At 41.7% G+C, this 72,089-nt stretch overlaps 2 protein-coding genes across 2 annotated transcripts in view; both read right to left on the bottom strand.

The window, feature by feature from the left end:
* LOC306937880 (LHFPL tetraspan subfamily member 4 protein-like) overlaps positions 1–7,743 on the bottom strand; it is a gene marked incomplete at its 5' end in the record, with an annotated part of 59,994 nt that extends 52,251 nt beyond the window's left edge. The window contains one exon of the mRNA XM_079521894.1: positions 7,326–7,743. Coding sequence (XP_079378020.1) covers positions 7,326–7,743 — 418 coding nt within the window. The remainder of the gene's footprint in view (positions 1–7,325) is intronic.
* Positions 7,744–27,071: 19,328 nt separating this feature from the next.
* LOC306914833 (neuronal acetylcholine receptor subunit alpha-4-like) lies at positions 27,072–34,131 on the bottom strand (the record flags this gene model as incomplete). The annotated part of the gene is made up of 5 exons (XM_079492038.1): positions 34,000–34,131; positions 32,573–32,617; positions 32,376–32,485; positions 29,562–31,077; positions 27,072–27,197 (listed from the first exon to the last, which is right to left on the bottom strand). The coding sequence occupies exons 2-5, from the start codon at positions 32,600–32,602 to the stop codon at positions 27,072–27,074; spliced, it is 1,782 nt and encodes a 593-aa protein (XP_079348164.1). The 5' UTR covers positions 32,603–32,617; positions 34,000–34,131.
* Between the last annotated feature and the right edge of the window lie 37,958 nt (positions 34,132–72,089).

Below are 72,089 nucleotides of genomic sequence, written 5' to 3'. Positions count from 1 at the left end.
GTTCAGGTAGATTATAGTTATAGTCCACAATGTACACAGTTTTTAAATGTACAAATATTTATTTCCAATAAATATTTATTTACATAATAGGTGGTTAAACAACTAGTCGACTAGTAAACTAGGCAACTAGTCAACTAGTAAAAATGACTAGAAGTGAATGCCCTAACCAGTATACACTACACCAGTGGTTCTCATACGTTCTAATTTGTACCATCAGAGTTACAGACCTACAGGTGAATTTGGAACCGCATCAATGAACCCTAATGGTCCCTGGTCCCCACTTTGAGAACCACTACTACGATACACCACTGCTTCTCAAACCTTTGAGAACCACTACTACGACACACCACTGCTTCTCAAACCTTTTCATGATCTACAAGCTTGGCATTTTTTCAAAGAAACGGCGATGTATGACTTTAAAGGGATTAAACTGGTTTTAATGCTCTATTAACTAACTTTGCTAGGACCCCTGGGGTTCCCTGCTTTAAGAACCACTGCACTACACTGACGTACAGTACAACTATACTACACTACACTAAACTACGGTGCAGTACTATACATGCAGTATAGTACAGTATAACGTACAGTAGGCTGTATGGTCATCGTCTGTTTAACGATTCTAAAAATGTCTTCTACATCCTGACAGTTCTCTGAAAAATCTATGTTTCTATGTCAGTCGTTCTTCGATTTTTCAAAAATAGCAGACCTACAAGCTCGTAGCGCGCCACTCGGTGGCGCGCTACAAGCTTGTAGATCTGCTATTTTTCAATAGCTAAAGCATAACGTAATGCTAACACCAAAAGGGGTTCCCACCCAAAATGGGTTAAAGTGATCTTTCCAGACTGCTGGGTTGGACTGAATCCCGTTCCCGGGAGCGGTCCAGGGCCACCTCCTGGTCCATGCTGCTGAGCCTTCTTATTGTCAGCCTGTCAGTCTGACAGGCCTTCTTTGGACGGCTAATGGGTCTCGTCCCCTCGAAGTTCTTCAAATGTCTTTTTTCCCTGTCCTTTGCTTCCTTCCGTACAACGTCTCCATACCATCTGTGTATGTATGCCTCTCCTAAGAGAAACTCAGACTCAGAGGTCTCCAACATAATAAACTTATGCAATAGCCAATTTAATCCTCATTCTTTTATAATATTATCTGAGGGGGTTATCATTTGTGCCAGCCAAACAACACCGGTTTGAGTCCACATGGTATAAATGTGTACAATACCTTGTGAAAAGTTTTCCACTTTTCTTCACTATGTCTCTGACGGACGGTCAGGTCGGTTTCTTCACTAATTGCTAACATTGGCGATGCGGTGAAAACGGCTGCGTTGTGGATTACTTTATTTGTCTTACTTGATTAATGGCTTTCTGTGTGAGAGATTCAATTCCTGTCAAGTCATGAGGAATTGCACGGAGAAACAGCACCACATAATGTCTACTGCCAGTCTCCGTTTTGTGTTTTTCTGCTGATTGCAGAGCACTGAACGCCCTCCAACCCACTCTGCACAACACAAAAAAACAACAATATGGAAGGAGAAAAAAGTGCTGATCACTCTCTCTCTGTCTCTCTCTCCATCTCTCTCTCTCTCTCATTCAGTATGCTGACTTGTTTCATTAGAGATCTTACACCCACGCTTGTTCTGCCTGGCCTATTTATCACACACACCGATCGGCTCCTAAAGAACAGAGATAGGATACAGACGCTAGAATCTTTGAGAACAAAATCACGCATATTGTGTAATCTTCCAGTATGCACAGAGGCCACTTCTGGGCCACACGGGTCAGCAGAGTCCCTCCTATGGGATACATCTGGGCCACACGGGTCAGCAGAGTCCCTCCTATGGGATACATCTGTTCGCCGTGGAATGACACGTAGCCTGCAGAGTTAGTTCAGTCAGTCACACTCGAGGGAGTTCATGCCGTGCTCAAAGGCGCATACTATACTCAAGGGGTTAACATGCTGCATTACTATGTGGGTGTATTCAGTGTGTGCAAGACCCACACGTCATTCGCTGATGTGGCAGTCAGCTGACCAATTGGGCGGGCTACTTAAGCTCACTAGTCTGCATGCTCTTCCTGCCTTCCTTCTGCTATGGTTCCTGGTTGTTATGTGATGTTTGCTCCCACCACCACCCCAGCACCACCGGTGGGCTCTGTTATTTATGCTCCCCATGGGGGTTTTATTATCTATCTCCCTGCTCTTAATGTTTTATGTTGGTGCTTAATCGTGCCGAGCAGGGAGAAAATCCAGCAGAGCCGAACGCCAAGTCAAATATCATATGCACACTTGTATTCTCATTCTATAATAAATATTGGTTAAATCTATTCGTGAGTTGTCTGACTGAACTTAAACTGTTGTTGTACACCGTATGTGTGAGGTGAATGGAGCTTCAGTATAAACTGTTTTAAAACGCGATGGTTGCTCAAGTGTTTTAATTTCAAGGACCTCCAGTTTCAGTGCATGTGTGTACGCTCTCAGAGTAAGGGTTCATTTGGTACCTAACTATGAATAATTATAGCTCGGGAACCCCTGGAACCCTCTCAAGGACCCCTGGGGGGTCCCCGTACCCCAGTTTGAGAACCACTTATAAAATGGTTTGGGGTTTCTGCATTGGCATGAGGAAATTAACCACCACGGCTGATCTACAAGCTCACAATGTGTTGCATTGTGACAGATTGTGAGCTTGCAGATCTGTGATTTTTGCCAAATGTGTGCCTATTTTTGCCAAATGTCCACGTACTATATCTCTGCTGTTCGGGGAGGAAACCTCATAACTCCAAAATGTTCATTTTTCAGGAAATGAAAAATATACATTTTTCAGGAAATAAAGAACCTCATTTTAAAACAAAGCAATACAGCCTCATCAAAGTTGGTGTTGTAACTTTATATATTGTCAATTACTTCCATGAGAGGGGGAGAGGTGGTGGAGTTAGTTGCTTTAGCAGACATTTTGAGGGTCCAATGGAGTTAAGAGGTTTTGACCAAAGCACTTTTTACTACTTTCCATTGGTTCAATATTTTCGAAACAACACACAGACGTAAAGGGAGTTCAATTGCACTGATTTATGCCAAAAACCTCAAAAATTTAGTTATGAGGTTTCCTCCCGACAGCAACGTACGGTATACGCAGAATACGGCTTATCTTACAGTTGGGTGCCACCGATATTGTAAAAAATCCTTCTAAATCCTCCAGTTTTCTGAAATAAATATTTTCACGATTTTTCAAAAATAGCAGACCTACAAGCTCGTAGCGCGCCACTCGGTGGTGCGCTATGAGCTTGTAGATCTGCTATTTTTCAATAGCTAAATTATAACAATGTGTAAAACACCAAAAGGGGTTCCCGCCCAAAATGGGTTAACTGTCCTTTTGCGCAGATCACGCAAACCTCAGCAAAAAGAAAAGGACAATATCGATGGCCTCCAACTGTAGCTTTTCTCAAATGGATCTCTCAATATCCCTGTGATAAGACGGCTCCCCTAATGTAATATTTGCGAGTGGGAATAAAGTTCCCCAAGCTATAGCAAACGGAGAACTGAGGTTCAAGTCTGTGATTACATCAGCAAGAAATAAAACCACGGCTTCGCAAATGGGGAGCCTATAAATTATGGATACATAATGATTGAGAGAGTTTCAACATGTAAAAGGCCCTATTTATTCATTTGTATTAAACATTTAAGAACCAAACACTCTTAACCACTTAGACCCTCTATACTTAATAAAATAGATCTGAGGCTGAGTTGCAGTGGTTGCACTGTACTTGGTGTACTCCTTTTTCTCGATCTACACCAAATCTCTTCGCCAAAAATCGCTGGTCTACAAGCTCACAACGTGCCACAACAAGACGCGCTGTGAGCATATATAGATCTGCTATTATTGATGTTGTTCCCGCCAGAATAGGGATGCTGGGGCTCAAATGGTTAACCCTGAATTCTGGACGGGAACCCCTTTTGGTGTTTTAACTAAACGTTATGTTATACTTTAGCTATTGAAAAATAGCAGATCCACAAGCTCATAGCGCGCCACCGAGTGGCGCGCTATGAGCTTGTAGGTCTGCTATTTTTGAAAAATCATGAAAATGTGGCACAAATATTTGAATATAATATTCTTTCAGAAGACTTTATATTTATTTCGACATCAGGCCTAAATGGGTTAACACCTTGGTTAATGTGTGTGTGTTAGCAGAGTTTAGCGCCTCATTCACAGTCACAGCAGCATCTTTGAGTGTTTGCACTCTTGTCAGAAGGAAACCACATCCGCACACCCAGTTCTGTGCAAGAGTCAGGGACCTTCTTTAAGGCATTTAGACGGTTTTCTGAAATACCTCATGTTTCTACATCAGTGGTGCTCAATATTTCATGTCAAGGACCCCAAAAACTTTATGTAAGAGGCCGCTGAACCCCATCTGAAAATATGTTGTTCCAGGGACCCCCCCTCTCAGAAGCAAAGACTTGAGTTAAAAACGTTGGCTCTGAAGAAATATATATTCCAAATTTGCGCCACATCTTCACGACTTTTCAAAAATAGCAGACCTACAAGCGCGCCACCGAGTGGCGCGCTATGAGCTTGTAGATCTGCTATTTTTCAATAGCTAAATTATAACATAATGTTTAAAACACAAAGGGGTTCCCGCCCAAAATGGGTTAAGGCATTATTATCACAATAATGTAGTTATTAACATGTTAATAATAACCTTCAATAACACATGTGAAATATATGACACTACGGTATATCTATCTACCCTCTAGTTCTCTTGTGCTTAATTGATGCTGGCTTTTCTCCAGCATCACCTATTCCTATTCTCTAACTGTATATTGTTGCTGTCGGGCAAAACCTTGTTATCTCCATCTTTCATACCACAGTGTCACAAAAGGTAGCAAGAACAACCGATCGCAGTGCGTCACGTTGTGAGTTTGAAGATTGGGTATCTCCGTTAAAGTAAAGGTGTAAGTGGTGTGTGTTGGTTTTACATATTGAACCAATGAAAAGTATTATTGTGACTAAATCAGGGGTGGGCAACTTTGACGATGGAGAGGGCCACTATATTTCCACACTCACTCCAGAGGGCCACATTGTATATTAATTTACTGTCGTAGCAAGAATAGCTGATCTACAAGCTCAAAACGCGTCGCACTGCGACGCGTTTTGAGCTTGTAGATCAGCTATTTTTGCTAAATTTGAATTGAAATCCTGAATATTTTTTGCCATTTTTTATTTGGAATCAGGCATTGCATTTGGAATCCTGAAAAGTTACACTTTTATTTAATTTCAAATGCATTTAGTTATAGTTATGTTAACTTTATGAATTAAATATAAATAAATTGGACATAAAAAAGACTAACATTTTAATACTAGTAATTAGCAGAAATCATTCATATATCAATGTTCGAATATTAACCTGAGGGCCGCATTAAGTGATGGTGAGGGCCGCATGTGGCCCCCGGGCCGCCAGTTGCCCATGTATGGACTAAATGATAACCACATCATTTGGATCCATTGAAACACAGGTTATTATTATTTTCTTCCATTTCCTGAACGGCTTGTTTTGACATACAAGGTTTCCGCGTGACGGTGACGAATGTGACAATATGAAAAGAAGCTGATCCGTGTCATCGCTGCAAACGTTAATCTATTCAAAACATCTATCATACAAAGCTCACCTGCCTGGATACAGTAATCCAATCAACCCGTGGATTCCACACTCAAAATAGCAAGATTGCATTGACAACCCCCACTACACTGTGGCCTATATGATGGGCTGGAATGAGTGAATGAATACAATTTGCATGTCATCAGCATAAACATAAGCGACCCCCGCCACTCTCTTTAGCCCATTTTGACCTGAGATCAGATTCTAAAAATGTCTTCTACATCCTGACGAGTTTTCTGAAAAAGCTATGTTTCTATGTCAGTCGTTCATCGATTTTTCAAAAATAGCAGACCTACAAGCTCGTAGCGCGCCACTCGGTGGCGCGCTACGAGCTTGTAGATCTGCTATTTTTCAATAGCTAATTTATAACATAATGTTTAAAACACCAAAAGGGGTTCTCGCACAAAATGGGTTAGAAAAACGAAGCGCCTGTCCCTAGAATGCTGTGTCGTGACCGCTCAACACAACCTATTAGTAGATATTGCTTCACTGTCTATACACTACATTGTGAGTTTGGTTGAATAATTAAATGGAAAACATACAACAGAAAATAGACAATAGACTTTTGTGTATAGACAATAGACTGTTGAATATCAATTTAGGTGGATTAATTGGATTAATCGACGGACGATATTGCTTCATGCCAGGGCCTTAAAGCAGCAATCTGAGTCCTATGTTCTGTCACAGCATTTGCTGCTGTCGTAATTAACCATGTGGCAAGACATGTACACCACAAATCGATTTTGGGGAGGTTTACAGCCACTCTAAGTTGCTTGTAAAATAACGTTCTGTGGGAGGATGCTGTGGTATAGGACAAAGATTACCTATAGCCCATGTGGTTCTCAAAGAGGGGTCTGGTAGCCCCGGGGGTCCTCGAGGGAGTTGCAGGAGGTCCACAGTAGTAAGTACGAAGTAGTTTAGCCTACTCTAAAAAAAATCACACCTGTGTGAAGTGAGGGGCGCTCTTATCATATATCATCTCATTCTGGCCAATCACAGTTTGCGTCCTCACTTTCGTCTTCAATGTTTGTGTTTACACACTTTTGTCTTCAATGTTTGTGTTTACACAATGTTTGTGTTTACACAGACCCTCAAAGCTGGACATAGGAGGGGCTAGCGCCCCTCAAAAAAAGAAGAAGAAAAAAGATTTCACCAGCCCAAAATGAGAGTTGTAGGAATGAAGTTCAGCTCATGGATCAGATCAATATGTCCACAGTGGACATATTGATCTGTCCACTATATATCCCCATAGAGTACAACTCTTGACTTATGAGGATCCCTAGCACAAAATCTTTTCAAATGGGGGTGTGACTGCAGACTAATAGGCCTATAGGCTATGTATCAATTTGGACATGAAAATGTTTGAGAACCACCAGAATGTGTCATTATTTCTCACCAGAGGCATCATTGCATGAACCTTGTTTTTGAACATGTTTGCCTATGATATGACCTATGGATATGACACGTCACATAGATGGAGGAATGGATTGAGAAATCAGCTGAATCTGCCAACAAAACATTCAGAATCAGAGGTGGAGAAAGTTTGCACAAAATAAACTACACATTTGAGGTTAAACACGAACTAATAGGGGTCGCCTTCTCCCAGCCAGGCCCACCCAAATTAACCCCCCCAACCAAACACACACACACGTCCCCGGTCCCCCCCCCATGCACCGGGCCACCTACCGCACAGCAACTGCATCCAGGCGCAGGTCTTGTAGACGGTGCAGGTGTTGCAGAAGAAGAAGAGGGCCATGCAGGCGATGCAGCTCAGGGTGAGCACCATGGACATCAGGATGAACACCGACGCCACCTTGAAGGCCCCGGAGGGGATGGAGGCGAATTCGGCGAAGCTGCCGGAGCACGTCAGCTCCCGGTGTATGCCGCCCTGCGTGCCGAGGGGGCCCACGCAGTGGTGGAAGAGGCCGAAGTAGCCCACCTGCGGCGTGTCCACGCTGTCGCCGACCCAGTAGGGCTGGATGAACACCACCACGTTGACTATGGCGAAGCAGATGGTGAAGATGGCCCACAGCACGCCGATGGCGCGCGAGTTACGCATGTAGTTCTCATGGTAGATCTTGGAGGCTTCTTGTGAAGGCAACATGTTTTTTGTTTTTCCTTTTAAAAATTCTCTCTCTCGGTCTTTCTTTCTCGAGACTCGCGCTTAAAGGGATTTCTTGAACTCTTTCTTCGGCAGCTATAGACCCTCACTCAGCTCTATACCCCCCTCAAGTCTTTGTATGTTCACACACATTTCACACGCAAAATGTTGCTGTGTTGTTATGGCTATTGAAAGGGCCTGGTCTTCCCTTTCACACTGTATAACACACCATCTAACCTGCAACAAATCAATATTATATCTAGGCTACTATGATGGTGAAATGCTAAAGAAACAAAATAACAATATTGTAAATGCTACATTGACACAATAAAAAAAACATCCTATCTGTCACTGATTAATGTAGGCTATCAGCTGGGGACCATGATTCACGGGGGCTGTCTCTAATTAAGGTTCCAATTCCATGGGGCTATTAAAAATAATAAAATAAACCCATCAAAATGTATATCCCCATCCCCCCCACCCTTATTCCTCCTATATTTCACAGACGGTGGGTTAAAGCTGTTTTTCATCGTCATCCATGATCAGTCCAGTCAGTGCTGTACCTTCACACACACCACGTCCTTCATTTCCATCCGACGGGGAGCCGTACGGAACGACCATTCGAGTCCTAGTCTGCGGGGGGGCTCTCCTCATGCCCTCTGCTGCTGCTGGAGGCGTCGACGCCGCATTTGGACACGCGGGGGATAAAACGAATCTAAAATCAAAATCAAAAAATCACCGCGAACAGGATCCCGTTAAATCTGTACAGTCCTCTGTTCTGACAGATCCGACATTCTCCCCTGCCTCGACTCCATTATCAACATGTATACACGCCTACCCATGCTACCCTCTCTCTCTCCCCTCTCCCCCCCCCCCTCTCTCTCTCTCTCTGTCTTTCTCTCTGTCTTTCTCTCACGCACGCACGCACGCACACAAACACACAGTCACACACACACACACACACACACACACACACCCACACTCACACACACACACACACACCCTTATCTCTCCCTGTGTCGTCTGTGCAGAAGATGCTGATGTATTGGCTACTGATGACAGGCTAGCGATGGAGCGCGTTCCATGCGCGCACCAACAGCAACACGTATGGAGTGAGTATGTGTGTGTGTGTGTGTGTGTGTGTGTGTGTGTGTGTCAGTCCGTGCGTGCGTGCGCACACGTGTGTGTTTGTGTGTCTGTGACTAATCACAATTCCACATGCAGTGTTAATTTGGTGTATGGTACAGCTCTGCCTCTGGTCCATAGCCCTAATGCCCTTTGTTGCCGTTGCATTAAGGCTATGGGACCGTTCCTCTTCCTGGCTCGCATGAAATGCAGACCAGCCTTAACCTGACTCCGCCAGATGGCGCCAGCAGTGAGTTCCTGCTCCCATCTGGTCCCTCTCGGCAGAGACCATGTACTCGGAACCGGTTCTGATCGGAGCGATATGCGGCCGTACACGGCCACTAGAGGCGGTAAATGGTAAATGGTGCATTTATATAGCGCCTTTATCCAAGGCGCTTTACATAGATTGTGCATTACATTCACCCATTCTCACACACATTCATACACCGATTGCGGCGGAAGCCATGCAAGGTACCAACCAGCACAATTTGGGGTTCAGTGTCTTGCCCAAGGACACTTCGACATGTATACAGGAGGAGCCGGGATTCGAACCGCCGACCCATGGATCATTGGACGACCTGCTCTACCTCTTGAGCCACAGTCGCCCCAGGCGGGATCAACACGAGACTGATGACGTATTGAAGAGCTGCCACAGCACAAATGTAAACACAACCTAACAAGACTACAACTCTAATGTAAACACAACCTAACAAGACTACAACTCGAAATTATTATGGAGATATCAGACTTTTGTCCCGCTGCTTCCGGTTCACCGTTTCTGCTTGAGAGAGACCGCAGATGCAGGCAGGAGGAGGGAACTGGTGAACTCAATACTGCCGCAATCTGGTGTAACCAGGTTAGACCAGCCTCTCCTCTTTTACCAAAATAAAAAGAACGTTTCACTATACTCACTCGGCTTGTGTAATTGGAAAGACTACTTTCCTTAGTGGACGCACTCTGACCCCCACCACAGTGACCACATGTAGAAAATGCACTGTTTTGCCAGAAAGGCATTTGTTTTCGCCGGAGGAAAGATCTCCGAAATATCAGTAGAGGGCGCATTGAGTAACAAAGTAACATGTCTCCACCAGGAGGATAGGACTGTGTGAGATGTTTGGCAAAATGTTTAGGAGTAATATAAACATGTTTTTTTGTTTGTTAGTTTTTTGCAACAATTTTCTTCATTTTGTTGAGGAAATGCAGAGTGCCTGGTGACGCCAATTGGATGATTTGAGGCATTTTGTTCCAAAAATGTGTGTTGCAAAAAGTTGGTGGCGCTATAACAGGCCAATGTGAAAAGGGTGGGATATATAAATACGGGGAAGCAGCTTTTTGCTTCTACGGGCCGACGGCGTGGAACAAACTTCCACTGTACCTTCGACAGGCAGCCTCTGTAGACATTTTTAAAGCTCAGCTCAAGACCCACTTTTACACCCTTGCTTTTAATTGATTTATTTGTCTTTTAAAAAAAATGTTATTCATGTCCTCACTGTATTGTTTATGCCCTGCCTTTCTTTTCGTTTTTGTGTAAAGCACTTTGAGCTGCATTTCATGTCATGAAAGGTGCTATACAAAAAGTTTTATTATTATTATTATATTCCTCAGCCTAGTAAGAAAATGTGTGAAAGATTTCACGTAAATTGCATGCTGCGTTCATGATTTGAGGCTTTTGTTCAAAACGGGGCAATCTTGCAAACTGTGAAAGCCAATTATAGCCAATTAGGATGGAATATGAAATATCGGACGGATCCGACTTGAGCACATGACCATAGAGATACTGTGTAACGATTTGTGAGATTTTTGGACAGAATCTGGAGGAGTAATATCAAAAATGTGTTTTACAAAAGTCGGCCTCCTGGTGGCGCTATAAAAGGCAGATGCGGAAAATGCAGGTCAAAGATTTGTCCTTGGCCTCTAGGGAGTGTGCATGCAACGTTTCACGCAGATCGGTGCAGTTTTAGGTAAAAAATGTGAAAAGCTGCCTCATGGTGGCGCTATAACAGGCCGTTCTGGAAAATGTGGGGCAGAGGTTCATCATTGGCATCCAGGGAGTGTGTGTGCAAAGTTTGGCATCGACCGGGTTAACGGTGCCGGAGATTAGCTGGTAACGGACGGACGGACGGACGGACGGACGGACACACGGACGGAGTGCAAAACATACTCTCTCCCCATGCCTTCGGCCTGGTGGAGACAATAACATGTAGGCTACTTAAATTAGTTACTGCCCTACACATCCCACGGTGCCTAACATGATGGTGTGAAAAGGCTGATGCTTAACCAGGATCAGCTTTTCATCAGGAAACTGGAAGCTGAGGAGATGGGTGGACCCTCTTCTCTTCTGTCCTCCCAGGAGGACCAGCTGAGGAGATGGGTGGACCCTCTTCTGTCCCCCCAGGAGGACCAGCTGAGGAGATGGGTGGACCCTCTTCTGTCCCCCCAGGAGGACCAGCTAAGGAGATGGGTGGACCCTCTTCTCTTCTGTCCCCCCAGGAGGGCCAGCTGAGGAGATGGGTGGACCCTCTTCTCTATTCTGATGTGGATGCAGGAATGTGTGGGACTGGACGATCTGTCCGGGAACACCTACATGAAAGGATTAGAATACTGTAATATATACTATATACTAATACTTCTAAGTACTAGCAACCAAATACATTAAAAAAAAATTGAGAAATTTAGTTTTGCAGAGGTCCAGCAGGGGGCCCTATACTTCAGATCCGACTGAACTATTTTCACTCAAATACTGCCAGAATAACAAGTAGCCTACATGGTTGGTAATCGGCGCACATGCCTTTGGCTTTGCAGACTTGACCTTATAATGGAATAGGCAGTGCAAATAACAATTATCTGTAATATCAGTATAAGAGCAGCATAAAAACATAAGATGATGTTCAAAGTGTATTATGGTTGATCAAACTAAAAACCCTGATTCTTATTTTCCATCTATGCTTCATGCTATTTCAACTATTTATTTAACATTCTTATCATTCCATTTTTTTAGGGTGGGGTATTTATATGTGTGGTTGTATATGGTTTTCTGTCGTGCTGTATGTCAGACCTTCAGCTCCGTTGCAGCAAGCCAGTCCAGTCCAGTCCAGTAACGGCGGCGGTGGCTCAGGGGTAGAGTTCCCGGATGGTAACCGCAAGGTCGCCAGTTCGAACCCGGGCTCCCCCAGAGTTAGCGTCGAAGTGTCCTTGAGCAAGACACTGAACCCCAAATTGCTCCTGATGTGCTGGTTGGTACCTTGCATGGTTTCTGCCGCCATTGGTGTATGAATGTGTGTGTGAATGTAATGCACATTCTATGTAAAGCGCCTTGGATAAAGGCGCTATATAAATGCACCATTTACCATTTAGTGTGTCATCGTCTAGGACGGTCAATTAAGCCACGATCACCATTCGATGGCCGGTATTTGGGTCAGCACGTGTTCCACAGTCTGTAGTGGATCCCCACATGCGCAGTGGACACTGTCTGTGAGACCCCACAGTGGACACTGTCTGTGAGACCCCACAGTGGACACTGTCTGTGAGACCCCACCTCTGCATGGCTGCACCGCGGTTGAGGGTGGTCCGTACTCCTTATGGGGGAGGTGCTGAGGTGGAGGTGCTTTAAGCAAAGCTATACACCTTGAAAAGTACAGTCATAACTCGAGTGTACACTTAAACTGTGTGTTGGTTTGTTTACTGTTTTACTGTTGAGTGAGACCCGCAGTTTGGGAAAACACTGCATTAGATCAAAGTGTCTCCCAAATAGAAGGGACTCGGAAAACAGATTGTTTTAAATGCTGGCTATTCCAATACAGTAGTTTGTTACAATTTGCTATTCTTTTTTTGAGTGAAAACTGTTTAATTACAGAGCTGTCTGGGTGTTATAAATATTGATATGACAATTAAAATTCCATTGCTATATCTCACAAATGATGATGTTGTATTACTGTTGTATGGTAGACAATAAAGTGGGTTTCAGGTGGTAATCTGAACACACACAAACAGGACATGGGTGAGGCAGTCAGCAGGTCTGTAGGGCTTTGAACCCTATATCCAGCAGAAGCTTGGATAGTACTTATTACTACCAGTGCTTTTTTTGCTTTGCAACACCATGCCTTTACTTGCATGTGAATTATTTTGTTTTGACGATACTTGTACTACTGTTCTACATTTTTGTCTAATAAAATAGGCTATTAATTTAATCAAACTCAACAACTAAACAATCAATCAAACAGAGTTGCTACTAACCAAGCTATCCATGTCAACATGCTCTATACAAGGAGTCTGAATAACAGGTATAAGTAACGTTTAATGTTTAGTAATGTTTAATGTAGCAGAAGAGGCAATTCATTGAACAGAGTTTTGCACAATTTTAACGTCCCAGATCGATTGAAATATGAATCTACTGTGCTGACTACACCTCCATGATATATTAGGAGTACAATAACATTCCATTGTGAATAAAAACGTATTATTAACCAGAGTGTGGTTGCAGTGTAATGCTAAAGGTTTAATCACAGGGCTGTCTGCTTCATGTAATATAATTAAATTAAATAAAAAAGTATATTGTGAATCAATTAATTGAATGCTATCCTTACTTTCATGCAAAGCACCAACTTCAGTGTTTACGGACTGACCTATAATAACAATATGCCTATAGCCTACAATAGCACAGTGAGTCTTAGCATTTAACACTGTTACTGAACACACTCTATAGCAATCATTACTGCACAATAACTTTGTAATGCTACTGATGTTTGTGTGCAACATTTGAGCTGACAGGCCTTTTTTATGTCAATCAATCAAGTCACCTTAATTCAAGTGATAGATTATATACAGGGGCATGCCATGTGGTCTACCTGCACAGCCTTTGTGATCTACTGGTAGATCACGATGTACCTTTTGAGCACCCCTGCAATACAGGATTCCTGTCCAGAATTGTTTTATTAAATATAGAGGGTTTAAGTCGTTCTGAATTTGTGTGTTTCTTTTTCTGTCTTTCTTTCTTAGGACGGAGATCAAGGTAGACACCGTTGGAAGGCTCTAGCCAGCAAGCCCGCTCAGTCAGCCAACGCAGCCAGCCAGTCAGCCAGTGTAGAAAGTCAGGCTGCCAAGCCAGCGCACTTGAGCCATTGCAGCCAAGGGTTAGGGTTAGTCAGCTCAGCCAGGCCTCTCTCGAGGCCTGGCTCTCTGTCTGCCTGGCCCGGTCTGCCCCGCCCTGCCTTGCAGCAACAGAACCAGCCGGCCTGGCAAGGCAGCCAGCTCAGAATGCGAGCTCAGCAAGCCAGCGCAGCGAAAATCTTTACAAGCCCAGACTCAGGATGCCCAGCAGACAGCCAGGGTCTCCTACCTGACAGCCAACAGTCAGCCAGACCAGACCCGCATTTGCAGCAAGCCAGGCTCTCAGCCCTAACAGTGCAGTGCCTTTGATTAGTCATCCAAGCCAAAGGGTAGGATTTGACTGCCCAGGCCTGTAGTGCCCTTGATTAGTCATCCAAGCCAAAGGGTAGGGTTTGACTGCCCGGGCCCAGTGCAGTGCCCTTGATTAGTCATCCAAGCCAAAGGGTAGGGGTTGACTGCCCGGGCCTCCTGCCAGCTGCCAATGCTTTCCTGCGACCCTTCCTGCTTGCCAAGGTCTGCCACAAACTGTCTGTCCTGTCCTGGCCTGAAACTGTTTTTTTCTGAGTCTGGGCTTGTAAAAATGTTCGCTGCGCTGGCTTGCTGAGCTGGCTTGCTGAGCTCGCATTCTGAGCTGGCTGGCTTGCCAGGCCGGCTGGTTCTGTTGCTGCAAGGCAGGGCGGGGCTGACCGGGCCAGGCAGACAGAGAGCCAGGCCTCGAGAGAGGCCTGGCTGAGCTGACTAACCCTAACCCTTGGCTGCCTCGGCCGGCCTACCTGCATGCCTGCCTCGGCCTGCTTGCTTGCCTGCATGCTTGCCTGTCTCGTCTCGTCCTGCCTGCCTGCCTGCCTGCAACTTTAATGAGGTGTGTAAACACTTATTTTACGGGTGTGGGTGTTGACCGTGGCTTTTGTGTTCTCCAGTTGTTTCTTGAAGGAGAGTGTCCAGTGTAACTCCAAGTTACATGGGGTGGGTATGGTTAGGTTTTTGACCATCCCAAGTGACTCTCAGTTCTTTTTTCGCGTCTCGGTTCCTCAGGTGGAAGCTGCATAGTTGGGTTTTTGATGGGTGACTCAATCTTCTGGAAGTCTGCTTGTTGGGTGGTAATGCAGAGGTCGTCGGCGTAGATTAAACGCTGGCATTCTGTGGGTAGTGGCTGGTCGTTTGTGTAGATATTGAAAAGGAGGGGGTGAGCACGCTCTTTTGGGATTTCCATTTACTCCTCTGGTCATTTAACTGGACATAGAAGCGCCTGTTGTTGAGGAGGCTTTTGATGACTTGACACAGGTCCAGGTCACCAGTCATGTCCAGTAGTTTCCTGACCATTGTGCGGTGTTGGACAGTGTTGTAGGCAGCAGAGAGATCTATGAATGCTGCTCCAGTTATTTGTTTTCCCTCAGACCCATCCTCAATGTGTTGGGTGAGGTTGAGCTCTGTCCAGCACAGGAGCGGCCGGGACGGAAACCAGCTTGGTCTTTAGTCAGCTTGGTGTCTATGAGTGGCATGAGGCGTTGGAGTAGCAGCCTCTCATAGAGCTTGTAGGTGATGCAGAGGTGGGAAATGGGTCGGTAGCTCTTTGGGGATGATGGGTCTTTGCCTTGTTTGGGGATTGCAACCACTTTGGCCTTTCTCCAGACAGAAGGGATGGTTTTCTGTGCCATGCATGTGTTCAGCATCCCCAGGAGCCAGGTCTTTGCGTTAGGTCCCAGGTGCTGTATCATTCTGCCATTATGTCATCAATCCCTGCTACTTTTCCAGATTTCAACTTTCCCATTGCAGTTTCGAGTTCTTCTAGGTCGAAGGGTTTGGTTTGAGGGCTGGCTCATTGTGGTTGGTCTGATACCACTGTGTGATGGTGTTCTCCTGTGGGTCGGCAGCGGTGTTTGTTACGACTTTTGGCCACCAGTTGTGATGCAACAGAGTTTGCTGTGACCATTGTGACTGCTTGCCTCGGTCTGCCACAAACTGTCTGTCCTGCCTGTCTGAAACTGGCTTGCCTGACTGCGTGCTTGCCTGCGTGCTTGCCTGCCTGCGTTCTTGCCTGTGGGCTTGCCTGCGTGCTTGCCTCGCCTCTGCCTGCTTGTGTGCCTGCCCCTGCCTGGCTGCCTGCCTCGGCCGGCCTACCTGCGTGCCTGCCTCGGCCTGCTTGCCTGCTTGCCTGTGTGCTTGCCTGTCTCGTCCTGCCTGCCTGCCTGCCTGCCTGCAACTTGAATGAGGTGTGTAAACATTTATTTCACGGGTGTGGGTGTTGACCTTGGCTTTTGTGTTCTCCAGGTGTTTTTTGAAGGAGTGTCCTGTCCAGTGTAACTCCAAGTTACATGGGGTGGGTATGGTTGGAGAATTTGTGACCATCCCAAGTGACGCTCAGTTCTTTTTTCGCGTCTCGGTTCCTCAGGTGGAAGCTGCATAGTTGGGTTTTTGATGGGTTGGGTTTCAGGTGGTTGTATTGTAGTAGCTTGACATTTCTTGGAGGGCACTTTCAAGGACAGACTCAATCTTCTGGAAGTCTGCTTGTTGGGTGGTGCGGGGGGGAGGTGCCTTTCACACAATGTGACTACCAGACCACAGACACATTCTGAATGTGAACTACAGCGCTTAAAGCGACCAGAGTACCGTCCTGTCCTCCTATCTTTATACCAGAGTACCGTCCTGTCCTAGCTTTTCAATGCAACATTGATATTCTCTTCAGGAACACAATTCTTACCTCGTTCTTATAACATTTGTTATCGTACCAATACCATGATCGCACAGGGCGTACCTCAATGTCTCAGGACACTCACAGTGAAAACAAAAATTGCGTTTGACTTGCACGCACGCACACATGCACACGCACAGACGGCGTGCACGCACATGCTAACCAAATGTAACTCTGAGAGTGTAAAACATGTAACCAAATGGACCCTTACAGGTCTGTAGCTCAGAGTGTACAGATGAAACAAAATGGGCAGGTCCAACACTGGTTATCGAAGCGTGTACACACGCACACACACATACACGCGCACACGCACGCACGTGTAACCAAATGGACCCTTACAGGTCCAAAACTGTTTTTTTATTAATCATCGAATGAAATGTGTGAGGTCGGCAAGAGAAAGTAAAAAAAAAATCATAGCAAATACCGGTAATTAAAAAATGTTAGTTTTGTCCTATGTTTTTCTTCTTTATATATTACTTTACTGTTGAAATGTACATTTTACATTTCAACGAATGGACCTGTACATGACGACAACACAAAAACTAAGGCACTGGTGTCATACTTCTGGTTTACCGGAACGGGGTTCAACTCCCTGCAGTGCCCTGCTCAATGTGTTGTATTTACAGGTCTCCACCAGGAGGATAGGACTGTGTGAGATGTTTGGCAAAACATGTTTTTTTGTGTTAGTTTTTTGCAACAATTTTCTTCATTTTGTTGAGGAAATGCAGAGTGCCTGGTGACGCCAATTGGATGATTTGAGGCATTTTGTTCCAAAAATGTGTTTTGCAAAAATCAACCTGTTGGTGGCGCTATAACAGGCCAATGTGAAAAGGGTGGGATATATTCCTCAGCCTAGTAAGAAAATGTGTGAAATATTTCACGTAAATTGCATGCTGCGTTCATGATTTGAGGCTTTTGTTCAAAACGGGGCAATCTTGCAAACTGTGAAAGCCAATTATAGCCAATTAGGATGGAATATGAAATATCGGACGGATCCGACTTGAGCACATGACCATAGAGATACTGTGTAACGATTTGTGAGATTTTTGGACAGAATCTGGAGGAGTAATATCAAAAATGTGTTTTACAAAAGTCGGCCTCCTGGTGGCGCTATAAAAGGCAGATGCGGAAAATGCAGGTCAAAGATTTGTCCTTGGCCTCTAGGGAGTGTGCATGCAACGTTTCACGCAGATCGGTGCAGTTTTAGGTAAAACATGTGAAAAGCTGCCTCATGGTGGCGCTATAACAGGCCGTTCTGGAAAATGTGGGGCAGAGGTTCATCATTGGCATCCAGGGAGTGTGTGTGCAAAGTTTGGCATCGACCGGGTTAACGCTGCCGGAGATTAGCTGGTAACGGACGGACGGAAGGACGGACGGACGGACAGACACACGGACGGAGTGCAAAACATACTCTCTCCCCATGCCTTCGGCCTGGTGGAGACAATTACTCAAGCCACCTTTGTATTGGTGAGTAGGTGAAACGTTATTTTTATTTTCGTAACAGAGGAGAGGTAAGGCTGGTCTGCGTTTCAGAGGAAGAGGAACGGTCCCATAGCCTTAATGCAATGGCAGCAAAGGGCATTAGGGCTATGGACCAGAGCTAGGTGTATGGTATGAAACCAAATGGACCCCAACATTGATTGATTGATTGAATTTTTTTAAATGTTTTTTTTTGTGGCTTTCGCCTTTATTTTATATATTTTATGGAGGGACAGACAGTAGGCTGACAGGAAATGGGGAGAGAGATGGGGGGAAGACATACAGTAAAGGCCGTCGGGATCGGGAGTCGAACCCGCGGCACACTGCTAGACTGGATTACCAGCCAAGGTGCCTGGACCGCTGAGCCACGGCCCTTGATTGAAATATTTATTAACAGTTACAGTACAGTACATTTCAAGCACACACTCAATACAAAGGCTGTTAACTGTGAGTGGACGACCCAATTAAGCATTACACTTGTTTCACAGCTATCCAGTGGTTGCTCAATGACTTACAGTAAGCCTAAGGAGCCAGTGGGCTATTTACTCAGTAGCCTATGTTTTATGTAGCCTATTAAGTAGGCTATAGCATATTTTGGCATGTCAGATAATGACATGCCAAATAAAAATCACTTTCGCCTAGATTCCTATAGAAACTCCATTCACACTTTTTATAATTCAGCTTAACTGTAACTTTTAACTTTGAAATGTTTTGTAGTTTTTGAGTTATTTAATGGCAGTAGCACAAATTTGGCACGCCACTAATCCTACATACTTACACCTAGAAACCCCATTCAAACGTTAAAATGTTCATCTTACGGTGGACATGTTTGCCTGAAAAGGAATCCTTGAAATGTTTCATAGTTTTAGAAATATAGTGCTTTCAAATTTGAGAAATGTATAATGGGGGTCAAAAATCACTTTCATCTAGAAACTCCATTCACACTTTTTATAATTCAGCTTTTACTGTGGACACATGCTGGGACCTTTTACTTTGAAATGTTTTGTAGTTATTTAACTTTAAGCGCCCCCTCACCTGCTCCCTTCTCTCTGTGACCCTTGAAGTTCTTCTGGAAATCGGTCTTGAAAGTAAAGACTTGAGTGGGGTTTGAATCCACAACCTCCAGATCATGTAACCAGTGTGCTAACTCACTGAGCTACTTGCTATAGTCTTCCTTTGCCTTTGAGTAACAACATTGTTTGTTGTGCTGTTGTTTATAGACGTTCAAATGTTTATGAACCACAATGGAAACAAGCCTCTGGCTGGCTCTTCTATCAATACAGTGGCTCACAGCTCAATGGGTAAAGAACCTGCCTGGGAATCTGGAGGCCAGAGAGAGAGGGGGAGAGAGAGAGAGAGTCTAAATATGCAAAAGGAACTTATATAACTTCAAAGTGATTCATTTTCCGAGGGCCCCTTGGAATATGACCGCTGTGTGTGTGCGCGCGTGTGCGTTCCGGGTGGGGTATTCATTGTAACACACTTTAAATACTAGGCTACTGTGCCATTAGGCTGCTCGTGGGACACTACTAGGTCAAATTTAATTTGACTATTTCTTATTTAAGAGAGCCCTGCAAAGATGCTACTCTGTCTCTGACCATTGAGGTACTATCTGAGTCCATTAAGAGCCCTATTACTCACTCTTGGGAGGAGCGCTTCTGCCCTCAAGCCTCGAGTATTGTAGTACATGTAGAACTAGGCCATGATGGTGGTCCAAGACACTGTTGTTTGTGTGCGTGAATGCATGCATGTGTGCGTGCGTGCGTGCGTGCGTGCGTGCGTGCGTGCGTGCGTGCACGCGTGTGCGTGCGTGCACGTGTGTGTGCGTGTGTCAGAGGGCCCGGGGAACTGTCAAGATAGATCTGGTGACTGTGAAGACCATATAGATCTGGTGACTGTGAAGACCATAGAGATCTGGTGACTGTGAAGACCATAGAGATCTGGTGACTGTGAAGACCATAGAGATCTGGTGACTGTGAAGACCATTATAGATCTGGTGACTGTGAAGACCATATAGATCTGGTGACTGTGAAGACCATATAGATCTGGTGACTGTGAAGACCATATAGATCTGGTGACTGTGAAGACCATATAGATCTGGTGACTGTGAAGACCATATAGATCTGGTGACTGTGAAGACCATACAGCATAATATGAATCACACTATACATGTATTTTCATCAAACCATTCAGGGAACACTGGCCATGTGGAAGGCAACCCTGTCATCCTGGAAGAGAACACTCCCCTCAGGATAGAAGCGTTTCGGAATCATTGTAGGATAAAAGCTGTTTTGAGCCCCTCCAACATCTGGCTTTCAGACATGATATCATGTGGCAGCCAAGTCTTATTCAAGGGCAAAAAAAAACCTAACCCAGAGTCCCTGCCCTCCACATCCATCTGTCAGAAGCATGTGAGGGAGGTTTAAATGCATGTCCTCCATGTCTCCTCCAGAATCCCTGCCCTCCACACCCATCTGTCAGAAGGGTGTGAGGGAGGTTTAAATGCATGTCCTCCATGTCTCCTCCAGAATCCCTGCCCTCCACACCCATCTGTCAGAAGGATGTGAGGGAGGTTTAAATGCATGTCCTCCATGTCTCCTCCAGAATCCCTGCCCTCCACATCCATCTGTCAGAAGGGTGTGAGGGAGGTTTAAATGCATGTCCTCCATGTCTCCTCCAGAATCCCTGCCCTCCGCATCCATCTGTCAGAAGGGTGTGAGGGAGGTTTAAATGCATGTCCTCCATGTCTCCTCCAGAGTCCCTGCCCTCCACATCCATCTGTCAGAAGGAGAAGGATGAGTTCCAGTGCTCCAGCGGTCGCTGCATCAGCTCCTCTCTGCGCTGCAACTACTTTAGTCCAGTAATAATGTAATTTGACCTCAATCTAATTGCAAAAAAAACAAACTCAGCTGATTTTGCATCTTCGATATATCCTGAATAACAGAAAAAAAGTTGCCTGGAATTGTCTGAGGGGAAAGTGTTGAAAATGGCCTGTACTGTGCTGACATCATCACATTTGGACAAGTTGCTATGGCCAAATTTAGCCCAATGAGTGTTTTTGTGCAAAACAAATGCTTGGAATGGATTCAGCATGTCACATGCTACTTAAAGCATAAGGAAATTTAGAAAATATTGCCTTATAATAGGATGCCAATGGTGGCCATACTGTACAGGCCATTTTCAACACTTTCCCCTCAGACAATTCCAGGCAACTTTTTTTTTGTTATTCAGGATATATTGACTATGCCAAAATCAGCTGAGTTTGGTTATTTTGCAATTAGATTGAGGTTGACCCTGTATTTATATTAGATTGATGTTGACCCTGTATTTTCCATAGATTGGGGATTGATACCATTTGCAGGTTTCTGATCCGGTCGGGAGAGGAAATAACTGGTGGGTCAAACTGAACAACCAATATGTCAATTTGAAGCTATGATTCCCTGCTTTCATATGACACGAAAAATTCAAAACAAATCCAATGGCAGCCCCTCAGTCAAATTTGGCCACATATCACATTCATCAGGAGATCCATATAGTTTACTTGTACAAATAGTATATGTAGCTACTTACAGATATGAGGCTAAGTTTGCACAAATCAGTAAAAATATAATTACACTGGGCAATCTCAAATCAATGATTTAGCGAGGGTGCCCAAGCCTCCCCAGACAGTGCCCACCCAGTGCCCCCCAGTGTCCCGCCAGTGCGGCGGGACACTGGCGGGACTCACTCACTCACTCACTCACTCAGTGAGTGTGTGTGTGTGTGTGTGTGTGTGTGTGTGTGTGTGTGTGTGTGTGTGTGTGTGTGTGTGTGTGTGTGTGTGTACGTGTGTGTGTGTGTGTGTGTGTGTGTGCGTGTGAATGGAAAGCCTTCACAACATGGATTTGCCGACACAAACACACACCGTAGAATATATTGTCTTGTGCTGCCATCTTGTGGAACAAGGGAGCATTGCAAACACCATTTGCTATATCTAAAAGCCCAATTTGAATTATTTTGTAATGTGGTGAAAACGAACGATCTATCAGTTTTTTCCATTTATGCAATCTGAGTATCTGAGTCTGACACATTATAATCCGATGTTCGGCTACCGGTAAGCATGCCATCACCTACTGTAATAATAATATAACTAAATAAATGTAAGATTAATTAAATCAATATGATCAATAATGATCACTAAATTACATCTTGGGAAATAGTCCATTTAAATTCACAGCAAGGACAACTTTAGTTTTTTTCAACCAAGGTTCATGTTTTAGGTTGTTATTAGAGAAAGTAAAAGATGAGTGTTAATTATTTTTCATTTGCTGCTTTCCTGTTTTTGACAGGGGGTGGGGGCATTCGAGCATGGGGCTAAATATGTATTTTTGTACAACATTTTATAGCATTTCTTTTTTTTGAGTGGTGCAAACCACTCCAACAACCAGCTTTGTCTGTATCTATGTTTGTGTACGTTTCCGTGCACAGGTGAGCATGGTTACCATGGTCACTGACATTACGTCAGACCACAGCTGATCAGGCTATATAAGACCTTGCACCACTCAGTTCACACAAGTGTGATTTTATTATTTACTATAGTTCTACTAGACCCCAATAAATTATATTTGACCACAAAAGATCACGGGATCTATACTGAATATGTCAAACTGACATATTGAGCATTTCTTTTTTTTGAGTGGTGCAAACCACTCCAACAACCAGCTTTGTCTGTATCTATGTTTGTGTACGTTTCCGTGCACAGGTGAGCATGGTTACCATGGTCACTGACATTACGTCAGACCACAGCTGATCAGGCTATATAAGACCTTGCACCACTCAGTTCACACAAGTGTGATTTTATTATTTACTATAGTTCTACTAGACCCCAATAAATTATATTTGACCACAAAAGATCACGGGATCTATACTGAATATGTCAAACTGACATATTGAGCCTTTGACACACAGTGTGGCTTCCCCCCAGTAGGCTACCTTCACATTCAGTAGATCCTGGGATCTTTTGTGGCCAGATGTAATTTCTTGGGGTCTAGTAGGACTATAGTAAATCATAAACAAATAAATCACCATAATATTTTGTAAATAAAGATGTATTTAGCCCCATGTTCGAATGCCCCCGCCCCCCCTGTCAAAAATAGCTAAAATTGCTAAAACAAAAGAAAGCAGCCAATGAAAAAAGATTAACGCTCATCTTTTAATTTCTCTAACAACAACCTAAAACATGAACCTTGGTTGAAAAAAAACTAAAGTTGTCCTTGTATCACACATTGTTAGTATTATCTTTGCAGGGGTGGCGTGGCCGTGGCTCAGCAGGAGTGGGGAATTGCATTGGCTCCCAGTTAAATCCTGTCTTCTCCTGCAGGCAGGCATCATGTCATTGAGTGTCCCTGAACCCCTGCCTGCTCTCCAGATGTCTGTGTGTTGCTCACTGCTTCTAATAATTAGGAAGCACCATTCCATTATGTAAATGTACATAATGGAATACATTCCAATGCAACATAATTATATAATACTTGGTCAATTCTACCATTTCTCTTTTCAACGGATGGTGGAGATTAATACATTATTGCTTAATAGCCTATACCACTATACTTTCATATCAGTGACAATTTGCATTTGTATGAGCATTTATAAATTATGAAAATCAAATTATTCTTACTGAATAATATAATATAATATAATCTGTCTTATATTATAATGGAAATGTACTTTTATTAGTAAAAAATAGAATTTCATTAGTCCAGTCTAATTTAGACTGTGAAGCAACACTGGATTTCAGCAGACAATTGAAAGGACTAATACAATTGAATGGTCGACAAAGGCCAATTTTTAATTAATTTCCCTTTTTTTGTTATTTGACCTTATTTCCAATTGCAATCGAACTTAATTTAGGCATCATTTGCTTGCCAATTGCATGCTAAAAGTAATTAACTAATAAAAGGGGTCATTTTAACTGGTTAGAAATGTTTCAATGTTGCGCTTATCACCTTCTCCTTTAATTCTGTGCAGTGATCAATGGTTGGTCCTTTGCCAAGCAGTGGAAGAATGGAAACACAATAGTTTGATGGTTGAGGTAAAGAATGAGGCATCTTTACATGCTTTCATTAAATAATGTAACCATAATTATGCAAACTATAGAAAAAACACAGTTGGAATCAAGTGCTACAGTGCATGTGGCCCCATGATTAAAACCTCTAAAACTAGTGCGAGAATGAATTAATATTCACAGACAACTTCAGAACAAAGATTTTATTTTGAACAATGTTTCATGAGATAGGCTATCTGCTGTTCGTCCTACTGTACTATAAGGCATTATAAGCATTGCTCATAAGGCATGGTAAGGCAGTGCACTTTGCTGTGCTAGAGAGGATATACAGTAAGGTTGTAGAATGGAGTAAATGGTGTGCATTGTGCACTGAAGAATGGCATAGGTGTGTAGAGGGATTGATACTGTATGTGTACACAGTCAAACATTAATTAATAGTCAGAAGCAAATTATTGAATAATAAATAAATTATTGAACCACACAATCTCTAGCCTCGGAAACCACAGGCAGTTTTACACGATCTCTGAATGCCATCATACACCTTAAAGTGAATAAAATCCCATTTTAATCCCATCAGCTAAATGGTAAAAAATAATAATAATAATAATAAAAAAAGCATAGAATAACAGAAAATATTCTAGACTACATTCTAATGTATAATATACAAAACATGAGTAATCGAGTATACAACCTAGAAAAATCAGATTTTTACATCTTTTTATATTTTGTAATCCAGTAAATAGCCATTTAAAAAACTTTGAGCATGACTGCAAGCAGATTATAAATTCTATATCTAAGCATTTATAGACCCTGTGAATTCAGCTCATGATATGACATCCTAACTATTAAGGACTGCAATGCCAACTCATGTATGTTGATTGATTCAACACCTATGTAAGTAAATCAGCTTATCCAAAACATTTCTAGTGCATATAAGACTGTATAAGTGAGAAAGAAAATCTGAGAGTTTTAATTACATCAAATTAATTTTTTTTAAAATAAATATTAAATAAATAATGAAAACATGCTTATGATAGATGTAATTATGTTCAAGTGCTTTAGCAAAGTCATTGCAAATACATCATTTGATAATGGATACTAGTCAACATTGTGAACAACTAGTCATTCTAATATCACAAGTTATTGTACTCAATAGATTTTGCAACCCATAATTGATCTCACAGCCGTTATGAAACCTCAATGACGGAATTGAACTGTGAGGAAACGCGTTTTCACTGCTGGCCTTTTGCCCTCATAAAACATTTATACTGTTTACCCACAGGAATCAATAAAAGATATCCCTGTGGAATCTATTCATAACCAAGACCACAACTGAGATGTGAACTGCTCTTTTTTTCTTTTTTTATGTTTTTTTTTTTGTGGCTTTCGCCTTTATTTAATATTTTTTTATGGAGGGACAGACAGTAGACTTATGAAAAGAGAAGGGAACCTGCACACTCATATGCTCCAAAAGATACATTTATTGACGACGTTTCGAGCCAAGGCTCTTCATCTGGTCAAAACTCTACGCCCGGTTTTGACCAGATGAAGAGCTTTGGCTTGAAACGTCGTCAATAAATGTATCTTTTGGAGCATATGAGTGTGCGGGTTCCCTTCTCTTTTCATAAGTCACTTTTTGAACCCAGCACCTCCACAAAGTGATGTGCGTATTTTACTATAGTTTCTGACAGACAGTAGGCTGACAGGAAATGGGGAGAGAGATGGGGGGAGACATGCAGTAAAGGCCGTCAGGATCGGGAGTCGATTGTCGAACCCCCGGCACACTGCCAGACTGGATTACCAGCCAAGGTGCCTGGACCACTGAGCCATGGCCCAGGCGTGAACATAATTAATAATGAATGCCACAGACGAAAAACAGTAAGTCCACACTATTGATCCATAATGTATAAATGATAGATAAGGGTTCAGGACAACGAGGCCTTTTCGTGGAGGGGTCAGAATGAAATTTGGACTTAGACTGTTTTTTGTCTGTGGTACTCGATTAGGACCAGTAAAGGCTCATACATAGTCTGGATTTTCGGTGGTGGGGTGACCACCGAACTACAACATGACGTCACAAGCCTTGTCTTGAGTAATTTTCGGGCCTGTTGGGAACTCTAGTTTTTGCCGGCTGCCGGCTGCGGCTGCGGCTGCGCTATTAACTTTGGGGCAGGCCCGTCTATAGTTTGAATGGACAGGTGGGCGTAGAGTTGCTGATGACATCAGGGATCTCCATGGGCTTAACTGCGACAGCAGGTCGCATTTACTATGACATCAGGGGCTCCACATCTCCATCCCTGATGATGTCACATGATGTCACGAGACCTGGGCACCATACAGTATATGGTTGCCGACACACTAACTGACGGGAAATGCTCGATTCCATAGTTAACCCCGACCTTTGGTCGCAATAATAATCTAACACAAATTGAGTAAACAAGACAGATGATCTTGAAGTCATTTTGATGTCGAAGTTCTAGATCAGTGGTTCTCAACCTTTTCTGGATTCAGGGCCTACTTGAAAATCGTGAAGATGTTCCGGGCATTTGCATTTTCAGAGTTTATTAACCCATTTTGGGTAGGAACCCCTTTTGGTGTTTTAAACATTGTTATAATTTAGCTATTGAAAAATAGCAGATCTACAAGCTCATAGCGCATCACCGAGTGGTGCGCTACGAGCTTGTAGGTCTGCTATTTTTGAAAAATCGTGAAAATATTTATTTCAGAAAACTGGAGGATTTAGAAGATTTTCTTTTAATTTCGAGGTCAGGCCAAAATGGGTTAATGATCAATCAATTGTGTTCCACCTTGGATCAATGGAACTATAGTGTAGTATATTTCACACCCTTGTTTATTGGTATGACTTTTTAGTTGAGGACCACTGTCCTAGATCATTCCAGCTAGCCAAGGAGGAAGGAACAGTCCTACAGATCCCAGTATACATACCAGTACAAACATCCAGAGGAATATCCTGTCAATGACCATCGCCACATATTTCCAGTCCTCCTTCACCTTCAGAGAAGAATACAAAAAAAAGAAAGAGAAAGAAAAGACAGTTTTCATGTCAACTTCCTTTTTGACCAGCTGTCAATTTCCAAATGTATTATTATTATTATATGTATTTTTTTTACAGATCTTCATATGGGCATATCAGTCATATCGATGTAGGGTAGGGGCCCAAACTCTAGGAGAAATCCCTCAATCTCATCCAGTCTTGATTAGAACGCATTCAAGGTCAAAATTGGCGATCGGGCCTTTGCAATCCGCACACCCTCATTATGGAACGCCCTGCCACTGGAGATTAGACTTGCCGACTCGGTTCCTCGTTTTAAATCACTTCTGAAGACCCATTTCTACAAAGCTGCTTTTAATGCTTTATCATTGTGATCTCTTTGTACTTTCTGGTGTATTGTTTTTTTTCTTTTTTTTTTACCTTTTTATGTTTTTGATGTATGATATTTTCTATATGCTCTTGTTGTTCAGCACTTTGTGACCTTGTTCTTGAAAGGTGCTATATAAATAAAGCTTTATTATTATTATTATTATTATAAGATTATTCAATACAGAACCAAAGTTCTGTATTCTCTGGTTAGCAATAACAAACAAATAACAAACACAATAACAAACCCAATGCCTTTCATTGTGTCTTGAAATATAGTTTATATTTTTTGGTTCAAAGTTAGCTGGGAATAGGTTTGCTGACGGTACTGTGCAATTAAAAACGATGGTACCACTATATTTAAACGGGTGTGTGGATGTTTTCAGTCACTGTCATAAGTATGACAGATAGACACTAATATAACGCTGAGTCATTATACCCCCTGCCCTGAGCCAGCAGAAGTGTTTTGGTTGGAGTAATGTCACTGAGACAAATTGCCAAATATTTGCATACTTTTGGACAAAAGCTTTGACCTGCAATATGAACACGTCAGTCAAAATGTGTCATTTTAATGTAATACATTTGTGATTTGAATGTTTTGTCTCCCAGTAGACAGACGATTAGATAGGAGTTAGACCACATGGGACTAGTAACTACTAGTCTGTCATTCAAGAACAATTTAACTCGCACGCCCCTCTATATTTTTGCTGAGCCAAACTGCAAGAACAGTGAAATCATTTAGAAAGAAGGGCTCACAACTCACTTTTATTATGCTCCAGTCCAAACTTTATAATGTTGATGTTTCGACCTTCACTATGTTCTTAAAAAGTAGTCGAAACGTCATCATAATAATGTTTGGAGCATTAAATAAGTGCGTTAAGGGCCCTTCTTTCTAAACAAGTAGTATTTATACCATGTCTAAATCAATGTACCCAGCAAGCTATTAGTCATCTGTTGCATGCCATGGCAGTACTATTCTTTTTGTTAAGTAAAGTTTGTTAAGTAAAGAAAGTAATGAAATGTTAGATAGACCAAAATGAAGGAATAGGCTACTGTATGTCTGAATGCAGAAGTCAGTTGCAGTGTCCTTGTCAGTATGTGTAAGTTGCTAAGATGTAAAAAGGTAGAGGTAATCAAACTAATCACTTTAACGTATTTTAACAAAATAATAATTCATTTTAATAAAATAATCAATTTCCAAAAACAGCGTTAATTGAGGAATTGTGCGCTTTTAGACTGGCTAATTTAGCACATTTTTATACGTTTGCTCGGCACCATTGTACGAAAAAATATAAAACACAGGCTGCTCCACATGACTGACGGAAATCTTGATTCTGAGTTGTTTCATAGATGACCCCTGTTCTCCATTTCCCCCACCCCTCCCTCAGAAAATGCAGCTAGAATGGTAAAAAGCTAGTTGTCTTCATTTTAATCCGGGTATTTTAGTAGCTCCAAACGTATGGAGAACGTTTGTTCTCTTTTTCCACGAATCGTCTATTAATAGTGTCCTGGTACACACACATGCACTGTTTGTCACCCTTCGAGCTGTCGTTCATACAGTACCCAGCAGTAGAGCTCTCAACGGGCCTGAAAATTAAGGCCCGGCCCAGCCCATGGTTCTGTATGAACGGCAGTTTGAGGGTGACAAACGGTGCATGGGTGAGTACCAGGACACTATTAATAGACGATTCGTAAAAAAACAACAACAAATGTTTGGCGCTAGCCGTGCTACTAAAATACTCACATTAGAATGAAGACAACTAGCTTTCTACCATTCTAGCTGCATTTTACTGTGGGAGGGGTGCGGGAAATGGAGAACAGGGGGCATCTAGGAAACAATTCCAGCCCAGGCCATGTACTGTATGTTGGTACAGGATTGATTCAGGGGTACATGTGTTCTGGTCTGGATTTCTCCTTTAAGAATTTAGAGAATACTGAACCATCATCAAAGTTTGTTTCAATTGATATGACAGAAATGATAACATCAGCAAACTTACTGAAAAGTCGGCATCCAATGTCCTGAGATGATCAGCAATGTACTGAACTCCTTCAATGGCCTGTCGCATAGCTGGAGAGATAGTGGTCATGGTGTTCAGGATAGATTGTTCTTTACTGGGCTCTGTAGTGGCGCTTCCTGAAGGCTGTTTCTGTATCCTTGCTGCCATTTCGAGACCCCGGCCCTCGCCTTGGACTGCAGCTCCGTCCTCCAGCAAACAGCAGTACTGGAAGCTGGAGGCGCGACATCGGTGTCCAGTCCTCTGGTTGTCACACATTTGCTCGACGCTCAAAGAGCGCCCTCCTGAGACCAGGGTGTGTGGCTCTTCCCTCGGCAGGGTACAAAGGGAGGCCAGATGCAGGGTAGGCTGCGAGGTGGACAGTGGGGAGGATGACGAGGCTGAAGAGTTGCGTCTGTGCTGCAGAGGATCCTCTGGGAGAAGAGAATACTGACTGGAGGGAGAACTGCAGATGAGCCGGGTTTTCAGCGGATGTTCTTCCAGGTTGAGGCCTACAAGAGACGAGGAAGGTGGAGAAGGGGAGCACACACGGACGTCAGGGCTCTCATATGGAGTGGTTGGAGCTGTGGCTCCTAGCTGGCTCATATGTTCCAAACTCGTCTCCAGTCTTGACCAAAATGGCTGTGAGTTGTCCATCGCGGGTATCGTGGTTGGAGCTGAGCCTCCTAGCTGGGTCATCTGTTGCAAACTTGTCTCCAACCTTGCCCACAATGGCTGCAAGTTGTCCAACACGGGGATCGTGGGTGGACGGTGCATCATCTCTATGAGTTTCCTGCAGTTCTGCTTGGCCGTGGCTGGCGGACGCTTCATGAAGAGGACACGGGGCACCATGTCCAAAAACACTCTACGCACCCACTGAGGCATGCCGTGGGTCCGCGGTGACCGGTGATGCACGTTGAGCACAAAGACGGTAATTATGATGGAAAGTGTAACAAAGATCATGGTGAAGAGTAAGTACTCGCCAATGAGTGGAATCACCAGTGACGTTGAGGGTATAATCTCTGTGATGAGGAGGAGGAACACCGTCAGAGAGAGTAACACTGAGATGCACAGCGTGATCTTCTCCCCACACTGCGATGGCAAGTAGAACACCAGCACGGTCAAGCAGGAGATAAGCAGGCAGGGGATTATAAGGTTGATGGTGTAAAATAGAGGAAGCCTCCGGATGATGAAGTAGTAGGTGATGTCCGGATAGATCTCTGTGCAGCACTCGTACTTTTTGGAGTTGTACTTGCCCACGGCGTTGATGATGACCCACTCGCCGCTCTCCCAATAGTCCATCTGGTCCACTTGGTTGGACATGCTGACCAGGTCGATCTTGGCCTGGTCGTACGTCCATGAGCCAAACTTCATTTTGCAATTCTGCTGGTCGAAGGGGAAAAAGGTCACGTCGATGCTGCATGAGGACTTGTAGATTGCGGGGGGCGTCCACTTTATCCGCCCATCGTGGAACAGCTGTGCCTTGGTCAGGTGAGTCACAGCAAAGTCACCATCAGCACTGCAGGGGAGGTGTAAAGAATATAAAGGGTGGAGGCATTTCAGTGAAGAGGTTTGGTGAAGAGGGGAAAAGGTACCTAGACTCCTGGAGGACCCCATGGTCATTATATAGGGTTTAAGTACCTAGACTCCTGGAGGACCCTGGTCATTATATAGGGTTTAAGTACCTAGACTCCTGGAGGACCCCATGGTCATTATATAGGGTTTAAGTACCTAGACTCCTGGAGGACCCCATGGTCATTATAGGGTTTAAGTGGTTGAATAATGAAATCACTTGACAGGATCATTCTTGATTTTCTTTTATCTTTTTACCTGCTTAGCTTTACTACCACTTTGGTCATCTTAATTCATCATTACGATAAACCCTGATGTTGTACCTTTTCCTGGAATAACTTCCAGAAGCGACGCTCAGAGCTTTCACAACGTAAACACAGCAATGTTGTGCATGTGTGGGTTCACAATGATTAATTATGTTGACCAAAGCACGTACAGCTCTGGGACTTATTTTATTTTAAGAGCTTTATTTGTTTTGCCAACACTGGTCAGTGGTCATACTTGTAATTGGGATAATTGAGAAGATTGTGGAAAACACTAGTGCTGTACTGGGTGTTGGATGCCGTTTCATATGATCTGGCAATGACGATGATAAGCTTAATTTCTTACTGTACACAATGATTGCCATTTTACAGCCAGAGGCTAGGGCTATGGGGTCCTGGATTAATGCACAGGATCAGGGCTACAGCTAGCCCAGGGGCCAAAACTCTGGAGGGCCAGGGCACACAACACCTGGGAGCGCCAATCAACTACATTTTCTTTCTCCATCCCGTGCCTGTCTTGTGCCTCGATACCTGACTCACCCGCTGGTCTGTTAGTGCGTCTGCAGCTAAAGCTGTATGCATTTATTATTTCAACATACTGACACTCCACAGAGGACGAAGCACAAGTTAATGAGGCTTCAGTGCTCCGTGACATAATGATGCGTATGGAGACCACAGTTGTGCATATTTTGGAGCTGTGTGCTACAGCTCCAAACGCTTGCAAGCTGTACAAGTTGCTCTTTGTGGACTTCTCGTTCCAAAAAGGATAGACAGAAGTGCTTCTGAATGACAGCTTAGGAACCCCTGCGCTAAATTACAAATGACATTCACATGGAAGTTGAGCAAGATAATCTCCCTCTTCTCACCCCATCTGTCGTGACGTTGAGTCTCTCTGTGAAACAAATTCCCCACTGATTAACTCTTGGGAGTGTATTTCATGCAAATTATAACACCTTCTCTACATTACGGCAATGATACTAACTTGTTATACAGTACTATGTCAGGCCTCCAGATGATCTCAGAAGGAATGCGGATGGAGGTGACATTCTCATATTCTGCAGGGTTCCAACGTAGTTTATAGTCATTCCATTCCTATAGAGAGCATAAATACTGTGTCATAGCTTAAGCTGTATAGTCCATACAAAATGGCTTAGACGGTTTGATGTCATTAATACATACTTGTTTCACCCAGACGTTTGTGGTCATCATTTGGTTCTTCTCATCCTTTTTTCAATAAAAAACAGCAAAGGTATCAATTAAAATGTCATCTCAATGTTAAAACAACTTACATATAACCAAATACTTCAACATTATTCTCACATAGCCAGATGACCAGAGACCTCACATAGGTTTGTTAGCGTAGGTTTTCCATGCTATTCAAGCCCCAGCATTGAATTTAGATTTCCCGGATAATATTGGTAGGAGATCTCTAATTGTCTGGCTACGTGAGACTACTTTATTATACCAATATGTACTGTAAATACAAATACAATTAAATAATAAGACAGGGTCTAATAATGGCACGTCTTCCCTGTGAATCTTTGATGTCAACTTGATGACGTCAGTCTCGGCCAAAATAGGGATAGTGTATCTGAGATTATGAATTCGCAAAACATTCACAAGCACATGCACGCACGCACGCGTGCACACGCGCACACACGCACACACACACACACACACACACACACACACACACGCACACACACACACACACACACACACACACACACACACACACACACACACACACACACACACACACACACACACACACACACACACACACACACACACACACACACACACACACACACACACACACACACACACTTCAGGGATTTACGTGTATGGACTATACTGGCAGCATGCCCAAGAAAAGTTGTCGCAGATCTCCCGGGGGTCAGTGGTCAGTGGGGTCAGTGTTTTGGGAGATTATGTGTGGACAGATAATAGACAGACGCACAGACCCTCTTCTAGACAGCCATATAAATGTACCCTTGTCTATAACATTTCAAGGACTGCATGATTCATTCATCATCTGCATTCATGAATGATTTATAGCTAGAGGCAAATCAACATGCATAGCATTGTTTAGGCTGGACCGCATACGTCTCTTGCCTAGCTACAGTATGCTGCCTCTACTCAAGCTGCCTTTGCCTGCCAAACAATACCCCTGGAGCTCCATGCTGTCTGAGACGGTACCGTTTGAAAAGCCCTCGGGAGCAACAGACTACTACACCTGTCTACAGTTGAGTCTCATTACTGGATACATGAAATGCAGAAATTCAACAGATTTGATGTGACCACCCTAAGGACCATCTCTACACAAATTACAGCATGGTGTTAGGCTAATTTATACTTTGACGATCAAAATCTTCATCTTTCCAACAGATGAAAAGTAAACATGGTCTATCGACAATGTAAATAATGTTATGTGAGTAAATTGAAACACTTCATATTCCTTATATGTTGTTGCCACAATGAAACATTTAAGGTGCAATAAATTGGCTCTGAAAATGTATGAAGAAAATCAAATGAAATAATTATCAGGAAAAAATATTGCACTGTTGTTTCTGGTCAAATGAACTAACTATACTTTTACTAACCACGTCAATAAGCTGGGCAATTGAGAGGCCAAAGTGGACCAGCACCACATCCGTGGTGTTTTCCACGGGCCGGGAAAGCTTGTTGTAGCGGACAAAAAGGTTCCTGAGCAGCCTCTCCTCAGCATGGGCGCGAGGTCCCTGGCGCTGGGTACAGACTGAGGAGAAGAAACAATAGATAGACATGAATCCTCTGAAACATGGGCGCGAGGTCCCTGGCGCTGGGTACAGACTGAGGAGAAGAAACAATAGATAGACATGAATCCTCTGAAACATGGGCGCGAGGTCCCTGGCGCTGGGTACAGACTGAGGAGAAGAAACAATAGATAGACATGAATCCCTGACCCCTGGCGCTGGGTACAGACTGAGGAGAAGAAACAATAGATAGACATGAATCCCTGTCCCCTGGCGCTGGGTACAGACTGAGGAGAAGAAACAATAGATAGACATGAATCCCTGACCCCTGGCGCTGGGTACAGACTGAGGAGAAGAAACAATAGATAGACATGAATCCCTGTCCCCTGGCGCTGGGTACAGACTGAGGAGAAGAAACAATAGATAGACATGAATCCCTGACCCCTGGCGCTGGGTACAGACTGAGGAGAAGAAAAAATAGATAGACATGAATCCCTGACCCCTGGCGCTGGGTACAGACTGAGGAGAAGAAACAATAGATAGACATTAATCCCTGTCCCTGGCGCTGGGTACAGACTGAGGAGAATAAACAATAGATAGTCATTGGTCGATGTGCCCGTCTGCTTCCTGATTGGTTAGTCATTGCGACCGGGTTTTTTTTCGACCAATGACAAAGCTTCTAGGAACATCTTTGAATGTGTCACAGAGACTAATTTTTTTTGGGAGCGTTCTACCCATTGCTGGTTGTCTAGAAAAAAATTATAATTTAATTTAATTTATTTTTTGTAACAGTATACATCTATTAAGATTGCTATCTATTTCCACCACTGTTTTATAAGTTGCCTCGCTGTATTTGTGTAGCTCTATACACTGGTAGTGCGATGATTTATATTTCTAATAGGTTCATCTCATGCAACCGAAATAATATTGTAACAGGGTCTCCACCAATTAACCTCAATTCTTCACCTTATGAGACTGTATAAACAAGACTGATGCCAAACGTATACTCTGTAGTACGACGGTTTCTTGCCAACAACAACTGTTGATAAAGTTTGATGGAGTATAATTGGAGAAAATTTGGAGTTTAATTAGACCTCTCACTCACTCTCTCTGACAGAAGAGCTCAGTTAACCCATTTTGGGTTGTAAGCTTTATGTTATACTTTAGCTATTGAAAAATAGCAGATCTACAAGCTTGTAGGTCTGCTATTTTTGAAAAATCGTGAAAGTGTGGCCCAAATGTTTGAATATATTCTTTCAGAGCCAACATTTTTAACTCAAAGATTTGCTTCTGGGGGCTTCCTAGAACAACATATTTTCAGATGGGGGTCGGCGGCCAAATACATATAATTTTTGGGGTCCTTGACATGAAATATTGAGAACCACTGATATAGAACATTTTCATGATTTAGAAAACATTTTTAAAATGTCGACGTCAGATCTAAATGAGTTAAACACTCACCACTACCATAGCCACACAAACCCTATAATGGCCATATTCTGGCGGTGAACATTCAGCGATTATAGCCAATCTAGACGCCCGCATTGTGTTGCAACGTGACACGCTGTGTCTTTCGACAGAGATGTGGTGTCAAGGGAAATACCTGAGGATGTAGTATAGAGCTCTGGGGGACCCCAGGCAACAACGTATAGGCTATAGAGTTGAAGTTGTTAGGGTTTAACCTAGACCTAATGAACGAGAGGTTTAAAGAGATTGCAGACCCAGTAACTCCATTCTATCATTTTTAATTAATTTATAATTTGAGACTATATTTTCCTAATGTGGACCGTGTATCTATGTACTGCAGTGCAGGCTATAGAATGTACTGGCACATGATTAGCGGTGATTTATTCCCCCATATTATTCACTCATAAATGGATTCATAATAATGCTACACAGTAAAAAATAAAACATAAAAAATAAATCCTCATTGTTTACAGGTCTATTTTTGTACTGGCAGCAAAGTTAACTGAACCTTGCTGTGTATGCTGTTGAAGTCACAAAACAGGAACACAGGTGTTGTTTCCCCTCTGGTTCTGCTACAGCAGTGGTTCTCAAAAATAATCATGTCAAGGACCCCCAAATTAATATGAATTTTCCCGGGATCCCCATGACCCCCATCGGAACATATTTTAGTGCTCCATACTAAGATGTTTAAAAAAATCTATATAATTTTTAGATAAGCTATTTTCATATAGCCAAACAGATTTTGATGCTTTATTAATTCATTTTGCTGGGGTTCTCCTGGAACCCCCTCAAGGACCTCTGGGGGTCCCTGGACCACACTTTAATAACCTCTGTGCTACACACTCAGTCAGAGCTGTCCTTTACTTGCCTGGAAACTGGCATCCTCCCTCATTTTTGTATATAAGGCTTACGGATCAATATCCTATTAAATTTATACATTTATTTTCCCAGACACCCTGACTTCCTGTTTACAGCTGAATCTGTATCAATCAGATGTCTGTACAGACATTGAACGACTTTGACGCATCCACGTTTTCACTTTGTTTTAAGTTCACTATTAAAAATTCTGAATATGACTGATATCACATTTCTGGTCACGCAAGCAGATTCCAAAACAACCTTGTAAGTGACACCGTTCAGAGAGGACTTATATTAGACCGATGCTCGACTGTGATATAATAGTTTGCTAAGGCGGAACAGTAAAGAGTATACAGCCCTTGTATTGAACTAGGTGACTCATGTTGGTTATGGACTGGCAGAGCTAATGCTTACACTGTCTGTTGTCCTTTGCAGGAGGTACTACAACCCCAATGCCATGGTTAGCTGCTCTAAGAGGCAATAATTCACCTGAAGAACATAATTTCCACTCTGCCTATCTATCCCCTGGGCTAATAAGAAGTGATGGAAATTCCACATTAAGTCTTGTTTACTCTATACAAGGAAATAATTCACCTTTTAAAACATCATTTCCACTGGAGCTGACGCGTGGGCAATGAGAAGTGATGGAAATTCCACATCAAGTCGTGTTTAAATCCGTAGAGTCGCTTCAAAATGCCAACTTACTCAAATGGCATTCTGTTCAGTGGGTCTTGGTTAATATAGCTTCTCTCTCTCTCTCTCTCTCTCTCTCTCTCTCTCTCTCTCTCTCTCTCTCTCTCTCTCTCTCTCTTCTTTTTACGTTTTTGTATAGTGAGCTAATTTTAGCTAGTCTAGTCTAGTCTAGTCAAGTCAAGCCAAGTCAATTTTATTTATATAGCACATTTAAAAACAACAGCAGTTGACCCAACGTGCTTTCCAGAATAGGTAGACCGTAGTCTATCACAGCGCAATAACAAAACATGTAATACAAGCAAACAAAATAATCAAGAAAACAATGAACAATGAACAACAATAAACACTAAAATTCACATTGTATTAAAAGCCAGACTGAAAAGGTGTGTTTTCAGGTTAGATTTAAAAATCTCCAGGGTGGGGCTAACTTTGATGTGGATTGGGAGATTATTCCAAAGTGTGGGACCGGCTACAGAGAAAGCCTGATCACCTTTGGTTTGCGTTTGTCTAGAACAAGTATAGCATGAAGAACACATGTAATGTTTATTGATTAGTTAACATTATATTCAGTGTTACAAACCAAACACTGTATGTATGTCATTCTGGCACCAGTAGTGCCACTGGACCTAGTTCTGTCTGTTCTGATTAATAGTCTTCTCTTAGCAAATACTGTCTGAGCACAGTGACCGTGGAGCAAAAAGGAAAGGCAACATTGTTTACCTTGAGATGGATTGGTGAAGAACAGGATGCCCAGCAGACCAAAACATTTGGTCAAATCCATGGTTCATACCAGACTGCAGGGTCAGGCTCTGGCCAGCTCATCAAACTTCAAACCTACAAATTCTGGAAGTGGATCAAAGTGGTAATACAGATTAGTTGTGGTGCTGAGGGTCAGGCTAGTCCGTGTTGCTCCTTGACCTGCATGCGCTTAAGGTCTTAAGTCTTAATTAATTAGTATGAAGAACCTCACATCTCTATCTTAGCTCCCTGAGTCCTTCCTCCCTACATGGAGTCTTTTAGCAAATGTATACGTAGCTCACTCCTCTCTCTCTCTCTCTCTCTCTCTCTCTCTCTCCCTCTCCCCCCTCTCTCTCTCTCCCTCTCTCCCTCTCCCCCCCTCTCTCTCTTCACCCAAACCCACATTGCTCCCTCCCTCTCCTGTCTTCTCTCTGTCTCTTCATCCCCGTATCTCTCTCTCTCTTTCTCTCTGGCTCTGTATTCTCTCATTCCCTCCCACCTGTTTTTCTCCATTTTCTCTCTCCTTACTTCTCCCTCTGAATGACATTGAGCCCTGAACTGGGGCAGATTTGCTTTCTTTTTTTCCCGGAGAGACGGGAGGTGTATAGAGAGAGAAAGAGAGAGAATACAGGAAGAGAAAGAATGTATGTTCAAATATGAGGGGTATTCTTTTCAAGGTGGTGTACCTGTGGGTGTCTTTGCCGACCATTCATTTGTATGCTGATTCTGTCATTCCATACATGAGTATAGCGTGTGTGTGCCTGTGCGTGTGCGTGTGCGTGTGTGTGTGTGTGTGCGTGTGTGTGTGTGTGTGTGTGTGTGTGTGTGTGTGTGTGCCTATCCTTTAGATCATATTTCTTGCCTCCTCATCAACTGTCATTTTCACTGTCTGTCCTGAGCATGGACACATGCTCTGCGTTTTATTCATGGCTTTCATCCCTCGGTGCACAGTTTACAGTAGGCTACAGTACAGTACCACTTTCAACCTGGCATGCCTATCTTGGGCATGTCATAGGGGCAAAGTCTTTGTCAATGTCAAAAGATTTTTCAAAATTTCAAAACGAAATTGTTAAAATTATGCTTAGTCACAGGTTCAAAGTGTGTTACTCTCAAAGTAGACCTGTGTTGTGTTTGTTAGGGTGTACGCTTTCCACAATCAGCCGATTGATTTATTTTCTCTCCACCCAATGACATTTTCCTGATGTGGTGACAACAATCAGGGCCCAGACACAGACGTGTTGTAGATTCTGACCATGTATTGCACAGGAAACAGTGATGGACAACGCACACACAGACAAGAATCCAATAAGACATTTGTCAGCAGGGCAACAGGAATGTCAGTCTAAGGATATTATTTGCTCAGTGAATCCCGGGTTGCTTTCTCTCGCGCGCACGCACGCACGCACGCACGCACGCACACACATGCACACATGCACGCACACACATGCACACATGCACGCACGCACGCACGCATGCATGCGCAACCCCAGCTATGGACTGTTTCAGCTACCATATCTTTTTTTTTACTTCTTCTTTTTTTCGTCTTTTTTTTCAAACATCACAAAGCATCACAGACATTTATCATCATTTATCATTTATCATTTATCATTTATCATTTATCATTTATCATTTATCATTCATCATTTATCATTTATTATCATGTATCATGTATCATCATAGTTTTATCCTGTAGTTTTATCATTTAGTTTTATCCTGTAGTTTTATCCTGTAGTTTTATCATTTAGTTTTATCATTTAGTTTTATCCTGTCGTTTTATCATTTAGTTTTATCCTGTAGTTTTATCATTTAGTTTTATCATTTAGTTTTATCCTGTCGTTTTATCATTTAGTTTTATCCTGTCGTTTTATCATTTAGTTTTATCCTGTCGTTTTATCCTGTAGTTTCATCCTGTAGTTTTATCATTTAGTTTTATCATTTAGTTTTATCCTGTCGTTTTATCATTTAGTTTTATCATTTAGTTTTATCCTGTAGTTTTATCATTTAGTTTTATCCTGTAGTTTTATCCTGTAGTTTTATCCTGTAGTTTTATCATTTAGTTTTATCCTGTAGTTTTATCCTGTAGTTTTATCATTTAGTTTTATCATTTAGTTTTATCCTGTCGTTTTATCCTGTCGTTTTATTATGTAGTTTTATCATGTAGTTTTATCCTGTAGTTTTATCCTGTAGTTTTACCATGTAGTTTTACCATGTAGTTTTATCCTGTAATTGTATCTTGTAGTTTTATCCTGTAGTTTTATCTTGTAGTTTTATCCTGTAGTTTTACCATGTCGTTTTATCCTGTCGTTTTATTATGTAGTTTTATCATGTAGCCTAGTTTTATCCTGTAGTTTTACCATGTAGTTTTATCCTGTAATTTTATCTTGTAGTTTTATCCAAAAAGGTTCCTGATCAGCCTTTCCTCAGCATGGGCGCGAGGTCCCTGGCGCTGCATGGGTACAGACTGAGGAGAATTGAATTTTTTTCAAATCCTCGTTTTTCATAATTTTTGACCATGGGCTATAGCCCATCTCGAACGGCATACTATAGCATGCCGTTTTACATCATATTTGAGGATTTGAAAAAAAGACGAAAATCACTCCGAGACCATGGACTATAGCCCATGGTCTCGGAGGGATTTTCGTCTTTTTTTTAAATCCTGGTTTTTCATCATTTTTGACCATGGACTATAGCCCACCTCGAACAGCATACTATAGCACAGACGATGAGCCGTACAGTGGTGCTTTTCCCCCGCCCAGCGATTCGCCAACGTCCTCCGCTCGGTCTCCGTTGTCCAGATTAACATATGGGAGTGTCCAAGGTCGAAAGAGGTGCATACCTATGTTCCAATTTACATCTCATTTAATCTGACATCCCTGAGAGGTCCAGGGTTCATTTAATCTGACATCCCTGAGAGGTCCAGGGTTCATTTAATCTGACATCCCTGAGAGGTCCAGGGTTTAATCTGACATCCCTGAGAGGTCCAGGGTTCATTTAATCTGACATCCCTGAGAGGTCCAGGGTTCATTTAATCTGACATCCCTGAGAGGTCCAGGGTTCATTTAATCTGACATCCCTGAGAGGTCCAGGGTTCATTTAATCTGACATCCCTGAGAGGTCCAGGGTTTACATCTCATTTAATCTGACATCCCTGAGAGGTCCAGGGTTTACATCTCATTTAATCTGACATCCCTGAGAGGTCCAGGGTTTACATCTCATTTAATCTGACATCCCTGAGAGGTCCAGGGTTTACATCTCATTTAATCTGACATCCCTGAGAGGTCCAGGGTTAATTTAATCTGACATCCCCGAGAGGTCCAGGGTTCATTTAATCTGACATCCCGAGAGGTCCAGGGTTCATTTAATCTGACATCCCTGAGAGGTCCAGGGTTTACATCTCATTTAATCTGACATCCCTGAGAGGTCCAGGGTTAATTTAATCTGACATCCCCGAGAGGTCCAGGGTTTAATCTGACATCCCTGAGAGGTCCAGGGTTTAATCTGACATCCCTGAGAGGTCCAGGGTTAATTTAATCTGACATCCCCGAGAGGTCCAGGGTTTAATCTGACATCCCTGAGAGGTCCAGGGTGTAATCTGACATCCCTGAGAGGTCCAGGGTTCATTTAATCTGACATCCCTGAGAGGTCCAGGGTTCATTTAATCTGACATCCCTGAGAGGTCCAGGGTTCGCGCCTGGGATTGTGCAAAGCCTACTGTGAGAGAAAATTTGACATGGTCAAAGGGTCCAGGGTTCTCGCCTGGGATTGTGCAAAGCGTACTGTGAAAGAGAACTCCGTGAACCAAGTATTACAAATAGTTTGTGCATTCACGTACTATTATGACTTATGATAACATTTCATGTAATAAACACACAAGCAGGACATGCTGTAAAACATTAAGCCTTCCATCACTGCAGGGACTTGAACCCCCATTTCAGAAACCTGAAAGTACCTTCTACCGGTGATTGTTTTGGCCATGCTAACATGTCCTTACTAACATGTCCTTACTGTCAATGTTGTAATCTTGAATCATTGGATGTTTCTGCGTCTCGCAACAGACACCGTCCTCCAGGAGACCCGACCACGGCTGATGAGACACCGGCTTGAGTCCAAGTGGATGCTCCAGGCGCTGTGGGTGTGTGCCCAAAGGTATAAAATATGATAATAATAGCCTGCCTTGATCAAGCACCAACACATCTTTCCTTCATTGTTTACTGATTGACCTGTAATGACCATGTACAATAGCACAGTTATTCTCAGATTGGGTCCAATGGCAACATATGTTTGTTTTGTTTTTTGTAATATAGCATTAAAAAAAAGCTAGCCACTTTAAACCATAGGCTATATACCTCAGCAATTTGAAAATAGAAGATCACAATGTTGGGAGCTTATAGATCTGCTATTTCCAAATAGCTAAATTGGGTTAAGGTTATAGGGTTAATTATTAGGATGTGAGAGTTGTTCCATAGTGAGCATATTGTAGATCGGCTATCTTATATTTCTGAATTCACATGCAAGTAAAGACATGGTGTTGCAAAGCAAAAGAAAGCGCTGGTAGTGTACTATCCGAGCTTCTGCCTGGATATAGGGTTCGAAGCCCTACAGCACTGTAACCTGCTGACTGCCTCACCTTAGTCCTGTTGTATGTTTACATTAAATATGAAATTCACCATTTCACCAAGATGCTGTGTTTACATTACCCCACCTGAAACCCACTTTTAATGTTTTCTATCATAGCCTATACATGTCCATCTCATTTAAAAACTATCTCTGCTGTTTCTCTGAACATAGTTGGTTGGATGTAACCTTTTCTGAATGGCCTGTGTATTAATTGCAACTTTAATTCAATACTTAACTGAGGGTAATGTTATATTAATGTCAATTTGTGTTGCTATACAAATGCTCATTTAACCCATTCTGGACCCCTTTTGGTGTTTTAAGCATTATATTATACTTTAGCTATTGAAAAATAGCAGATCTACAAGCTCATAGTGCCGCGCTACGAGCTTGTAGATCTGCTGTTTATGAAAACTGGGGAGTGCCTGGAACAACACATTTTCAGATGGGGTCCAAGGCCAAATAGAGGTAATTCTGGGGGTCCTGGACATGAAAAGGGTTGAGCACCACTGACATAGAAACATGGGTTTTTCAGAAAACTGTCAGGATTTAGAAGACTTTTTTTTTTTTTTGAATCGGCCTCAGGTCTAAATGGGTCAAAAATGATACCAGCTGTTTGTGTCAGAGTTACAGAAATGTTGACCCCCAGAAATCAAATGAGTGATTGACTGTTTCAGAAACAAAAAACAGCTAGTACTGTATCTGAGATGTTAATTAATACCTAGTCCTCTGGGTTCCTCAGGCGTTGACACTAAGGGTCACCCACTTGCCCCTGGCAGCTAAATAACATAAATAAATAAATAAATAAGTGCAACCAGGGCTAAAGTGCACTGAGTGTAACTACATCTACCTCCTCCTGCTTCCCTTGTTGATGGCTCGGATGGAGGTAGGTATGAATGAAATGTTTTTGTTTTTGTAACAGGGGTCTTTAACCATTGGCCGGATGGCAGGAATTCATATTCCCGGTATAGGGGGTGAGAGCTGTCTGCTCTGATACATGATGCTTTTCTTAGCACCTGCTCATCATACAAATAACTCAGGGAGCTGAATTTTGCCCCCACAATTTTGCTGGCCCCCTTAACAACCCCGTTAAGGGCATTTTTCTGTCTGACACCAAGGTTACCATACCAGCAAATGGCAGCAAAGGTGAGGACAGACTCAATGAAAGATCTATAAAATAAAATCATAAGTGATTTATCGACCTGAAATTTGGCCAACTTTCTTAGGCAGAAAAGGCGCTGCTGGCCTTTCTTACACACCATTTCAGTGTTGCAGTCGAATTTGAGACGATTGTCTATTATTGTCCCGAGATATTTGTAATTAGTTACAAACTCTACTGACTCGCCATCAATAACACTGCTCTGAGGAGCAGGTGGACATCGACGAAAATCAATAAACATGTCTTTGGTCTTTGTGACGTTGAGTTGTAAAAATGCCTCTTCACACCAAGAAACAAAATCATCCACAACTGGTCCATGGCTGACCTCACCATCACCCAACAGACTAACAATGAGAGAATCATCAGCAAATTTAATAATGTGTCTGTCGGCATATTGACTTCTGCAATCATTTGTGTACAGAATGTATAAGAGTGGGGATAGTACGCAACCTTGGGGTGAACCGGTGGATGATGTTAATTCACCAGACAGCTTCCCATTCACCCTTACCTTCTGGGTTCTATTTGTGAGGAAATCCAGAACCCAACCAACGATACCAGAGTCTAAGCCAAAGTTGTTAGCTAGTTTTCCGACTAGTATGTGTGGCTGAATGGTGTTGAAGGCTGATGAGAAGTCAACAAAAAGCAGCCTAGCATGTTTCTTGCTAACTTCCAGGTGTTTAAATAGAAGGTTCAGTAAGGTGATGGTAGCATCGGACACCCCTCTCCTAGCCCTGTATGCAAATTGCATAGGGTCCAGGTAACACTCTGTTTTTGACAAGAGCTCTTCTTTAACGAGTCTCTCAAATGACTTCATAACCACAGATGTTAAAGCCACAGGTCTGAAGTCATTTAGAGCCTTGGGACGAGGGTTCTTGGCTACTGGCACCACAGTGGAGCGCTTCCATAAAGATGGCACCCTCTGCTGAGTAAGAGATAATTTAAATATAAAATGAAAAATAGGGCCTAGCTGTTCTGCACAGACAGTGAGCAGACGGCCACCAATATTATCAGGGCCTGGACTTTTCTTAGGTTTACACTTTTTAAAACACCTAATCACACTAAGCTCATCGAAAGAGACATCGTGAACCTTGGATGTCATCAACTGCCCTTTCAGCTCAGAGTGTTGTTCTTTAAAGTCATGAACATCAAATCTTGTGTAGAACTCATTAAATTCTTCTGCTAGCTGCAGATCTGAATTATAGCCACCAAGCTGTATCTTAGTCCTGCCCTCATCCTTCAGACCTACAATAGTTTTCATACTACTCCAGGCAGAGCCCAGATTGTTCATCCTGAGCTGATTTTCTATTTTGTCTTTATATCTCATTTTCCCAGCTCTGATTTCTCGTTTAATCTCTTTCTCAATATTACGCATCTCTAGAAGGTTCCCTTCTTTAAATGCCTTTCCCTTTCTGTACAGTAGCCCTTTAAGCGACTTTGTTATCCATGGCTTACATGGGATACATTTTAACAGTTTTAACAGGGATCACAATATTCTCACAGTAGGATGTCCAGCTACAAATAACATCAGTAAGTTCATCAATATCATTGCATGACTCTTTAAACATATCCCAGTCAGTGCAGTCCAGACAACCCTGTAGAGACAGACAGGCATCCTCATTCCAGTCCTTAACCTGGATAGTTTGTATTTTTTCCCTTTTCAACACTGTGCGATATACAGGGATGAGATGCACACAGTTATGGTCAGACGACCCCAAGGGGTGGAGCGAGATGGATTTATAAGCGTTCTTAATGTTCCCGTAGCACAAGTCCAGTATGTTTTTTTCCCTGGTGGGGCACGTTACACGTAGCGACGTTTCTAGCGTTTTGACCTTTGACCTTTTGACCTTTCTAGCGATTTTTGACCTTTCTAGCGTTTTGACCTTTCTAGCGATGAAAAAAGCGCATCGTGGCTTTTTGACCTTTCTAGCGTTTTGACCTTTGACCTTTTGACCTTTCTAGTGATTTTTGACCTTTCTAGCGTTTTGACCTTTGACCTTCTAGCGTTTTGACCTTTGACCTTTTGACCTTTCTAGCGATTTTTGACCTTTCTAGCGTTTTGACCTTTGACCTTTTGACCTTTCTAGCGATTTCATTGTCATCACTGCCATTTACTCTCTGTCAGTCGAATATCGTTGACGTGAAGCAAGCAAGACAATCTAACCTACAAATCTCAGAGATGTTACCAATCAATGGACAACACGGAAATGCCTTTTCCTAGCGGCTAACAACAGCCATCTAGGTTAAAAGTTGCACAGTAACACCTACTACGGCGATAAATCCTCAGGTACAGACAGTGTGGAAGACTAAAAGACCAAAGTCAATGCAAACTCAAAACAAAAACAGCACGTTGAAATCACACTACCCATCAAATCCGACAAAATGAGATTCTTCCCAATGTACCGGTAGATGCTAGCTGGCTAACAAGTTACCACATCTTAATACATAATGATAACACTTTATGGCCAATGTTATGTTGAGCAGTAGCAGCATCACAGCCTGTGTTGCCGTTAGCCATCACACACACACACCGTACGGCTCTATTGGCTAATGTTAGCTATACACAGTTACACACTGTCAATTAAACGACAGCTAAATGTATTTAGCGGTCGTTTAATTCTCGAACGGGCAGCTCGCAGAGACGGTGACGTCAACGGTACGGAGGTACGGTGTCTTTGGAGCAGCCAAAGACAGCGAGCTAACGGCGGTGAATGGACGGGGGCCACGATTAGCGCCGACTAGCACGAAAGCTAAGCTAACGGGGCTAATTGTGCGGCTGATTGTCGTTCGGGTCGGCGTTGGAAAACATTGTCCCAACACTTCATCTCCGCGGCGTCACGCGCGTGTCTTACCCGTGTTACTTGCTTGCTCCTCTGGGAAAACTTTTAAATCGCTGTAATTCCGATTTCCCGAGTTTTCGGAGGACAGAAAGTTGGGTTTTGCCGGCATTCACCTGCTCCTCTAGATGTGATGATGTTGTTGACAGACAGAGCGAGAGCGGTCCACACACACATCACACACACGACGCTTCGCAGCGCTGCGCGATGATGGCGGGAATGGATTTTTACAGCGGAAATGACGTCGACTCTAGTCTCGCGATGCTTGAAGACTGTTTTTTTTAATCCGGTGAATTTGCTTCTTCTTCTTCTTCTTTTTGTTGTTTTACGGAAGTTGGCAACCAGTTTATGGTGCATTACCGCCATCTAGTGATCCATCTCTTGGATCAACCGTACTCCGAGTCCCAAACCATATACCCACACACACTCTCACTCTTTCTCTCACACACCTTTACCTAAAGGCTAAACTATAACCTGTCAAACACTGTCAAAGAGACCCTCTAATGTTATTTCCTGCACCCCTATGTCCCTCATCTGAGACCTCATCGCCTCCTCTGCAACGGTGAATTTGCTTTATTCTTTTACTCTGGATATATTATTACAATAACAAAAAAGGTCAGGGTACGTATAATTTGTTTTTCTCTTCAAAATAAAATTGAGAAAACAAGAAAATATCATGTTTTATTTTTAAACCCAGGGGTGAAAGTGGCTTTCATTTCTTACAGGAGCTCCCAGAAATTTCATTCTGCGACGACACCCGGACGCGCCGCGAAGCGTCGACGACACCCGGACGCGCCGCAAAGCGGCGCGGCCTAAAACATTTTTGGGGGTTCAAAAAACCCCACAGTACCCCTGAAATGCATAGAAAACTGCTTTTTTTTTGGCACAGCCAATAAAAAAATTGGGGGTTCAAAAAACCCCACAGTACCCCTGAAATGAATAGAAAACTGCTTTTTTTTGGCACAGCCAATAAAAAAATTGGGGGTTCAAAAAACCCCACAGTACCCCTGAAATGCATAGAAAACTGCTTTTTTTTGGCACAGCCAATAAAAAAATTGGGGGTTCAAAAAACCCCACAGTACCCCTGAAATGCATAGAAAACTGCTTTTTTTTTGGCACAGCCAATAAAAAAATTGGGGGTTAAAAAAACCCCACAGTACCCCTGAAATGCATAGAAAACTGCTTTTTTTTGGCACAGCCAATAAAAAAATTGGGGGTTCAAAAAACCCCACAGTACCCCTGAAATGCAGAGAAAACTGCTTTTTTTTGGCACAGCCAATACAAAAATTGGGGGTTCAAAAAACCCCACAGTACCCCTGAAATGCATAGAAAACTGCTTTTTTTTTGGCACAGCCAATAAAAAACATTGGGGGTTCAAAAAACCCCACAGTACCCCTGAAATGCATAGAAAACTGCTTTTTTTTTGGCACAGCCAATAAAAAAATTGGGGGTTCAAAAAACCCCACAGTACCCCTGAAATGCATAGAAAACTGCTTTTTTTTTGGCACAGCCATAACAAAAATTGGGGATTCAAAAAACCCCACAGTACCCCTGAAATGCATAGAAAACTGCTTTTTTTTGGCACAGCCAATAAAAAAATTGGGGGTTCAAAAAACCCCACAGTACCCCTGAAATGCATAGAAAACTGCTTTTTTTGGCACAGCCAATAAAAAAATTGGGGGTTAAAAAAACCCCACAGTACCCCTGAAATGCATAGAAAACTGCTTTTTTTTGGCACAGCCAATAAAAAAATTGGGGGTTCAAAAAACCCCACAGTACCCCTGAAATGCATAGAAAACTGCTTTTTTTTGGCACAGCCAATAAAAAAATTGGGGGTTCAAAAAACCCCACAGTACCCCTGAAATGCATAGAAAACTGCTTTTTTTGGCACAGCCAATAAAAAAATTGGGGGTTAAAAAAACCCCACAGTACCCCTGAAATGCATAGAAAACTGCTTTTTTTTGGCACAGCCAATAAAAAAATTGGGGGTTAAAAAAACCCCACAGTACCCCTGAAATGCATAGAAAACTGCTTTTTTTTTGGCACAGCCAATACAAAAATTGGGGGTTCAAAAAACCCCACAGTACCCCTGAAATGCATAGAAAACTGCTTTTTTTTTGGCACAGCCAATACAAAAATTGGGGGTTCAAAAAACCCCACAGTACCCCTGAAATGCATAGAAAACTGCTTTTTTTGGCATAGCCAATAAAAAAATTGGGGGTTCAAAAAACCCCACAGTACCCCTGAAATGCATAGAAAACTGCTTTTTCTTTGGCACAGCCAATACAAAAATTGGGGGTTCAAAAAACCCCACAGTACCCCTGAAATGCATAGAAAACTGCTTTTTTTTGGCACAGCCAATACAAAAATTGGGGGTTCAAAAAACCCCACAGTACCCCTGAAATGCATAGAAAACTGCTTTTTTTTTGGCACAGCCAATACAAAAATTGGGGGTTCAAAAAACCCCACAGTACCCCTGAAATGCATAGAAAACTGCTTTTTTTTTGGCACGGCCAATACAAAAATTGGGGGTTAAAAAAACCCCACAGTACCCCTGAAATGCATAGAAAACTGCTTTTTTTTTGGCACAGCCAATACAAAAATTGGGGGTTCAAAAAACCCCACAGTACCCCTGAAATGCATAGAAAACTGCTTTTTTTTGGCACAGCCAATAAAACATTGGGGGTTCAAAAAACCCCACATTACCCCTGAAATGCATAGAAAACTGCTTTTTTTTGGCACAGCCAATAAAAAAATTGGGGGTTCAAAAAACCCCACAGTACCCCTGAAATGCATAGAAAACTGCTTTTTTTTGGCACAGCCAATACAAAAATTGGGGGTTAAAAAAACCCCACAGTACCCCTGAAATGCATAGAAAACTGCTTTTTTTTTGGCACAGCCAATACAAAAATTGGGGGTTCAAAAAACCCCACTGTACCCCTGAAATGCATAGAAAACTGCTTTTTTTTGGCACAGCCAAAAAAAAATTGGGGGTTCAAAAAACCCCACAGTACCCCTGAAATGCATAGAAAACTGCTTTTTTTTGGCACAGCCAATAAAAAAATTGGGGGTTCAAAAAACCCCACAGTACCCCTGAAATGCATAGAAAACTGCTTTTTTTTGGCACAGCCAATAAAACATTGGGGGTTCAAAAAACCCCACATTACCCCTGAAATGCATAGAAAACTGCTTTTTTTTGGCACAGCCAATAAAAAAATTGGGGGTTCAAAAAACCCCACAGTACCCCTGAAATGCATAGAAAACTGCTTTTTTTTGGCACAGCCAATAAAAGAATTGGGGGTTCAAAAAACCCCACAGTACCCCTGAAATGCATAGAAAACTGCTTTTTTTTGGCACAGCCAATAAAAAAATTGGGGGTTCAAAAAACCCCACAGTACCCCTGAAATGCATAGAAAACTGCTTTTTTTTGGGCACAGCCATAACAAAAATTGGGGATTCAAAAAACCCCACAGTACCCCTGAAATGCATAGAAAACTGCTTTTTTTTGGCACAGCCAATAAAAAAATTGGGGGTTCAAAAAACCCCACAGTACCCCTGAAATGCATAGAAAACTGCTTTTTTTGGCACAGCCAATAAAAAAATTGGGGGTTAAAAAAACCCCACAGTACCCCTGAAATGCATAGAAAACTGCTTTTTTTTGGCACAGCCAATAAAAAAATTGGGGGTTCAAAAAACCCCACAGTACCCCTGAAATGCATAGAAAACTGCTTTTTTTTGGCACAGCTAATAAAAAAATTGGGGGTTCAAAAAACCCCACAGTACCCCTGAAATGCATAGAAAACTGCTTTTTTTGGCACAGCCAATACAAAAATTGGGGGTTAAAAAAACCCCACAGTACCCCTGAAATGCATAGAAAACTGCTTTTTTTTGGCACAGCCAATAAAAAAATTGGGGGTTCAAAAAACCCCACAGTACCCCTGAAATGCATAGAAAACTGCTTTTTTTTTGGCACAGCCAATACAAAAATTGGGGGTTCAAAAAACCCCACAGTACCCCTGAAATGCATAGAAAACTGCTTTTTTTTTGGCACAGCCAATACAAAAATTGGGGGTTCAAAAAACCCCACAGTACCCCTGAAATGCATAGAAAACTGCTTTTTTTGGCATAGCCAATAAAAAAATTGGGGGTTCAAAAAACCCCACAGTACCCCTGAAATGCATAGAAAACTGCTTTTTCTTTGGCACAGCCAATACAAAAATTGGGGGTTCAAAAAACCCCACAGTACCCCTGAAATGCATAGAAAACTGCTTTTTTTTGGCACAGCCAATACAAAAATTGGGGGTTCAAAAAACCCCACAGTACCCCTGAAATGCATAGAAAACTGCTTTTTTTTTGGCACAGCCAATACAAAAATTGGGGGTTCAAAAAACCCCACAGTACCCCTGAAATGCATAGAAAACTGCTTTTTTTTTGGCACGGCCAATACAAAAATTGGGGGTTAAAAAAAACCCACAGTACCCCTGAAATGCATAGAAAACTGCTTTTTTTTTGGCACAGCCAATACAAAAATTGGGGGTTCAAAAAACCCCACAGTACCCCTGAAATGCATAGAAAACTGCTTTTTTTTGGCACAGCCAATAAAACATTGGGGGTTCAAAAAACCCCACATTACCCCTGAAATGCATAGAAAACTGCTTTTTTTTGGCACAGCCAATAAAAAAATTGGGGGTTCAAAAAACCCCACAGTACCCCTGAAATGCATAGAAAACTGCTTTTTTTTGGCACAGCCAATACAAAAATTGGGGGTTAAAAAAACCCCACAGTACCCCTGAAATGCATAGAAAACTGCTTTTTTTTTTGGCACAGCCAATACAAAAATTGGGGGTTCAAAAAACCCCACAGTACCCCTGAAATGCATAGAAAACTTCTTTTTTTTGGCACAGCCAAAAAAAAATTGGGGGTTCAAAAAACCCCACAGTACCCCTGAAATGCATAGAAAACTGCTTTTTTTTGGCACAGCCAATAAAAAAATTGGGGGTTCAAAAAACCCCACAGTACCCCTGAAATGCATAGAAAACTGCTTTTTTTTGGCACAGCCAATAAAACATTGGGGGTTCAAAAAACCCCACATTACCCCTGAAATGCATAGAAAACTGCTTTTTTTTGGCACAGCCAATAAAAAAATTGGGGGTTCAAAAAACCCCACAGTACCCCTGAAATGCATAGAAAACTGCTTTTTTTTGGCACAGCCAATAAAAGAATTGGGGGTTCAAAAAACCCCACAGTACCCCTGAAATGCATAGAAAACTGCTTTTTTTTGGCACAGCCAATAAAAAAATTGGGGGTTCAAAAAACCCCACAGTACCCCTGAAATGCATAGAAAACTGCTTTTTTTTGGCACAGCCAATAAAACATTGGGGGTTCAAAAAACCCCACATTACCCCTGAAATGCATAGAAAACTGCTTTTTTTTGGCACAGCCAATAAAAAAATTGGGGGTTCAAAAAACCCCACAGTACCCCTGAAATGCATAGAAAACTGCTTTTTTTTGGCACAACCAATAAAAAAATTGGGGGTTCAAAAAAACCCACAGTACCCCTGAAATGCATAGAAAACTGCTTTTTTTTGGCACAGCCAATAAAAAAATTGGGGGTTCAAAAAACCCCACAGTACCCCTGAAATGCATAGAAAACTGCTTTTTTTTGGCACAGCCAATACAAAAATTGGGGGTTCAAAAAACCCCACAGTACCCCTGAAATGCATAGAAAACTGCTTTTTTTTTGGCACAGCCAATACAAAAATTGGGGGTTCAAAAAACCCCACAGTACCCCTGAAATGCATAGAAAACTGCTTTTTTTTGGCACAGCCAATAAAAGAATTGGGGGTTAAAAAAACCCCACAGTACCCCTGAAATGCATAAAAAACTGCTTTTTTTTGGCACAGCCAATACAAAAATTGGGGGTTAAAAAAACCCCACAGTACCCCTGAAATGCATAGAAAACTGCTTTTTTTTGGCACAGCCAATACAAAAATTGGGGGTTCAAAAAACCCCACAGTACCCCTGAAATGCATAGAAAACTGCTTTTTTTTGGCACAGCCAATAAAAAAATTGGGGGTTCAAAAAACCCCACAGTACCCCTGAAATGCATAGAAAACTGCTTTTTTTTTGGCACAGCCAATAAAAAAATTGGGGGTTCAAAAAACCCCACAGTACCCCTGAAATGCATAGAAAACTGCTTTTTTTTGGCACAGCCAATAAAAAAATTGGGGGTTCAAAAAAACCCACAGTACCCCTGAAATGCATAGAAAACTGCTTTTTTTTTGGCACAGCCAATACAAAAATTGGGGGTTCAAAAAAACCCACAGTACCCCTGAAATGCATAGAAAACTGCTTTTTTTGGCACAGCCAATACAAAAATTGGGGGTTCAAAAAACCCCACAGTACCCCTGAAATGCATAGAAAACTGCTTTTTTTTGGCACAGCCATAACAAAAATTGGGGATTCAAAAAACCCCACAGTACCCCTGAAATGCATAGAAAACTGCTTTTTTTTGGCACAGCCAATAAAAGAATTGGGGGTTCAAAAAACCCCACAGTACCCCTGAAATGCATAGAAAACTGCTTTTTTTTTGGCACAGCCAATAAAAAAATTGGGGGTTCAAAAAACCCCACAGTACCCCTGAAATGCATAGAAAACTGCTTTTTTTTTGGCACAGCCAATAAAAAATTTGGGGGTTCAAAAAACCCCACAGTACCCCTGAAATGCATAGAAAACTGCTTTTTTTTGGCACAGCCATAACAAAAATTGGGGATTCAAAAAACCCCACAGTACCCCTGAAATGCATAGAAAACTGCTTTTTTTTGGCACAGCCAATAAAAAAATTGGGGGTTCAAAAAACCCCACAGTACCCCTGAAATGCATAGAAAACTGCTTTTTTTTGGCACAGCCAATAAAAAAATTGGGGGTTCAAAAAACCCCACAGTACCCCTGAAATGCATAGAAAACTGCTTTTTTTGGCACAGCCAATAAAAAAATTGGGGGTTCAAAAAAAACCACAGTACCCCTGAAATGCATAGAAAACTGCTTTTTTTGGCACAGCCAATAAAAAAATTGGGGGTTCAAAAAACCCCACAGTACCCCTGAAATGCATAGAAAACTGCTTATTTTTTGGCACAGCCAATACAAAAATTGGGGGTTCAAAAAACCCCACAGTACCCCTGAAATGCATAGAAAACTGCTTTTTTTTGGCACAGCCAATATAAAAATTGGGGGTTCAAAAAACCCCACAGTACCCCTGAAATGCATAGAAAACTCCTTTTTTTGGCATAGCCAATAAAAAAATTGGGGGTTCAAAAAACCCCACAGTACCCCTGAAATGCATAGAAAACTGATTTTTCTTTGGCACAGCCAATACAAAAATTGGGGGTTCAAAAAACCCCACAGTACCCCTGAAATGCATAGAAAACTGCTTTTTTTTGGCACAGCCAATAAAAAAATTGGGGGTTCAAAAAACCCCACAGTACCCCTGAAATGCATAGAAAACTGCTTTTTTTTGGTACAGCCAATACAAAAATTGGGGGTTAAAAAAACCCCACAGTACCCCTGAAATGCATAGAAAACTGCTTTTTTTTTGGCACAGCCAATACAAAAATTGGGGGTTCAAAAAACCCCACAGTACCCCTGAAATGCATAGAAAACTGCTTTTTTTTGGCACAGCCAAAAAAAAATTGGGGGTTCAAAAAACCCCACAGTACCCCTGAAATGCATAGAAAACTGCTTTTTTTTGGCACAGCCAATAAAACATTGGGGGTTCAAAAAACCCCACATTACCCCCGAAATGCATAGAAAACTGCTTTTTTTTGGCACAGCCAATAAAAAACATTGGGGGTTCAAAAAACCCCACAGTACCCCTGAAATGCATAGAAAACTGCTTTTTTTTGGCACAGCCAATAAAAAAATTGGGGGTTCAAAAAACCCCACAGTACCCCTGAAATGCATAGAAAACTGCTTTTTTTTGGCACAGCCAATACAAAAATTGGGGGTTCAAAAAACCCCACAGTACCCCTGAAATGCATAGAAAACTGCTTTTTTTTGGCACAGCCAATACAAAAATTGGGGGTTCAAAAAACCCCACAGTACCCCTGAAATGCATAGAAAACTGCTTTTTTTTGGCACAGCCAATACAAAAATTGGGGGTTCAAAAAACCCCACAGTACCCCTGAAATGCATAGAAAACTGCTTTTTTTTGGCACAGCCAATAAAAAAATTGGGGGTTCAAAAAACCCCACAGTACCCCTGAAATGCATAGAAAACTGCTTTTTTTTGGCACAGCCAATACAAAAATTGGGGGTTAAAAAAAACCCACAGTACCCCTGAAATGCATAGAAAACTGCTTTTTTTTGGCACAGCCAATAAAAAAATTGGGGGTTAAAAAAACCCCACAGTACCCCTGAAATGCAGAGAAAACTGTTTTTTTTTGGCACAGCCAATAAAAAACATTGGGGGTTCAAAAAACCCCACAGTACCCCTGAAATGCATAGAAAACTGCTTTTTTTTGGCACAGCCAATAAAAAAATTGGGGGTTCAAAAAACCCCACAGTACCCCTGAAATGCATAGAAAACTGCTTTTTTTTGGCACAGCCAATACAAAAATTGGGGGTTCAAAAAACCCCACAGTACCCCTGAAATGCATAGAAAACTGCTTTTTTTTGGCACAGCCAATACAAAAATTGGGGGTTCAAAAAACCCCACAGTACCCCTGAAATGCATAGAAAACTGCTTTTTTTTGGCACAGCCAATACAAAAATTGGGGGTTCAAAAAACCCCACAGTACCCCTGAAATGCATAGAAAACTGCTTTTTTTTGGCACAGCCAATAAAAAAATTGGGGGTTCAAAAAACCCCACAGTACCCCTGAAATGCATAGAAAACTGCTTTTTTTTGGCACAGCCAATACAAAAATTGGGGGTTAAAAAAAACCCACAGTACCCCTGAAATGCATAGAAAACTGCTTTTTTTTGGCACAGCCAATAAAAAAATTGGGGGTTAAAAAAACCCCACAGTACCCCTGAAATGCAGAGAAAACTGTTTTTTTTTGGCACAGCCAATAAAAAAATTGGGGGTTCAAAAAACCCCACAGTACCCCTGAAATGCATAGAAAACTGCTTTTTTTTGGCACAGCCATAACAAAAATTGGGGATTCAAAAAACCCCACAGTACCCCTGAAATGCATAGAAAACTGCTTTTTTTTGGCACAGCCAATAAAAAAATTGGGGGTTCAAAAAACCCCACAGTACCCCTGAAATGCATAGAAAACTGCTTTTTTTTGGCACAGCCAATAAAAAAATTGGGGGTTCAAAAAACCCCACAGTACCCCTGAAATGCATAGAAAACTGCTTTTTTTGGCACAGCCAATAAAAAAATTGGGGGTTCAAAAAACCCCACAGTACCCCTGAAATGCATAGAAAACTGCTTTTTTTGGCACAGCCAATAAAAAAATTGGGGGTTCAAAAAACCCCACAGTACCCCTGAAATGCATAGAAAACTGCTTTTTTTTTGGCACAGCCAATACAAAAATTGGGGGTTCAAAAAACCCCACAGTACCCCTGAAATGCATAGAAAACTGCTTTTTTTTGGCACAGCCAATATAAAAATTGGGGGTTCAAAAAACCCCACAGTACCCCTGAAATGCATAGAAAACTGCTTTTTTTGGCATAGCCAATAAAAAAATTGGGGGTTCAAAAAACCCCACAGTACCCCTGAAATGCATAGAAAACTGATTTTTCTTTGGCACAGCCAATACAAAAATTGGGGGTTCAAAAAACCCCACAGTACCCCTGAAATGCATAGAAAACTGCTTTTTTTTGGCACAGCCAATACAAAAATTGGGGGTTCAAAAAACCCCACAGTACCCCTGAAATGCATAGAAAACTGCTTTTTTTTGGCACAGCCAATATAAAAATTGGGGGTTCAAAAAACCCCACAGTACCCCTGAAATGCATAGAAAACTGCTTTTTTTGGCATAGCCAATAAAAAAATTGGGGGTTCAAAAAACCCCACAGTACCCCTGAAATGCATAGAAAACTGCTTTTTCTTTGGCACAGCCAATACAAAAATTGGGGGTTCAAAAAACCCCACAGTACCCCTGAAATGCATAGAAAACTGCTTTTTTTTGGCACAGCCAATAAAAAAATTGGGGGTTCAAAAAACCCCACAGTACCCCTGAAATGCATAGAAAACTGCTTTTTTTTGGCACAGCCAATAAAAAAATTGGGGGTTCAAAAAACCCCACAGTACCCCTGAAATGCATAGAAAACTGCTTTTTTTTGGCACAGCCAATACAAAAATTGGGGGTTCAAAAAACCCCACAGTACCCCTGAAATGCATAGAAAACTGCTTTTTTTTGGCACAGCCAATAAAAAAATTGGGGGTTCAAAAAACCCCACAGTACCCCTGAAATGCATAGAAAACTGCTTTTTTTTGGCACAGCCAATACAAAAATTGGGGGTTCAAAAAACCCCACAGTACCCCTGAAATGCATAGAAAACTGCTTTTTTTTGGCACAGCCAATAAAAAAATTGGGGGTTCAAAAAACCCCACAGTACCCCTGAAATGCATAGAAAACTGCTTTTTCTTTGGCACAGCCAATACAAAAATTGGGGGTTCAAAAAACCCCACAGTACCCCTGAAATGCATAGAAAACTGCTTTTTTTTGGCACAGCCAATAAAAAAATTGGGGGTTCAAAAAACCCCACAGTACCCCTGAAATGCATAGAAAACTGCTTTTTTTTGGCACAGCCAATAAAAAAATTGGGGGTTCAAAAAACCCCACAGTACCCCTGAAATGCATAGAAAACTGCTTTTTTTTTGGCACAGCCAATAAAAAAATTGGGGGTTCAAAAAACCCCACAGTACCCCTGAAATGCATAGAAAACTGCTTTTTTTTGGCACAGCCAATAAAAAAATTGGGGGTTCAAAAAAACCCACAGTACCCCTGAAATGCATAGAAAACTGCTTTTTTTTTGGCACAGCCAATAAAAAAATTGGGGGTTCAAAAAAACCCACAGTACCCCTGAAATGCATAGAAAACTGCTTTTTTTGGCACAGCCAATACAAAAATTGGGGGTTCAAAAAACCCCACAGTACCCCTGAAATGCATAGAAAACTGCTTTTTTTTGGCACAGCCATAACAAAAATTGGGGATTCAAAAAACCCCACAGTACCCCTGAAATGCATAGAAAACTGCTTTTTTTTGGCACAGCCAATACAAAAATTGGGGGTTCAAAAAACCCCACAGTACCCCTGAAATGCATAGAAAACTGCTTTTTTTTGGCACAGCCAATAAAAAACATTGGGGGTTCAAAAAACCCCACAGTACCCCTGAAATGCATAGAAAACTGCTTTTTTTTGGCACAGCCAATAAAAAAATTGGGGGTTCAAAAAACCCCACAGTACCCCTGAAATGCATAGAAAACTGCTTTTTTTTGGCACAGCCAATACAAAAATTGGGGGTTCAAAAAACCCCACAGTACCCCTGAAATGCATAGAAAACTGCTTTTTTTTGGCACAGCCAATACAAAAATTGGGGGTTCAAAAAACCCCACAGTACCCCTGAAATGCATAGAAAACTGCTTTTTTTTGGCACAGCCAATACAAAAATTGGGGGTTCAAAAAACCCCACAGTACCCCTGAAATGCATAGAAAACTGCTTTTTTTTTGGCACAGCCAATAAAAAAATTGGGGGTTCAAAAAACCCCACAGTACCCCTGAAATGCATAGAAAACTGCTTTTTTTTGGCACAGCCAATAAAAAAATTGGGGGTTAAAAAAAACCCACAGTACCCCTGAAATGCATAGAAAACTGCTTTTTTTTGGCACAGCCAATAAAAAAATTGGGGGTTAAAAAAACCCCACAGTACCCCTGAAATGCAGAGAAAACTGTTTTTTTTTGGCACAGCCAATAAAAAAATTGGGGGTTCAAAAAACCCCACAGTACCCCTGAAATGCATAGAAAACTGCTTTTTTTTGGCACAGCCATAACAAAAATTGGGGATTCAAAAAACCCCACAGTACCCCTGAAATGCATAGAAAACTGCTTTTTTTTGGCACAGCCAATAAAAAAATTGGGGGTTCAAAAAACCCCACAGTACCCCTGAAATGCATAGAAAACTGCTTTTTTTTGGCACAGCCAATAAAAAAATTGGGGGTTCAAAAAACCCCACAGTACCCCTGAAATGCATAGAAAACTGCTTTTTTTGGCACAGCCAATAAAAAAATTGGGGGTTCAAAAAAACCCACAGTACCCCTGAAATGCATAGAAAACTGCTTTTTTTGGCACAGCCAATAAAAAAATTGGGGGTTCAAAAAACCCCACAGTACCCCTGAAATGCATAGAAAACTGCTTTTTTTTTGGCACAGCCAATACAAAAATTGGGGGTTCAAAAAACCCCACAGTACCCCTGAAATGCATAGAAAACTGCTTTTTTTTGGCACAGCCAATATAAAAATTGGGGGTTCAAAAAACCCCACAGTACCCCTGAAATGCATAGAAAACTGCTTTTTTTGGCATAGCCAATAAAAAAATTGGGGGTTCAAAAAACCCCACAGTACCCCTGAAATGCATAGAAAACTGATTTTTCTTTGGCACAGCCAATACAAAAATTGGGGGTTCAAAAAACCCCACAGTACCCCTGAAATGCATAGAAAACTGCTTTTTTTTGGCACAGCCAATACAAAAATTGGGGGTTCAAAAAACCCCACAGTACCCCTGAAATGCATAGAAAACTGCTTTTTTTTGGCACAGCCAATATAAAAATTGGGGGTTCAAAAAACCCCACAGTACCCCTGAAATGCATAGAAAACTGCTTTTTTTGGCATAGCCAATAAAAAAATTGGGGGTTCAAAAAACCCCACAGTACCCCTGAAATGCATAGAAAACTGCTTTTTCTTTGGCACAGCCAATACAAAAATTGGGGGTTCAAAAAACCCCACAGTACCCCTGAAATGCATAGAAAACTGCTTTTTTTTGGCACAGCCAATAAAAAAATTGGGGGTTCAAAAAACCCCACAGTACCCCTGAAATGCATAGAAAACTGCTTTTTTTTGGCACAGCCAATAAAAAAATTGGGGGTTCAAAAAACCCCACAGTACCCCTGAAATGCATAGAAAACTGCTTTTTTTTGGCACAGCCAATACAAAAATTGGGGGTTCAAAAAACCCCACAGTACCCCTGAAATGCATAGAAAACTGCTTTTTTTTGGCCAAAACGCTAGAAAGGTCAAAGGTCAAAAGGTCAAAGGTCAAAAGGTCAAAGGTCAAATCGCTAGAAAGGTCAAAAATCAAAACGTCAAAGGTCAAAACGCTAGAAAGGTCAAAGGTCAAAAGGTCAAAGGTCAAATCGCTAGAAAGGTCAAAATGCCACGATGCGCTTTTTTCATTGCTAGAAAGGTCAAAGGTCAAAACACTAAAATGCATAGAAAACTGCTTTTTTTTGGCACAGCCAATACAAAAATTGGGGGTTCAAAAAACCCCACAGTACCCCTGAAATGCATAGAAAACTGCTTTTTTTTTTGCACAGCCAATAATAAAATTGGGGGTTCAAAAAACCCCACAGTACCCCTGAAATGCATAGAAAACTGCTTTTTTTTTGGCACAGCCAATACAAAAATTGGGGGTTCAAAAAACCCCACAGTACCCCTGAAATGCATAGAAAACTGCTTTTTTTTTGGCACAGCCAATACAAAAATTGGGGGTTCAAAAAACCCCACAGTACCCCTGAAATGCATAGAAAACTGCTTTTTTTTGGCACAGCCAATAAAAAAATTGGGGGTTAAAAAAAACCACAGTACCCCTGAAATGCATAGAAAACTGCTTTTTTTTTGGCACAGCCAATAAAAAAATTGGGGGTTCAAAAAAACCCACAGTACCCCTGAAATGCATAGAAAACTGCTTTTTTTTTGGCACAGCCAATAAAAAAATTGGGGGTTCAAAAAACCCCACAGTACCCCTGAAATGCATAGAAAACTGCTTTTTTTTGGCACAGCCATAACAAAAATTGGGGATTCAAAAAACCCCACAGTACCCCTGAAATGCATAGAAAACTGCTTTTTTTTGGCACAGCCAATACAAAAATTGGGGGTTCAAAAAACCCCACAGTACCCCTGAAATGCATAGAAAACTGCTTTTTTTTGGCACAGCCAATAAAAAACATTGGGGGTTCAAAAAACCCCACAGTACCCCTGAAATGCATAGAAAACTGCTTTTTTTTGGCACAGCCAATAAAAAAATTGGGGGTTCAAAAAACCCCACAGTACCCCTGAAATGCATAGAAAACTGCTTTTTTTTGGCACAGCCAATACAAAAATTGGGGGTTCAAAAAACCCCACAGTACCCCTGAAATGCATAGAAAACTGCTTTTTTTTTGGCACAGCCAATAAAAAAATTGGGGGTTCAAAAAACCCCACAGTACCCCTGAAATGCATAGAAAACTGCTTTTTTTTGGCACAGCCAATACAAAAATTGGGGGTTCAAAAAACCCCACAGTACCCCTGAAATGCATAGAAAACTGCTTTTTTTTGGCCAAAACGCTAGAAAGGTCAAAGGTCAAAAGGTCAAAGGTCAAAAGGTCAAAGGTCAAATCGCTAGAAAGGTCAAAAATCAAAACGTCAAAGGTCAAAACGCTAGAAAGGTCAAAGGTCAAAAGGTCAAAGGTCAAATCGCTAGAAAGGTCAAAATGCCACGATGCGCTTTTTTCATTGCTAGAAAGGTCAAAGGTCAAAACACTAAAATGCATAGAAAACTGCTTTTTTTTGGCACAGCCAATACAAAAATTGGGGGTTCAAAAAACCCCACAGTACCCCTGAAATGCATAGAAAACTGCTTTTTTTTTTGCACAGCCAATAATAAAATTGGGGGTTCAAAAAACCCCACAGTACCCCTGAAATGCATAGAAAACTGCTTTTTTTTTGGCACAGCCAATACAAAAATTGGGGGTTCAAAAAACCCCACAGTACCCCTGAAATGCATAGAAAACTGCTTTTTTTTTGGCACAGCCAATACAAAAATTGGGGGTTCAAAAAACCCCACAGTACCCCTGAAATGCATAGAAAACTGCTTTTTTTTGGCACAGCCAATAAAAAAATTGGGGGTTAAAAAAAACCACAGTACCCCTGAAATGCATAGAAAACTGCTTTTTTTTTGGCACAGCCAATAAAAAAATTGGGGGTTCAAAAAAACCCACAGTACCCCTGAAATGCATAGAAAACTGCTTTTTTTTTGGCACAGCCAATAAAAAAATTGGGGGTTCAAAAAACCCCACAGTACCCCTGAAATGCATAGAAAACTGCTTTTTTTTGGCACAGCCATAACAAAAATTGGGGATTCAAAAAACCCCACAGTACCCCTGAAATGCATAGAAAACTGCTTTTTTTTGGCACAGCCAATACAAAAATTGGGGGTTCAAAAAACCCCACAGTACCCCTGAAATGCATAGAAAACTGCTTTTTTTTGGCACAGCCAATAAAAAACATTGGGGGTTCAAAAAACCCCACAGTACCCCTGAAATGCATAGAAAACTGCTTTTTTTTGGCACAGCCAATAAAAAAATTGGGGGTTCAAAAAACCCCACAGTACCCCTGAAATGCATAGAAAACTGCTTTTTTTTGGCACAGCCAATACAAAAATTGGGGGTTCAAAAAACCCCACAGTACCCCTGAAATGCATAGAAAACTGCTTTTTTTTTGGCACAGCCAATAAAAAAATTGGGGGTTCAAAAAACCCCACAGTACCCCTGAAATGCATAGAAAACTGCTTTTTTTTGGCACAGCCAATAAAAAATTTGGGGGTTCAAAAAACCCCACAGTACCCCTGAAATGCATAGAAAACTGCTTTTTTTTGGCACAGCCAATACAAAAATTGGGGGTTCAAAAAACCCCACAGTACCCCTGAAATGCATAGAAAACTGCTTTTTTTTGGCCAAAACGCTAGAAAGGTCAAAGGTCAAAAGGTCAAAAGGTCAAAGGTCAAAAGGTCAAAGGTCAAATCGCTAGAAAGGTCAAAAATCAAAACGTCAAAGGTCAAAACACTAAAATGCATAGAAAACTGCTTTTTTTTGGCACAGCCAATACAAAAATTGGGGGTTCAAAAAACCCCACAGTACCCCTGAAATGCATAGAAAACTGCTTTTTTTTGGCACAGCCAATACAAAAATTGGGGGTTCAAAAAACCCCACAGTTCCCCTGAAATGCATAGAAAACTGCTTTTTTTTTGGCACAGCCAATACAAAAATTGGGGGTTCAAAAAACCCCACAGTACCCCTGAAATGCATAGAAAACTGCTTTTTTTTGGCACAGCCAATACAAAAATTGGGGGTTCAAAAAACCCCACAGTACCCCTGAAATGCATAGAAAACTGCTTTTTTTTGGCACAGCCATAACAAAAATTGGGGATTCAAAAAACCCCACAGTACCCCTGAAATGCATAGAAAACTGCTTTTTTTTGGCACAGCCAATACAAAAATTGGGGGTTCAAAAAACCCCACAGTACCCCTGAAATGCATAGAAAACTGCTTTTTTTTTTGGCACAGCCAATAAAAAAATTGGGGGTTCAAAAAACCCCACAGTACCCCTGAAATGCATAGAAAACTGCTTTTTTTTTGGCACAGCCAATACAAAAATTGGGGGTTCAAAAAACCCCACAGTACCCCTGAAATGCATAGAAAACTGCTTTTTTTTTGGCACAGCCAATACAAAAATTGGGGGTTCAAAAAACCCCACAGTACCCCTGAAATGCATAGAAAACTGCTTTTTTTTTGGCACAGCCAATACAAAAATTGGGGGTTCAAAAAACCCCACAGTACCCCTGAAATGCATAGAAAACTGCTTTTTTTTTGGCACAGCCAATAAAAAAATTGGGGGTTCAAAAAACCCCACAGTACCCCTGAAATGCATAGAAAACTGCTTTTTTTTTGGCACAGCCAATAAAAAAATTGGGGGTTCAAAAAACCCCACAGTACCCCTGAAATGCATAGAAAACTGCTTTTTTTTTTTGGCACAGCCAATAAAAAAATTGGGGGTTCAAAAAACCCCACAGTACCCCTGAAATGCATAGAAAACTGCTTTTTTTTGGCACAGCCAATAAAAAAATTGGGGGTTCAAAAAACCCCACAGTACCCCTGAAATGCATAGAAAACTGCTTTTTTTTGGCACAGCCAATAAAAAAATTGGGGGTTCAAAAAACCCCACAGTACCCCTGAAATGCATAGAAAACTGCTTTTTTTTGGCACAGCCAATACAAAAATTGGGGGTTCAAAAAACCCCACAGTACCCCTGAAATGCATAGAAAACTGCTTTTTTTTGGCCAAAACGCTAGAAAGGTCAAAGGTCAAAAGGTCAAAAGGTCAAAGGTCAAAAGGTCAAAGGTCAAATCGCTAGAAAGGTCAAAAATCAAAACGTCAAAGGTCAAAACACTAAAATGCATAGAAAACTGCTTTTTTTTGGCACAGCCAATACAAAAATTGGGGGTTCAAAAAACCCCACAGTACCCCTGAAATGCATAGAAAACTGCTTTTTTTGGCACAGCCAATACAAAAATTGGGGGTTCAAAAAACCCCACAGTACCCCTGAAACCACGATGCGTTTTTTTCAAAACGTCACGATGCGCTTTTTCATCGCTAGAAAGGTCAAAGGTCAAAACGCTAGAAAGGTCAAAGGTCAAAAGAGGTCACAGTACCCCTGAAATGCATAGAAAACTGCTTTTTTTTGGCACAGCCAATACAAAAATTGGGGGTTCAAAAAACCCCACAGTACCCCTGAAATGCATAGAAAACTGCTTTTTTTTTGGCACAGCCAATACAAAAATTGGGGGTTCAAAAAACCCCACAGTACCCCTGAAATGCATAGAAAACTGCTTTTTTTTGGCACAGCCAATAAAAAAATTGGGGGTTCAAAAAACCCCACAGTACCCCTGAAATGCATAGAAAACTGCTTTTTTTTGGCACAGCCAATAAAAAAATTGGGGGTTCAAAAAACCCCACAGTACCCCTGAAATGCATAGAAAACTGCTTTTTTTTGGCACAGCCAATACAAAAATTGGGGGTTCAAAAAACCCCACAGTACCCCTGAAATGCATAGAAAACTGCTTTTTTTTGGCACAGCCAATACAAAAATTGGGGGTTCAAAAAACCCCACAGTACCCCTGAAATGCATAGAAAACTGCTTTTTTTTGGCACAGCCAATAAAAAAATTGGGGGTTCAAAAAACCCCACAGTACCCCTGAAATGCATAGAAAACTGCTTTTTTTTGGCACAGCCAATAAAAAAATTGGGGGTTAAAAAAACCCACAGTACCCCTGAAACCACGATGCGGTTTTTTCAAAACGTCACGATGCGCTTTTTCATCGCTAGAAAGGTCAAAGGTCAAAACGCTAGAAAGGTCAAAGGTCAAAAGAGGTCACAGTACCCCTGAAATGCATAGAAAACTGCTTTTTTTTGGCACAGCCAATACAAAAATTGGGGGTTCAAAAAACCCCACAGTACCCCTGAAATGCATAGAAAACCGCTTTTTTTTGGCACAGCCAATACAAAAATTGGGGGTTCAAAAAACCCCACAGTACCCCTGAAATGCATAGAAAACTGCTTTTTTTTTGGCACAGCCAATACAAAAATTGGGGGTTCAAAAAACCCCACAGTACCCCTGAAATGCATAGAAAACTGCTTTTTTTTTGGCACAGCCAATAAAAAAATTGGGGGTTCAAAAAACCCCACAGTACCCCTGAAATGCATAGAAAACTGCTTTTTTTTTGGCACAGCCAATAAAAAAATTGGGGGTTCAAAAAACCCCACAGTACCCCTGAAATGCATAGAAAACTGCTTTTTTTTGGCACAGCCAATACAAAAATTGGGGGTTCAAAAAACCCCACAGTACCCCTGAAATGCATAGAAAACTGCATTTTTTTTGGCACAGCCAATAAAAAAATTGGGGGTTCAAAAAACCCCACAGTACCCCTGAAATGCATAGAAAACTGCTTTTTTTTTGGCACAGCCAATAAAAAAATTGGGGGTTCAAAAAACCCCACAGTACCCCTGAAATGCATAGAAAACTGCTTTTTTTTGGCACAGCCAATACAAAAATTGGGGGTTCAAAAAACCCCACAGTACCCCTGAAATGCATAGAAAACTGCTTTTTTTTGGCACAGCCAATAAAACATTGGGGGTTCAAAAAACCCCACATTACCCCTGAAATGCATAGAAAACTGCTTTTTTTTGGCACAGCCAATAAAAAAATTGGGGGTTCAAAAAACCCCACAGTACCCCTGAAATGCATAGAAAACTGCTTTTTTTTGGCACAGCCAATAAAAAAATTGGGGGTTCAAAAAACCCCACAGTACCCCTGAAATGCATAGAAAACTGCTTTTTTTTTGCACAGCCAATAAAAAATTTGGGGGTTCAAAAAACCCCACAGTACCCCTGAAATGCATAGAAAACTGCTTTTTTTTGGCACAGCCAATACAAAAATTGGGGGTTCAAAAAACCCCACAGTACCCCTGAAACCACGATGCGTTTTTTTCAAAACGTCACGATGCGCTTTTTCATCGCTAGAAAGGTCAAAGGTCAAAACGCTAGAAAGGTCAAAGGTCAAAAGAGGTCACAGTACCCCTGAAATGCATAGAAAACTGCTTTTTTTTGGCACAGCCAATACAAAAATTGGGGGTTCAAAAAACCCCACAGTACCCCTGAAATGCATAGAAAACTGCTTTTTTTTTGGCACAGCCAATACAAAAATTGGGGGTTCAAAAAACCCCACAGTACCCCTGAAATGCATAGAAAACTGCTTTTTTTTGGCACAGCCAATAAAAAAATTGGGGGTTCAAAAAACCCCACAGTACCCCTGAAATGCATAGAAAACTGCTTTTTTTTGGCACAGCCAATAAAAAAATTGGGGGTTCAAAAAACCCCACAGTACCCCTGAAATGCATAGAAAACTGCTTTTTTTTGGCACAGCCAATACAAAAATTGGGGGTTCAAAAAACCCCACAGTACCCCTGAAATGCATAGAAAACTGCTTTTTTTTGGCACAGCCAATACAAAAATTGGGGGTTCAAAAAACCCCACAGTACCCCTGAAATGCATAGAAAACTGCTTTTTTTTTGGCACAGCCAATACAAAAATTGGGGGTTCAAAAAACCCCACAGTACCCCTGAAATGCATAGAAAACTGCTTTTTTTTTGGCACAGCCAATAAAAAAATTGGGGGTTCAAAAAACCCCACAGTACCCCTGAAATGCATAGAAAACTGCTTTTTTTTTGGCACAGCCAATAAAAAAATGGGGGGTTCAAAAAACCCCACAGTACCCCTGAAATGCATAGAAAACTGCTTTTTTTTGGCACAGCCAATAAAAAAATTGGGGGTTCAAAAAACCCCACAGTACCCCTGAAATGCATAGAAAACTGCCTTTTTTTTGCACAGCCAATAAAAAATTTGGGGGTTCAAAAAACCCCACAGTACCCCTGAAATGCATAGAAAACTGCTTTTTTTTGGCACAGCCAATACAAAAATTGGGGGTTCAAAAAACCCCACAGTACCCCTGAAATGCATAGAAAACTGCTTTTTTTTGGCACAGCCAATAAAAAAATTGGGGGTTCAAAAAACCCCACAGTACCCCTGAAATGCATAGAAAACTGCTTTTTTTTGGCACAGCCAATAAAAAAATTGGGGGTTAAAAAAAACCCACAGTACCCCTGAAATGCATAGAAAACTGCTTTTTTTTGGCACAGCCAATAAAAAAAATTGGGGGTTCAAAAAACCCCACAGTACCCCTGAAATGCATAGAAAACTGCTTTTTTTTGGCACAGCCAATAAAAAAATTGGGGGTTCAAAAAACCCCACAGTACCCCTGAAATGCATAGAAAACTGCTTTTTTTTGGCACAGCCAATAAAAAAATTGGGGGTTAAAAAAACCCACAGTACCCCTGAAACCACGATGCGGTTTTTTCAAAACGTCACAATGCGCTTTTTCATCGCTAGAAAGGTCAAAGGTCAAAACGCTAGAAAGGTCAAAGGTCAAAAGAGGTCACAGTACCCCTGAAATGCATAGAAAACTGCTTTTTTTTGGCACAGCCAATACAAAAATTGGGGGTTCAAAAAACCCCACAGTACCCCTGAAATGCATAGAAAACTGCTTTTTTTTGGCACAGCCAATACAAAAATTGGGGGTTCAAAAAACCCCACAGTACCCCTGAAATGCATAGAAAACTGTTTTTTTTTGGCACAGCCAATAAAAAAATTGGGGGTTCAAAAAACCCCACAGTACCCCTGAAATGCATAGAAAACTGCTTTTTTTTGGCACAGCCAATAAAAAAATTGGGGGTTCAAAAAACCCCACAGTACCCCTGAAATGCATAGAAAACTGCTTTTTTTTGGCACAGCCAATACAAAAATTGGGGGTTCAAAAAACCCCACAGTACCCCTGAAATGCATAGAAAACTGCTTTTTTTTGGCACAGCGAATAAAAAAATTGGTGGTTCAAAAAACCCCACAGTACCCCTGAAATGCATAGAAAACTGCTTTTTTTTGGCACAGCCAATAAAAAAATTGGGGGTTCAAAAAACCCCACAGTACCCCTGAAATGCATAGAAAACTGCTTTTTTTTGGCACAGCCAATACAAAAATTGGGGGTTCAAAAAACCCCACAGTACCCCTGAAATGCATAGAAAACTGCTTTTTTTTGGCACAGCGAATAAAAAAATTGGGGGTTCAAAAAACCCCACAGTACCCCTGAAATGCATAGAAAACTGCTTTTTTTTGGCACAGCGAATAAAAAAATTGGGGGTTCAAAAAACCCCACAGTACCCCTGAAATGCATAGAAAACTGCTTTTTTTTGGCACAGCCAATAAAAAAATTGGGGGTTAAAAAAAACCCACAGTACCCCTGAAATGCATAGAAAACTGCTTTTTTTTGGCACAGCCAATACAAAAATTGGGGGTTCAAAAAACCCCACAGTACCCCTGAAATGCATAGAAAACTGCTTTTTTTTGGCACAGCGAATAAAAAAATTGGGGGTTCAAAAAACCCCACAGTACCCCTGAAATGCATAGAAAACTGCTTTTTTTTGGCACAGCCAATAAAAAAATTGGGGGTTAAAAAAAACCCACAGTACCCCTGAAATGCATAGAAAACTGCTTTTTTTTGGCACAGCCAATAAAAAAATTGGGGGTTCAAAAAACCCCACAGTACCCCTGAAATGCATAGAAAACTGCTTTTTTTTGGCACAGCCAATACAAAAATTGGGGGTTCAAAAAACCCCACAGTACCCCTGAAATGCATAGAAAACTGTTTTTTTTTGGCACAGCCAATAAAAAAATTGGGGGTTAAAAAAACCCACAGTACCCCTGAAACCACGATGCGGTTTTTTCAAAACGTCACGATGCGCTTTTTCATCGCTAGAAAGGTCAAAGGTCAAAACGCTAGAAAGGTCAAAGGTCAAAAGAGGTCACAGTACCCCTGAAATGCATAGAAAACTGCTTTTTTTTGGCACAGCCAATAAAAAAATCAAAAAACCCCACAGTACCCCTGAAATGCATAGAAAACTGGGTTTTTTTGGCACAGCCAATAAAAAAATTGGGGGTTCAAAAAACCCCACAGTACCCCTGAAATGCATAGAAAACTGCTTTTTTTTGGCACAGCCAATAAAAAAATTGGGGGTTCAAAAAACCCCACAGTACCCCTGAAATGCATAGAAAACTGTTTTTTTTTTGGCCAAAACGCTAGAAAGGTCAAAGGTCAAAAGGTCAAAGGTCAAAAGGTCAAAGGTCAAAAGGTCAAAGGTCAAATCGTTAGAAAGGTCAAAAATCAAAACGTCAAAGGTCAAAACGCTAGAAAGCTCAAAGGTCAAAAGGTCAAAGGTCAAAAGGTCAAAGGTCAAATCGCTAGAAAGGTCAAAATGCCACGATGCGCTTTTTTCATCGCTAGAAAGGTCAAAGGTCAAAACACTAGAAAGGTCAAAGGTCAAAACCCCTGAAATACATAGAAAACTGCTTTTTTTGGCACAGCCAATAAAAAAATTGGGGGTTCAAAAAACCCCACAGTACCCCTGAAATGCATGGAAAACTGCTTTTTTTTTGCACAGCCAATACAAAAATTGGGGGTTCAAAAAACCCCACAGTACCCCTGAAATGCATAGAAAACTGCTTTTTTTTGGCACAGCCAATAAAAAAAATTGGGGGTTCAAAAAACCCCACAGTACCCCTGAAATGCATAGAAAACTGCATTTTTTTTGGCACAGCCAATAAAAAAATTGGGGGTTCAAAAAACCCCACAGTACCCCTGAAATTCATAGAAAACTGCTTTTTTTTTGGCCAAAACGCTAGAAAGGTCAAAGGTCAAAAGGTCAAAGGTCAAAAGGTCAAAGGTCAAAAGGTCAAAGGTCAAATCGCTAGAAAGGTCAAAAAAATTGGGGGTTCAAAAAACCCCACAGTACCCCTGAAATGCATAGAAAACTGCTTTTTTTTGGCACAGCCAATACAAAAATTGGGGGTTCAAAAAACCCCACAGTACCCCTGAAATGCATAGAAAACTGCTTTTTTTTGGCACAGCCAATAAAACATTGGGGGTTCAAAAAACCCCACATTACCCCTGAAATGCATAGAAAACTGCTTTTTTTTGGCACAGCCAATAAAAAAATTGGGGGTTCAAAAAACCCCACAGTACCCCTGAAATGCATAGAAAACTGCTTTTTTTTGGCACAGCCAATAAAAAAATTGGGGGTTCAAAAAACCCCACAGTACCCCTGAAATGCATAGAAAACTGCTTTTTTTTTGCACAGCCAATAAAAAATTTGGGGGTTCAAAAAACCCCACAGTACCCCTGAAATGCATAGAAAACTGCTTTTTTTTGGCACAGCCAATACAAAAATTGGGGGTTCAAAAAACCCCACAGTACCCCTGAAACCACGATGCGTTTTTTTCAAAACGTCACGATGCGCTTTTTCATCGCTAGAAAGGTCAAAGGTCAAAACGCTAGAAAGGTCAAAGGTCAAAAGAGGTCACAGTACCCCTGAAATGCATAGAAAACTGCTTTTTTTTGGCACAGCCAATACAAAAATTGGGGGTTCAAAAAACCCCACAGTACCCCTGAAATGCATAGAAAACTGCTTTTTTTTGGCACAGCCAATAAAAAAATTGGGGGTTAAAAAAAACCCACAGTACCCCTGAAATGCATAGAAAACTGCTTTTTTTTGGCACAGCCAATAAAAAAATTGGGGGTTCAAAAAACCCCACAGTACCCCTGAAATGCATAGAAAACTGCTTTTTTTTGGCACAGCCAATACAAAAATTGGGGGTTCAAAAAACCCCACAGTACCCCTGAAATGCATAGAAAACTGTTTTTTTTTGGCACAGCCAATAAAAAAATTGGGGGTTAAAAAAACCCACAGTACCCCTGAAACCACGATGCGGTTTTTTCAAAACGTCACGATGCGCTTTTTCATCGCTAGAAAGGTCAAAGGTCAAAACGCTAGAAAGGTCAAAGGTCAAAAGAGGTCACAGTACCCCTGAAATGCATAGAAAACTGCTTTTTTTTGGCACAGCCAATAAAAAAATCAAAAAACCCCACAGTACCCCTGAAATGCATAGAAAACTGGGGGTTCAAAAAACCCCACAGTACCCCTGAAATGCATAGAAAACTGCTTTTTTTTGGCACAGCCAATAAAAAAATTGGGGGTTCAAAAAACCCCACAGTACCCCTGAAATGCATAGAAAACTGTTTTTTTTTTTGGCCAAAACGCTAGAAAGGTCAAAGCTCAAAAGGTCAAAGGTCAAAAGGTCAAAGGTCAAAAGGTCAAAGGTCAAATCGCTAGAAAGGTCAAAAATCAAAACGTCAAAGGTCAAAACGCTAGAAAGGTCAAAGGTCAAAAGGTCAAAGGTCAAAAGGTCAAAGGTCAAATCGCTAGAAAGGTCAAAATGCCACGATGCGCTTTTTTCATCGCTAGAAAGGTCAAAGGTCAAAACACTAGAAAGGTCAAAGGTCAAAACCCCTGAAATACATAGAAAACTGCTTTTTTTGGCACAGCCAATACAAAAATTGGGGGTTCAAAAAACCCCACAGTACCCCTGAAATGCATGGAAAACTGCTTTTTTTTTGCACAGCCAATACAAAAATTGGGGGTTCAAAAAACCCCACAGTACCCCTGAAATGCATAGAAAACTGCTTTTTTTTGGCACAGCCAATAAAAAAAATTGGGGGTTCAAAAAACCCCACAGTACCCCTGAAATGCATAGAAAACTGCATTTTTTTTGGCACAGCCAATAAAAAAATTGGGGGTTCAAAAAACCCCACAGTACCCCTGAAATTCATAGAAAACTGCTTTTTTTTTGGCCAAAACGCTAGAAAGGTCAAAGGTCAAAAGGTCAAAGGTCAAAAGGTCAAAGGTCAAAAGGTCAAAGGTCAAATCGCTAGAAAGGTCAAAAAAATTGGGGGTTCAAAAAACCCCACAGTACCCCTGAAATGCATAGAAAACTGCTTTTTTTTGGCACAGCCAATACAAAAATTGGGGGTTCAAAAAACCCCACAGTACCCCTGAAATGCATAGAAAACTGCTTTTTTTTGGCACAGCCACAAAAAAAATGGGGGTTCAAAAAACCCCA

This window comes from Electrona antarctica (genome assembly GCF_951216825.1).
Source record: "Electrona antarctica genome assembly, chromosome: 2".
In the NCBI taxonomy this organism is placed as follows: domain Eukaryota; kingdom Metazoa; phylum Chordata; class Actinopteri; order Myctophiformes; family Myctophidae; genus Electrona; species Electrona antarctica.
Note: the sequence above shows the minus strand (reverse complement) of the source record. Positions and strands in the feature narration are given on the sequence as shown.